The following is a 72,089-nucleotide window of genomic DNA, read 5'->3' on the forward strand; positions in this document are numbered from 1 at the left end:
TGCTGTTTGCAATCCCTTTACAACCAGAGGAATCAGGTGCAGCTTTCTGTGCATCTGAGAACAGCTTTACAATTTGAATTATAAAGCGAGTGTGTGAGCTTGTGAGTGTGTTTTGATTCTAAGTGTGTTTTTTGTTTAAGTGTGATTTAAGATTAAGTGATTTTAGGTTAAGGGACTTTAGAAAATATACACAAAAACTAACAAACATTTCAGAATATTCACTTTTTATTTGAATTGTGCTTATATTACTTGTATTTTTCTTTTGCTGAAATAATCCTCATTAGGTAAGATGTGCTTCATGCTTACAAATGTAGTCCAGTATACATCTTGCAGCATTAATTCTCTGCTTCAGCAGCCGCTTGATGGGTCATACTGCTGTGCAAGCTGCAAGCACGTTGCACATTTGGAAGCCCACATCATGGATTTAAATGAACAAATTGCAAGACTGAGATCCATTGATAAATTGTATGAGGGATGATGCGGTAAAAATCACTATGGTCGGCTATTTTAAGTACCGGAGCCCACCAGCAGAGATTTTTACCGCATCATCCCTCTTAGAATTTAGTGATACAGATCTGGTGAACGTCCCATGATAATAGGGTAAGCAAAACGCATAGATAGCTATGAGAACTACAAGTTAACGCTATCTTAAGCTTTGGGCTGTGGTGGATATCTTAAGACTAAGTTATAGTCAGGGTTACACTAGTTCAATTAATGGTGCATGCATTCAATGCTGGGAGAGTGTTAAATGGTTTCAGCTGGAGCAGATGGCCGATGTATAGTCTTCAGTGCGAAGCTGTTGACCAGAATATCACTCACCTCCTTAGGTTTATGGTTCATTGTAACTGTGTTACACCACACATGGGCGTGTCTGCCTTCTCTTTTATTTTTTCGTACCCACAGCCCTAACTATGAGTCTTTACATCATGATATATCTGTGAGAGGGGTAATATCACTCCCTTAGTTTTTTGTGAGGACAATAGTTAATGACAGCTAAGGCAACTTCCACACATGGCTTCATTATCCCATGCTTTGGAAACGTATGGTTGGACAGACAAAAAATTGCTGTCTAGTATAAGGTGTCCTAAAAAAATGAGGGATACCTTCTTTAAATTAAGGAACTTCTAGCCTGATAAAACATTGGGTTTGTCCCTTTCAACAAAATGTGTTCAAAGTGCCGCCCATTGTGTTGGATTGTCAATGCAACCCTCTTCTCCAACTCTTGACACACTGATAGCAACCATGCAGAAGAAATGCTAGCACAGGCTTCCAGTATCCATTGTTTCAGGTGCTGCACATTTCGTATCTTCACATTATATACAATTGCCTTCAGACGACCCCAAAGATAAAAGTCTATGGGGGTCAGATCAGGAGACCTTGATGTCCATTCAACTGACCCACGATGACCAATCCTTTTTCTAGGAAACTGTTCATCTAGGAATGCTCGGACCTGACACTAATAATGTGGTGGAGCACATCTTTCTGGAAAAATTCATGTGACCACCTTCAGTGCATAAACAGGGAAACATATCATCATGTAGCAATTTCAGATATCCAGTGGCTTTGAGGTTTCCAGTGATGAAGAATGGATCCACTATCTTTGGACACCATATACCACACCATACTATCAATATTTGTGTTCCAACAGTCTTAGAGGGATCTATCCAGTGTGGGTTAGTGTCACACCAATAGCAGTGGTTTTGTTTGTTAACGTCACCATTCACAAAAACGTTTGCCTCATCACTGAACATAATGTTCCATGTAAACTGAGGGTCCTGTTCCAATTTCTGTTTTGTCCATTTTGAAAATTCAGTGCACCGATCTGGGTCATCCTCATTGAGATGCTGCAGCAGCTGGAGTTTGTAAGGGTGCCATTTGTGAGTAGCTAATATCTGCCAAAGAGATGTTAAACTGATGCCATTCTCCAGTGACATGCAGCGAGTGCTACACTGTGGGGTTTTGCTGAATGAAGCTATAAACTGGTGTTTCTTCATTAGTGACAGTTTTCATGCGTCAACATTTTGGCAAATCCAACCCTGAACCAGTTTCACGAAATTTGGCAAGCAGTTTGTTAACGGTTGCATGAGAGATGGGTAGTCTCGTAAGGTGTCTTGCATTGAAATCTTCTGCAAATAACCCAGTTACTGTGTTCACCAAACACCAACACAATTTCTATCCGCTCCTCACGTTTTAATCTCTGCAACATGTCAGTGGCTGTAAACAAAGACAAAATTGTTAATAACTCATGAAAGAATAAAGTTACATTAAAACCAAGCAAACCATTGTTTTTCTTGTGAAATTCTCAACAAGCTTGATGTGTCACATCACCCTCTTCCCATTGAAAAAACTAAATTTGAATCCAAAATGGCCGAGTTCAAAATGGCTGCCATGGACACCACCCATCTTGAAAAATTTTTCCCCTCCCATATGCTGATGTGCCACAAACAGGAAGTTGATATCACCAACCATTCACATTTTATTTAGATGTATCCAGAAAAATTGCCCACCCTGTAGAATGAGTTGATATATTTCATGAAAGATCCTCTTTAAATGGACTGTGTCACCTGAATTGAACTATTTTAAACCAAGTATTTTGTAAAATATTTTTAAGACATTTCTGTATTTTTTGCATGTCATATTCTATCGTTTAAGAATTTACTAAATCCTGTTATTTTCACTCAAACCACTAAGCCTAATTATTGCCTGACAATTGACAATTCTGTAGGGGGTCTTGTTTGCAGAAGCCACCTCATTATATACTGTAAACAGGTCTACAATAGAAAATAATGCCATTACATATAAATTCATTGACCAATAATCACATTCACAACTGAAAATAGATGATCCCACAGCTTATCTACTCCCTCTCTCTCTACAGAGAATACCTACAATACTCTCCCGTAGACCTCAATGTGCTACTTCCAGATTATTTTTGCTTATTGCCATGACTATAATGTGAAGCTTATCAATAAGAGCACAGGAGTAGCTCAGACAAGATGGCAGCTTCCATAATCATGTACTGAACATGGAATAGAAAAACAGAATAGAAAAATGTAGAATCAGAAACAAAATTTTTGTGTATTAATTGAAAGTTTCTAAACTGGTCACCCTCCTTAATGTTATATCTTCAAATCAAGGATGCTATATGAGCCCCACAACTAAAAGCAAAATGGATGCCCATGGTCGCTCTCCATACACATTAATTTTAATAATGTTTGTCTTTTTCTTATTAGGTAGATAAATAAAGATTAACTTAACTTAACTTGTGATATATATATATATATATATATATATATATATATATATATATATATATATATATTTATACTAGAGGGAGGACCCGGCTTCGCACGGGTATATTACATTTAGTGGCCCCATAAGAATTGTCCAATTTTGCACTGGTGTATTTTGTATGTGGTTTGTGTGTATGTCCATAAGCGTCATGTGATTATGTATATCTCATTTTGAATGTCAGTGAAAAACCTGTGATCAGTTGTTATGGATACCTAGAGTAAAGCTGTATCTAATCCTTCCCCGTGTAGTACTGTGTTTAGATGCAAGTATCTAATCCTACGGAATGTGGTACTGTGTGCAGATGTGTGTATCTAATCCTATGGCGTGTACAACTGTGTGAAGACACGTGTATCTAATCCTCCCCTGTGTGGTATTGTGTGAAGAGGCACGTATCTAATCCTACGGCATGTGGAACTGTGTGTAGATGCGCGTATCCAATCCCCCGGCATGTGGTACTGTGTGCAGATGCGCGTATCTAATCCTATGGCATGTGGTACTGTGTGTAGACGCGCGTATCTAATCCTGCCCCGTGTGGTACTGTGTGCAGATGCGCGTATCTAATCCTCCCCTGTGTGGTACTGTGTGCAGACGTGCGTATCTAATCCTCCCCGTGTGGTACTGTGTGCAGACGCACGTATCTAATCCTCCCCCGTGTGGTACTGTGTGTGGAGACGCGTATCTAATTCTCCGACTTGTGGTACTGTTTGCAGAGGCATGTATCTAATCCTCCAAAGTGTGGTACTGTGTGCACACACACGTATCTAAAACTCCCCTGTGTGGTATTATGTGAAGAGGCGCGTATCTAATCCTTCGGCGTGTGGAACTATGTGTAGATGCGCATATCTAATCCTTCGGCATGTGGAACGTGTGCAGACGCACGTATCAAATCCTTCAGTGTGTGGAACTGTGTGCAGAAGTGCGTATTTAATCCTCTGCTGTGTGGGACTGTGTGCAGACCCGTGTATCTAATTCTACAGCATGTGGTACTGTGTGTAGACGCGCATATCTAATCCTATGGCGTGTACAACTGTGTGAAGACACGTGTATCTAATCCTCCCCTTTATGGTATTGTGTGAAAAGGCACGTATCTAATCCTACGGCATGTGGTACTGTGTGCAGACGCGTGTATCTAATCCTATGGCATGTACAACTGTGTGAAGACACATGTATCTAATCCTCCCCTGTGTGGTATTGTGTGAAGAGGCGCGTATCTAATCCTACGGCATGTGGTACTGTGTGCATACGCGTGTATCTAATCCTATGGTGTGTACAACTGTGTGAAGACACGTGTATCTAATCCTCCGGTGTGGTATTGTGTGCAGAGGCGCGTATCTAATCCTACGGCGTGTGGAACTGTGTGTAGACGCGTGTATCCAATCCCCCGGCATGTGGTACTGTGTGCAGACGCGCGTATCTAATCCTACGGCGTGTGGAACTGTGTGTAGACACGCGTATCCAATCCCCCGGCATGTGGTACTGTGTGCAGACGCGCGTATCTAATCCTATGGCATGTGGTACTGTGTGCAGAGGCATGTATATAATCCTCCAAAGTGTGGTACTGTTTGCACACACGTATCTAATCCTCCCCTGTGTGGTATTGTGTGAAGAGGCGTGTATCTAATCCTTCGGCGTGTGGAACTATGTGTAGACGCGTGTATCTAATCCTACTGCATGTGGTACTGTGTGCAGACGCGTGTATCTAATCCTATGGCGTGTACAACTGTGTGCAGACGCGCGTATCTAATCCTCTGGAGTGTGGAACTGTGTGCAGACGCGTGTATCTAACCTTATGGCGTGTACAAATATGTGCAGATGCGCGTAACTAATCCTCTGGAGTGTGGAACTGTATGTAGACGCCTGTATCTAATCCTTCGGCATGTGGAATCGTGTGCAGACGCACGTATCAAATCCTTCAGTGTGTGGAACTGTGTGCAGAAGTGCGTATTTAATCCTCTGGTGTGTGGGACTGTGTGCAGACCCATGTATCTAATTCTACGGCATGTGGAACTGTGTGTAGACGCGCGTATCTAATCCTACAGCATGTGATACTGTGTGTAGACGCGCGTATCTAATCCTATGGCGTGTACAACTGTGTGAAGACACGTGTATCTAATTCTCCCCTGTGTGGTAGTGTGAAGAGGCGCGTATCTAATCCTACGGTATATGGTACTGTGTGCAGACGCGTGTATCTAATCCTATGGCGTGTACAACTGTGTGAAGACACGTGTATCTAATCCTCCCCTGTGTGGTATTGTGTGAAGAGGTGCGTATCTAATCCTACGGCATATGGTACTGTGTGCAGACGCGTGTATCTAATCCTATGGCGTGTACAACTGTGTGAAGACACGTGTATCTAATCCTCCCCTGTGTAGTATTGTGTGAAGAGGCGCGTATCTAATCCTACGGCATGTGGTACTGTGTGCAGACGCGTGTATCTAATCCTATGGCATGTACAACTGTGTGAAGACATGTGTATCTAATCCTCCCCTGTGTGGTATTGTGTGTAGACGCGTGTATCCAATCCCCCGGCATGTGGTACTGTGTGCAGACGCGCGTATGCAATCCTATGGCATGTGGTACTGTGTGTAGACGCGCGTATCTAATCCTCTGGAGTGTGGAACTGTGTGTAGACATGTGTAGCTAATCCTACGGCATGTGGTACTCTGTGCAGACGCGCGTATCTAATCCTCTGGAGTGTGGAACTGTGTGTAGACGCCTGTATCTAATTCTTCGGCATGTGGAACCGTGTGCAGACGCACTTATCTAATCCTTCAGTGTGTGGAACTGTGTGCAGAAGTGTGTATTTAATCCTCTGGTGTGTGGGACTGTGTGCAGACCCGTGTATCTAATCCTCTGGCGTGTGATACTGTGTGCTGATCTGTGTATCTAATCCTCTGATGCGTGTATCTCAGTTTGGATATCAGTGTTGTATTGTGCATGTGGAGTGACCGTGTGTATTGCAGTTGGAATATGAGTGAAAGTCTTGCAGGTTTGTATTGGCTAAGGGGGGGCACTGTGTTTGGAATGCTGTATCTCAGTAACGGTACGTCCGAGCGAGTTGGAGTCTCGTATTAAACCTTCCTGGATACCTGAAGTGTCTCTGTACCAAATTTGGTGAAGATCGGTCCAGTCGTTTGGTTCGCATTAGAGAACAGACAGACAAACAGACAGACAGAAATTCATTTTTATAATATAGGGAGATATGGAGGAAATACATTTGTAGGTAGACAAGAAGAAACCTCTTGTTGCAGCCACATCCATTTGAACTTCTATGCCTTCCACTCACACCCTGCAGCGTAGGAGGTGTGTTTAGTTTTGATTTCTTGCTTAGGGTTTTTGTTGCTTTGTCTGTCCTAATTCTTTACCTCTGTAATTCATTTTTCCACCACATTCATCTCCTTTACCTTGGTTTCCCTCTGCCCCTCTAATAGTTAATGATAGCCTTGCCTGTGTGATTGGCAGCATGTCTTCCTATCAGGTCTGGGGTGGGTTCTTTCTCCCTTGTTACTCTTGGCTCACATTCACATTGGTGCTTGCTATTGCCTTGCGTGTGCTGGCTGTTACTCTTACTGATTTGTCACCTGTACTTATATTATTGACCTCTGGCTTGACCTTTGACTACTCTCTTGGATTCCGATTTTGTACTGCATTGCTATACTGTTATACTGTTACCGAACCCTTAGCTAGCTGACCTCCCTTTGTTGCTGTTTGTCTTGCCTGTGTTACGTTTCATCAACTATATCTAGGTAGGGTTTTTCCGCCCAGTTGTTTCTTGTCACTTAGGACAGGACAGGCAAGTACGAAGGAGGTGGGGGGATTCATCTTAGGGCCCACTGTCTTGTCGTGCCCCTCACCCCCAGGTTTCACCAGTTGCAGCAATTCCCTTACACCTCTAATTTGAGGAAAAATTGTGACTTCATTGATCAACTGTTAAAAGACGAACTATTAAACATTTTTTACGGTTGATTACATAGAATTCAGGTATTTCCAGCTCAGTTATTAATGCTACTAAAAAAAATTATATGCTTGTTACAAATCTTTTTTAATCCAAGTTTTAACTTTTTTTTCCAAAAATATTCCAGCATTGAAATCGCTGAAATTGTTTTAAAAACAAGTCACGGAAATAGAGAAAGAAAGTACAATTAGTCATAATAGAAAAGAAATAATGACTATTACTTTAAATTTCACATGCCTTTATGGAAAAGAGAAAGAATGGAAATCATTTTAAAAGCTACTGTGCTGGGGCTGGAATATTAAATAGTATAATGCATCATTTATTTTGCTAGTTCACTTTAAATGGAGCAAGTGACCTTTAAAATCATAGGGAAATTGCAAACATTGTATTTCTCTGTCTGTGAATGATTTTCTAAGCTCATTTTGCATTTCAACACAAACTCAAAATATTATTTCTGTCATTAAAATGTTTTGATTTTTAAAACATCCCTTTTGTTTTACATTCGTTTTTTTCAGTCTTCAGTTTAATTTTTGTAATGGTAACTGTAATGTTAATAGACATATTACTTTTAAGAGAAAGGTGATACTTTTTTGCCGAAACAAAAAAGGTAAAAATAGAAGTCACAATGATCGTAAAGAGTTGAAGTGAATTAAATTATCTGTTCAAATATTACAAGCATGAAAGTAAATGCCATATGAACCTCTGCTCTTCGTGTTAGAAAAGTGAGATAAAAAAAGAAATGAATGCAAAATTATTACTAATCTTAACTAATAATGTTGATCCTAAAGTATTATTATTATTATTATTATTATTATTATTATTATTATCTTTAAAATATGATTGTACAGACTTCTGTACAAAAACAAAACAAAAAAAGGTATAATTATAAAAAAAAAAGAAAGTCACTTCTTTTTATTAAGTTTTAAACAAAAATTTTAATTAAGAAAGCTAAATTATACAGATAATTTAAGGCCTTTTTTTGAAAGTTGGAAAACATTTACTATGTTTTAGAAATAGTGGTACAGATGTGTCCAGATGCCTCACCCTTAACTGTTGGCGTGACATGTCCAGATATGTGTGTCACAAGTTAAATGGGATGTGCAACTACAAGCCAGCTTTTACTTTTTTAACCCCTTCCCGACATCCGCCGTAATAGTACGGCGTTGCCGGGAAGGACCTCCCGCAAACCGCTTTACTACTACTACAGAATCTTTGTGCGTACCATGCCCTGTGGGTGTCAGCCATAATATACGGCTGACTATGCTCTGTAACACCCGCGGTCGGAATCGTGATATAATGGTACCGATGGGCACCCCCCGCGCCGGTTTTGGTGGGTGTCGGTGTTGGTAGTGGGCAGCCCGGGTTCTGATCAGTGACCCCGGGTCTGCCCCATGCCGTCCCCTTCACTTACCTGGCTAATCCTTCCAGGAATGGAAGCTGTCAGCCTGTGCGTCTACACAGACTGACTGCTTCCTGTGCTCTGCAATACACATGTAACACGTATATTGCAGATACATATAGTGAAGCAGTGATCAGCAGATCACTGCTTCAATCCCCCATGGGGACAGAAAAAAAAAGTGAAAAAAAGTAAATATAAAAAAGTTTAAATAAGTTTAAAATAAATTAGAAATAAATAAATCCCCAAAAATCCCTTTTTCCCCATATAAAATGTTTTATTATGTAAAATAAAGAAAAATAGAAAAAAAAAACATTACATATTTGGTATCACTGCGTTCATAATAACCTGAACAAAAAAAATTAAACCATTATTTAAACCGAACATGTTACTTATGCTGTACTCTGCACGGGAAAAAAAAAAATTGCTAAAAAGCAATGCCAGAATTGATGTTTCCTTTACATCCCACCCAGAAAGAGTTAATAAAATGTAGTCAATAAGTTACAGGCCCCAAAATGGTGGCATTGAAAAGCACATCTAATACCACAAACACCAAGCCCTCATATTGGCCACATTGCCAGAAAATAAAAATAAAAATCTAGCTTGTACAATGTGAAGACACAAACCCTAAAAGTCGCCAAATCATTAGGAGGCTGCAACATAAGTGGCTGCGACTAGAAGAAAATATATAAGCTGTGCTGGATACCCCACATTTAGAGCTTATGAGAGATAATACACCAGCGCTGATCCCCCAGAATTCCCCTCTTCCCCATCAGTGTCATAGGAGCTAGTGGGAAAATAGAATGGGATTTGGTGTACCCAATTTACTCTGCACAGCTTACATATTCACTTCAGGGTTACTAATGCTCACTACATCACTTGATAAATTCTTTGAGGGGTGCAGTTTTCAAAATGGGGTCACTTTCTAGAGGTTTCCACTATTTTGACTCCACAAGGGCTTTGTAAATGCGACATAGTTCCTGAAACTGATCACAGTCAGATCTGCCCTCTAAAAGCTCCTTGGCGCGCCTTCCCGTCTGTGTCTCGCTATGCGTCCATATATTAGTTTACACCCACAAGTGGGGTACTGTGGTAGTCGGAAGAACTTGCATAACAAATTGTGGGATTCATTTTCTCCTTTAACCCCTTGTGAATGTGCAAATTCTAGGGCTAAAAGAAAATATTAGTAAAATAAAATCAAATTTGAAAATGTTACCTCCATTTTGTATTAATTCCTGTTAAGCACTTATAGGGTTAAAATACTAGGTATATGTCGTTTTGGCTTATTTAAGGGGTGTAGTTTTGAAAATGGGGTGACTTATGGAGGGTTTTAATACAGGGGTCTTTCAAAACCCCTTCATAACTGGATTAGTCCCTTAAAAAATGAGTTTTGGAAATTTCTTGAAAATTTTGAATATTGTTGTTTTATTTGTAAACCTTATAATGTCCGTAAAAAATAAAAGGGTGACTAAAGTTTGATGGTGACATAAAGCAGAGATCTGGGACATGAGATTTATGATATAATTTTGGCGGTCTGACTATCTGTATGCAATGCACATCATTTCAAACTTTATTAAATGCATATTTTTCAAAATTTCCACCAGATTTCCTATTTTTTCATGACTAAACACAAAACATATCAACCAAAATTTACTACTAACATGAAGTATAGTGTGTTACGAAAAAACAGTCTCAAAATCACGTTGGTAAGTTAAAGCATTCCAAAGTTATTGCTACATAAAGTGACACATGTCAGTTTTGAAAAATCGAGCTTGGTCAGGAAGTCAAAAAGTGCCATCGGCAGGAAGGGGTTAATACTTTTGTATTCCTATCTATCTATCTATCTATCTATCTATCTATCTATCTATCTATCTCTCTATCTATTTATCTTGTTTATATCTATATACATATTTAGCCTACTTTAACAAGACTTTTAACAGTTGCTAAGTACTCCACTTAACTTTTTTATTTTGTCCCTTTGCTTTCAATAGCTTTTGTTTTGAGTTATCAACACACAGAAAGTTATCATATTCAAGTTGAAAATGGGGTATGCCTGTATACTCCTATCTATCTATTTATCTATCTATCTATCTATCTATCTATCTATCTATCTATCTATCTATCTCCTATCTATCTATCTATCTATCTATCTATCTATCTATCTATCTGTTTATCTCCAAAAAAAGAAGCAGGTGGCACACCAAGAAGTATGTGGTAAAAAAGTAAAGGAGGTTTTTGCCTCATGCTGTGACATTTTGGCTCAAACAGCGTGTTTCAAGCATTTAAACAGGTTTACTCTACTAATTGTGTGCAGTTTCAGTTCATTACTCTGGTACTTCATTTGTTACTAGTCTCTACACCGATCCTACTAATGTCAACAGTTTATTGCATTTTAAAAGTGCACATCCACGTAGTATGGTTCATAACCTACCATCTGGTCAACTAAAAAGAGTTAAGAGGAGAGATGAGCGAACAGTAAAATGTTCGAGGTTCGATATTCGTTTCAAGTAGCCCCTCAATATTCGACTACTCGAATCGAATATTGAACCCTATTATAGTCTATGGGGGGAAAAAGCTTGTTTCAGGGGTAGGCAACGTTCGATCAAATTATACTTACCAAGTCCACGAGTGAGGGTCGGGCTGGATCCTCCGAGAAGTCTTCTCCTTGCAGCTTCCCTGTGGCGTCTTCCGGCTCTTCATTCACTCTGCCAGGCATTGTTCCTGGGCAGAGCCGATTGCGCATGCCCGCACTACAAGCAGACATGCGCAGTCGGCACTGCCCAGGCCCGATGCCTGGCAGAGTGAATGAAGAGCCGGAAGACGCCGCGGGGAAGCTTCACGGAGAAGACTTCCAAAGGTAGGAGAAGAACCAGCGTTGATTGGCCGACTGTATAGCATTCGGCCAATCAATGCTGGTTCTGCATCAAACTTTTACATTCGAATAGCGAGTGGTACTCGATCGAGTACAAGTATTTCGAATACGGTAGTATTCGATCGAATACCTACTCGATCGAGTACTACTTGCTCATCTCTAGTTAAAGGGGCTCTATCAACAAAATCCTGCAGATAGAGCCCCACATATGCATGCATAGCCTTTAACCCCTTAGCGACCCTTGACGTAACTGTACGTCATGGGTCGCATGGGGATGTATGGAGCGAGCTCACACGCTGAGCTCGCTCCATACACGGCAGATGCCGGCTGTATAATACAGCCAGGACCTGCCAATAACAGCAGCGATCGGTGCCCGAGCCGATCGCTGCTGTTAACCCTTTACACACTGCGGTCAAACGTGACCGCAGTGTGTAAACGGCGCCGGCGGCATGGGCGCCGCCATGTTTTGCCGATCGCCGCCCTCCTGAACGTCACATGAGGGCGGTGATCGGTTGCTATGACAGCCGGAAGCCTATTGAAGGCTTCCAGGCTTGTCTCTGCACTAGATCTATTAGACGATGCCAGAGGCATCGTCTAATAGAAGTGCTGGGATTCTGCTATTCACTGCAGTACTGTAGTATTGCAGTGAATAGTATGAGCGATCAGACCCCCTAGGTTTCAAGGTACCTAAGGGGTCTGATCATAAATGTAACAGAAGAAAAAAAAAAGTTTTTAAAAGTATTAAAAAAAAAAAAATATATAAAAGTTCAAATCACCCCCCTTTCCCTAGATTAGCTGTAAAAGTAATTAAAGAACATTAAACATAAACATATTAGGTATCCCCGCGCTCCAAAATGCCCGAACTATTAGAATATTAAAACATTTATCCCGTACTGCGAACGGCGTAGCGGCAAAAAAAATAAAAACCGCCAAAAAGCGTTTTTTTCAACACTTTGCCTCTTATAAAAAATTGAATAAAAAGTGATCAAACCATCAGATCTTTCCCCAAATGGTATAAATAGAAACGTCATCTTGTCCCGCATAAAAAGACACCACAACCAGCTCCATACATGGAAATATGAAAAAGTTACAGGTGTTAGAACATGATGACACAAATTTTTTTTTCTATTTTGCAAAGTTTATCATTTTTTTAAAAGTATCAAAACATTTCAAATACTATATAAATTTGGTATCACCGCGTTCGTACTGACACGTAGAACACAGGTAACATGTCATTTGTACCAAACAGTGAACGCTGTAAAAATTAAACCCATAAGAAAATGGCGCAAATGCATTTTTTCTCCAATTGCACCTCATTCTGAATTTTTTTCCAGCTTCCCAGTACATTGCACAGCATATTGAATGATGCCATTACAAAGTACAATTTGTCCCGCAAACAATAAGCCATCATGTGACTCTGTGAACTGAAAAATGAAAAAGTTATGGCTCTTGAAATGTGAGGAGGGAAAAACGAAAATGCGAAACCAAAAAATGGCCGGGTCCTTAAGGGGTTAAAAAGGCTATTCAGGCACTGTAAAAGTTAAATTAAACTACCCCCCCGTTTTAAAATAATAACTTAAAAAAGAATGTTCTCTACTTACGGAACGTGCTCCCTGGGCGGGCATTCAGGGTGCGCCGTCTTCTTCTTCCCCGCCTCTTCTTCCTCTGACGTCTTCGGGTCCCGTCCTCCTCCGGCGCTTGCTCGCAGACACTGATAAAAAAAAAAAATAGCCCGGGCGCATGCGCAGTAGCCGTAGTAGAAGCCGCGTGCTACTGCGCATGCGCCCGGGCTATTTTTTTTTATCAGTGTCCGCGAGCAAGCGCCGGAGGAGGACGGGACCCGAAGACGTCAGAGGAAGAAGAGGTGGGGAAGAAGAAGACGGCGCACCCTGAATGCCCGCCCAGAGTGCACGTTCCGTAAGTAGAGAACATTCTTTTTTAAGTTATTATTTTAAAACGGGGGGGTAGTTTAATTTAACTTTTACAGTGCCTGAATAGCCTTTTTAAAGGCTATGCACGCATATGTGGGGCTCTATCTGCAGGATTTTGCTGATAGAGCCCCTTTAAGAGAGTTGTTAGTAACCCAAGTGAACTAGACGGGTCTTTAGACAAAATAGAAAAGAAATTTTTGGTGAGAGGTTATCCCAACAAGGTATTACAGAACCATAGATGTATTATTAGGGGCAGTTCACACGGAGTAAACTGGTGCACAATCTGGCACGTATACGTGTGTCAGAGTTTGGCCGCTTAAAGAGGACCTTTCACCACTTTTGGGCACATGCAGTGTTATATACTGCTGGAAAGCTGACAGTGCGCTGAATTCAGCGCACTGTCGGCTTTCCCGATCTGTGCCCGGTGTAAAGAGCTTACGGTGCCGGTACCGTAGTGCTCTATGGTCAGAAGGGCGTTTCTGACCATTAGCCAGAGACGTCCTTCTGCCTCGCGGCGCCAATCGCGCTGTGCTGTGGAGCGGGGAGGAACTCCCCCTCCCTCTGCTCACACAGCTCACACAGCTCGCCCATGCTGAAACACTGAGATGGGAAAACCCCTTTAATCCAAATTGGCATTCCCCATTTTAAACCTGTGGGAAAAAGAAAATCTAATTTGTCACAAAATTCTTAAAAAACGAGAGCTATGAAGGTAGCCAGAAGTCAACAGACTTCTCCTCAAGCTGAGCTGAGGAAGATTGAACAAGCTTAGGCATCAAGCGGCTCTTAGAGCTGCTGAAAAACCGGATCAGATGGATCATCGACGCTCATTATATGGCTTCCCAGTGAGCTGCTGAGATGCCAGAACAATCATAGGAATGGTGTGAGTAACAAGTTCAGCAGCAGGCCAGCTTGAGAGCTGCCAAAACACCGGAGCAGGCGATCCATTGATGGCAGCAATATAGGCGGAATATAGGCAGATCATCACTGCCAACAACACGCAGACGAAGTCGTGGACAGAAGCTAGTATATTATATTGAGTCATTACAAACAAAGTTAACTTTTTCAAGTGTTTATTTCTAGAGATGAGCGAACAGTGAAATACTCCATATTCAATATTCATTTTGAATAGCCCCTTAATATTCAACTATTCGAACGAATATCGAATCCCATTATAGTCTATGGGGAAAAAATGCTTTTTCAGGGGAAACCACAATTCGACTTAGGAGGGTCACCAAGTCCACTATGACACCTCAGCAAATTATGACAACACCTGTGGAATGCAACTGGGACAGCAGGGGAAGCATGTCTGGGGGCATCTAACAAGCTCAAGTCACAGTTTTCCCCACTATCACAGCCTATCAACTAGACACTTTCCACACTCAAAAAACCTCTATGAAAGTGGAAAAATACCTGAACACCTTCTTTCCTCCCCAATTGTATGGACTGAAACCCAAATTTTACACTAATGAACCCTTAACAAGCACCCCTTTAAATCACGTTGCCCATGACAACCACAGATGGAATAGGCAATGGGAAATCCAACAGTACCCACCCTTAACTCTTATTGTGTATGTATGTGTGTGTGTGTGTGTGTGTGTGTGTGTGTGTGTGTGTGTGTGTGTGTGTGTGTGTGTGGAGTTCATCACACGGCTGACAGACCCAACTCCAAGCAAGCAGCAGTCAGACTAAGATTGTCTCTTCTTCAAGTAAGACACAAGATTCTTTGGAACCAGAACAGGAAAAGCCAGTGATTGCCATTGCAGCAGTGCCTAGGCCATCTTTCAGAGCAGTTCATTCAGAGATTGAATTGGAGAAAAATAAGAACATTTGCTTTGATCGAGTCTTCATGCACATTAGTGGGCATGGACAACTTAACGTAGAAGATCCTCATGCTGAGCTGGCCTCATTACTGAACAAGATCAACCAGGATAATCAGAACTGGAAACAGCCATCAGATCTTACCGAAAGGAATCACCCTCGGTGAAGACCGTGGCCTCGATGGGGGAGTTTTTCTAGGCTGGCTAGAATAGGGAACATCTTGGGCCTTGCTGGCTGTGGCCTGGCTTTGGTGAAGCAGTTGTCCTCTGCCTCTGGACATGCTTCTGCCTCTAGCCACCCTCTTTGGGGCTGCACTTCCCTCCACATCTACACTGCTTTGACATCCCCCTGTCTAGGTCGGGTCAGTGTCCTCGTCGTCCACCACCTCCTCTTCCAATTCTTCTCTCAGCTCCTCCTCCTGCACACCGCCCATGGCAACAGGCTGCCCTGATGGCAACTGTGTCTCGTCATCGTCACTGAAGGTGGGTTGCTGGTCAACAACAACTAAATCAACAGGAGATGGCGGATGCTCCAGTGTTTGGGCATCAGGACACAGAAACTCATCTGTTAGCTCCCGGGATTCGGGAACTGGTGGGACTGAGAGAGGGACAGTGAAAGGACCCGAAAAGAGCTCCTGGGAGGTGGGAAAGGTCTGCTGGGAAGACTGGGCATGTTATGAGGAAGGAGGACCAAACTGTTGGGTAGGAGGAGGAGTTGAGGTAGTGGCTGACTGGCTGGTGGAGAATGTGCTTGAAGCATTATCCGCTAGCCATTGTAACACCTGTTCCTGGTGCCTGGGCCTGGTTAGAGTTCTACGGTCCACCCTACTTAATGTGGCCATCAAGCCAGGTTACTGTGGGGAAGCGCAATGCTTGCTGCCACAGAGAAGTAAGCACGGGATGTGCTGTAGCTTGACCGCAACCTTGCTCCCCAGCTGCATTCCCACGCCCCCGGCCTCGTCCCCGTCCAGTCCCTTTGTGCTAGCCTTACACATTTTTAGATGTATGTAAATGCAAATTTTATGGTGTATACACTGACTGAATTGCTGTGTATCCCACTTAGGTGTTGGGGGGTACACACCGAGAAAAAGCTGGATTGAGCGTGCATGGACTGTTGTTATTCTTCAGATTTCCTGCCTAGCAGAAGCTAATCCATCTCCAGCCCTCAGCAGATCTCTGTCCCTATCTCTCCTAGACGCAAATGAGACGAACATGGCGGCCACTATTCTTATAAATCGGAGGTCACCTGATTTCGGCAGCCAATGGCTTTTTCCTATTTTTCAATGCCTACGTTGTCGTAGTTCCTGTCCCACCTCCCCTGCACAGTTATTGGTGCAAAAAAAAAAAAAATGCCAGGGAAGGTGGGAGGGGATATGAATTTTTACTGCTTTTGCCACATGGTATTCGATTCTAATCGAATATCTCGAATAGCCTGATATTTGATCAAATGCTGTTCACTCATCTCTTTTTATTTCTGTTAATGTTGATGATTATGACTTACAGCCAAAGAAAACACAAAAATTATTATCTCAGAAAATTGGAATATTATGTAAGACCAACTGTAAAAAACAATTATCAATTATTCAACACAGAAATGTTGGCCAAATGAAAAGTATGTACATACCAACAGGTATATATATATATATATATATATATATATATATATATATATATATATATATATATACATATACATTTATATACATTATTGGTGTGTCTGTTGATATTTTTGTCGTTTACATTTTTCATGCGATCTTGTTTTGATGATGATGAGTGTTTTTTGTATGCCATTTTATATGCAAAGGGTTAATTAATTCGTATTTTTTATTCTGGTGTTTTATATTCATTTAATTGAAGTGGTTTGTTTGTGAACAACCTAAATTTGTGGCTTTGTTTCCTTTGACTAGTGCTATGAGTAAGAGGCTTTTTGCCTGCAAATGCGTAAGCCCAGTTTACATGTAACATATTGTGTTGTCATGTTTTGTTTTTCATGGATTTTTGTCTTTTATGCCAACTCAACTTTTCAACTTTTGTCTTTTTTGCCAACTCAAACAGCCAGAATATCTAATGAAATGAAAAGGATTATGACCCTGAAAACACACCTGGAAGGCAGAAAAGAACCTGAATTATCCTGATGATTATTCCTGTATGGGACAAAATGTCACATCAACAATCGTGCCTGGCCTGCCAGATGAAAAAGCTGCGGACAATATCTTCCAAAACTGATCATATTGACTGAGGTAGACATTGTTCTTCTTTACACAGGCACGTTATACACTCCACTGTGTCTGTAGTTTGCTACATGCAGTAATCATATACTGCTACTCAATTTGATGCGCAACAGCGCCACTCAATGTGTGCTCTACCTTACAACCATGAAATGAGAGAGTGGAGTGTAAGCAATGGCTTACCCTGGTGAAGTTGAGGGTGGGAAATGATCCAGTGTGAAGGAGTTGGAGGAGGTGGATTGGTCTAGTGTTAAAACCGTGCCTGCCCTGCACCCATGAGGTAATGTCAGTAATTAGTTCTAGAATACGCCAGAACTGCTGCATTTTTATAGTGTGTCCTCTGACACTTAAAACATGGACCCAGTGGCCCTGACAGCTAGCTTTGTATTGTCCATACCCAATTTCCCGTGAGTGCTGCTTCATGTATTGATGGTGGGCACCTTTCCCCACATGGACATTTACAAGGTGAGGCCCACATATCGATATCAAGCAGGGACAACTTTCCTTGAGAAATAATGGTGGCTAAGTATTCTCTATTCAGACTGCCATCAGTTGGCAAAACGCAGTGGAGTGGTAGTTAAAGTTGCAGATCAACCAAATGACTAGGTGCGGATTGCTGGTTACTTTACACATATTCCTGTATGGATTGATGTTGGCATGAAAAAGAAGATATATTGTATGATAATGATGATGACTATGTGTTAAGTGTTGATGTGTCCTGCCAAAAAGGATGATCATGGGAAGAAGGAATACAATGGTCTTGTTCACTTGGTGACACTGGCAATTGTATTTGAGCTGGTAATGGAATTACATGTGAGTACAGAGAGATCTTGCTCCTATATGCATGTCTGCTGATATGTGGCTAATTATCTGTTTGCAGATCTTCCACTTTATCAATTTGTCATTTGGTAATGTACAAAAAAAAGACCACAAGTAGTTACAGCCAACAAAACCAGCAGCAGTGGAAGCATGTCGTCCAGTGCCACCACCACCCAAGGTGGCAGTTTTCATCCAACTCATCAAAAACAGGAGGAAGTCTTGGGCTATGAAGAGAGTCTTTCTCAACAGATGCCACATGACTACTACATATAGGGATCGGTGTCATTGAATATAGAGAAAAAAACATGGTTGACAGTAAAGAAAAACAGCACGGCAAATTACATGTTGTGTAGGAACACATAAAACCTTCACTCAGCATTTGTGTTTTATTTCTTGCATAAGTGTTTCCTCCTCCTCCTCCTCCTCCTCCTTTTGCATGTCCCCTGCCCTGTCGATTTTTTTTTTTTTATTCTTTTGGGTTTTTGGGCATTTTTTTTATTCTACACACTTGAAATGGTGTGTATGGTTTTCGTTGAGATTTAAAAAAAAAAAAAATGTTTCTGAAAAAGTCAACTTTAAATATTATTTTTTTTTTTTAGATTAAAGCAATCTATAATGTATATTCGGTTAACACAACAAATAAAAATCTTAAATAATAGATTTTTTTAAAATACCTTATATGTGCGCAGCAAATATTCATTTGAATATTTTTTTCATATTACAAACACTCTATCACAATGTGTATTTGGTGACAAACAGAACAGAAAATAAAACGAGTGATTATGAAGATAATCTTGTTTCCCTTAGTCCTAACAGCGGCACAATGTGGGGTATTTCTGCCCCTGTGTGCTGGTAGGACAGGCGGATATTTAATTAGCCAATCAAATGCGTGGCAGGCCCTATAAGAGGGCACAAGAACCTCCCCTCTGCGTGTAAATACAAAAGTACCTCCATTACATTTATATACAGTTTTATACATAAGATATGATTCCCAGGGTGGGAAATCTTGTGCCGCTGTTAGGACTAAGGGAAACAAGATTATCTTCATAATCACTCGTTCCCTGTCGTCCTCAACAGCGGCACAATGTGGGGATATAGCAAGCAGGTCCCCAAGATGGGTGGGACAAACCCATGACCGAACTTAAACTGGTCTGGGCAAAGGCAGTGGAATCTGCCACTTGGTCCTTCAGGCGGTAATGCCAAATGAAGGTGGATTCAGATGCCCAAGAGGCAGCTGCATATATTTGGTCCACAGACAAAGCACTTCTTTCTGCCCGTGAAGTGGACACTGCCCTGGTTGAATGGGCATGAAGGAAAGATGGAGCCGACAGCCCTTGGGCGGTATAGGCGACTCTAATAGTCTCGGTAACCCACCGGGATATTGTAGCTTTGGCGGCTTTGGCGCCCTTGTTTTTCCCCGTGTAGCTGACCAACAGGTTTTCAGTCCACCTAAAGGGGCGAGTGCGCTGCAAGTAGATCTGCAGGCATCTAACCACATCCAGCTTGTGCCATCTTTCTTCTTCAGCAGAAGAAGGGAACGGAAAAAATACTGGAAGGGAAATCAGTTGGTTCCTGTTTACAGCAGATGGCACCTTGGGACGAAACCCAGGGAGGAACCTAAGCAGTACATGGTCAGAGAAAAAGGTGGTATATGGCTCCTCAGCGGACAAAGCTTGTAGTTCACTAACGCGTTTGGCAGGTGTGACTGCCAGTAGCAGCGCCATTTTGCCGGTTAGCGACTTGAGGGAGACCTCTTCCAGAGGTTCAAATGGCTGGCCACATAGGGCGTTCAGGACCGGAATAAGGTCCCATTGGTGGACAGGGGTGTTTACCACCGGTCTCAGCCTAGTTGCCCCTTTAATAAAGGTGCTCACTAAAGGATCCTGAGACAAACGCCTCCCCAGATAGGCGGACAGGGCCGCTACGTGTACCTTGAGTGTGGCCGCAGCAAGACCTCTGTCTAGTCCGTCTTGAAGGAAGTCCAGGATCGCCTCCGTAGGGGGATCGGTGGAGTCCACTTGATGCTGCAGACACCAGGCATTAAAGATGTTACCTATTCGACGGTAGTTCCTGTTAGTCGAATCTGCTCTGGCGCTGGATAGGGTCTTCAAGACGGCTTGTGACAGTCCTCTATTTCTCAATAGGGACTGGTCAACCTCCAGGCTGTCAGGTTGAGGCTCCGCAGATCCTGGCATCTCAGCTCTCCTTGGGTTACCAGGTCTGGGAGTGGGGGAAGCCTCCAATATATGCCCTGACTCATTTGTATGAGCTGAGCAAACCAAGCCCTTTTTGGCCAGAACGGGATTATGGCTATTCCCGAGGCTTGGTCCTGTCTTATTTTTATCAATACCTTCGGTATGATTGGAATTGGAGGGAATATGTAAAACAGCCTGAACCTCCATGGGATGGACAGGGCATCCACCGCCAAGGGATTGTCCTCCTGGTACAGAGAGCAGAAGGTCCCCACCTTGGCGTTGAGTCGGGTAGCCATAAGATCGACCTCCGGGAGACCCCATCTCTGGACGATCTGTTGAAATACGTCTGGATTGAGAGACCATTCTCCTGATACGGTAATACCCTGACTCAGCTGATCCGCTACTATGTTCAGGGAGCCCTTTATGTGAACAGCGGATAACTGGACCAGATTCTTCTCCGCCTAGGCAAATATGAGATTCGTCTCTCTCAGCAAGGTTGGTGACCTGGTGCCCCCTTGTTTGTTTATATAGACTACCACCGTCATATTGTCTGACCGGTTTTTGACAGACTTGCCTTTCAATTCTGGGGCAAAGTGTACTAGGGCCAGGTACACTGCTCTGAGTTCCTTGAGATTGGATGACCCCAGCTCCGGACATCTCCATCGTCCTTGTACAGTTTTGTCTTGACAATGGGCTCCCCATCCCCACTGGGATGCATCTGTTGTCAACAGGGTCCACACTGTCGGGACCGTGGACCTTCCGTCTTTCAGGTGTATCCACCATCTGAGGGAAAGACGGGTAGCGGGAGAAAGGCAGATCTTCTTGTGCAATCCCCGTGGAGACCTGTTCCAGGTTCTCAACACTTCCATCTGCAGGGGACGCAAATGCCATAAAGTCCAAGGCACCGCCCTGGCCAAGGATGACATCAGGCCCAGGACTCTCATGGCGGTCCGGATGGTTACCTGCCGAGTGCGCAATAGGAATCGTGCACTGGCTTGGATTCTTTCCTTCCTTGGACTGGAGAGGAAGATCTGCATCGCTTCTGAATCCACTATAAATCCGAGGAATTTTCTTCAGGTGGATGGAACGATTTCGGACTTCTCCCAATTGATAATCCTAACTCCTGTAGGAAGTTGATGGCAAGGTTGAGCTGCTGGAGGAGGGCAGCAGGAGACTGAGCTTTCAGTAGCCAGTCGTCTAGATAAGGGACGATGAAAAGACCCTGAAGTCTGAGGGCCGCGGCAACCGGAGAAATCACCTTGGTGAATACCAGTGGGGCGGATGTGATGCCGAATGGCAGAGCTGTGAATTGATAGTGCTCCCTGTGGCCGGCCATAGCGACGGCAATCCTGAGGAACTTCCTGTGGAAATGAGCAATGGGGACATGTAGATAGGCGTCCCTCAAATCGAGGGTAACCATCACCTCTCCTGGCTGAAGAAACACAGCCACGAAATCCACGGTTTCCATTCGAAATGACCTCTTCCTGATAAACCGATTGAGGTACCTCAGATCTATTATCATCCTCCAGCCCCCGGTGAACTTGGGGACCAGAAAGACGGGGGAGTAGACTCCCAGACCGAGGTCTGAGGCTGGTACCTTCTCCAGGGCGCCCTTGGTAACATATTCGGCAACCAAGGCTTCTAGACTGGCCTGCTGAGAAGGTGGAAGAGTTTGGGTGGAAACGAACCGATCTGGAGGTGGAAGATGAAAGTCGATGTGATACCCGTGTTGTATGATCTTCAACACCCATGGGTCTTGGATATGGGTGAACCATGCTCTGGAAAAGGAGGAAAGACGTCCTCCCAGGAAGGGGGGCCACAGGGAGCTGCCCCACGTCAAAACTCAGGCTTCCTCTTGGTGTCCTCCTTGGAAGCGCCACGACCAGCTCCCCTAGGGCGATATCTAAAACGCCGTTGTTGGGAAGGGCGTCTATAATTAGAGGAAGAACCTCTGCCTCTAGAGGGAGCACGTCTGCCCCTGGATGCTTGAGGTAGGGACCTTCCCCTACCTTCAGCTAATCCCTCCATAATGGCGTCTATAAGCTTTGGCCAGACACCCTTCCCGGCTCAAAGGGGAGAGCACAGAGTGCTGCTTTAGACGCAAAATCTGCCCGCCAAGGCTTTAGCCAAAGGGGTCTACGGGCCGCAGTAGACAACGCCATAGATTTGGCGGAGATTTTTAATTGATGGCAGGAGGATTCCGCCAAATAATCTGCAGCCCTATGAACTCTTTTCATAGAGGCCAGAATCTCATCTCTGTCTACGCCCAAGTCTATATCCCGCTCCAAGGCGGCTAAGCGGTTGCGCAAAAAGTCACCAACCATAGAGGAGGCTATGGCCACAGAGGCTTGCGTGGAGGAAGCTGAGTAGACCTTCTTCAGAACGGAGTCCGCCCTACGATCCAGAGGGTCCTGAAGATTTGAACCATCTTCCAAGGGCACCAGGGTTCTGCGGGACAGCTTTGCTACGGCCAAATCCACCTTCGGGGGAGGCCCCCAGGAATCCCACTGGGTAGTGTTAATAGGAAACAAACTCTTGAAGATCCTGGAAAGCGAATGTCCTTTCTCTGGCTGTTTCCACTGCTGCGCCATAAGGTCGGTCAGCGTGGCGTCCGCATGGAAGGCAATATGTCCCCCAGAGGCAGACGTGGAGGCTTCCCCGTCAACATCTCGGCCCACTGTAGACCGGATGGACTTCAGCAGCCTGCCCGTTTGTTCATAATGGAACGCAGTTCTGCTGGAATAACTGAGTCGTCCTCAGAGGAATCATCCTCTGCCACCCGCAGGTGTTACAAGGGGGGGGGGAGAGACGAGTAACGGAGCTCAGAGCATGGTCTCCTGGTGAGCTGAGACAAGGTGCAATGGATCCCTTTGAGGGAATCATCCTGCAAAACAAAAAGGAGAGTACAAGCAAGGGAAAACTATTTACCCAAGCGATGCCCAAACTCACCATCTCCTTGACCCATGCCATCATATCTCTGGGAGAGGGCTCCACAGGTGGAGGACCTCTGCACCCGCGACAACGGGCCCACTCATAGCCTGAAAATAGGCAAGTTATAGGACCAGTAGTACCCCGCAGGGCACAACCTTTCAAGCCGCTACCTACCATCAGGGAGCGGTGTGTCGCAATCGAAGCAGGAAAGATGTTTCCTCTTGGAAGAGGTTTTCCTCCTACCATCCCCAGGAGGGGTAGTAGAGGATGACATATCCTACAGAGAGAGATAATAGACCATGCAACACTGTCACCATGACATCATACCAGCTTTTAAAAAAAAGGGTAAATCTTACCAGGTCCAGTAGACCGGACAGAGAGGTGACTTGGCGCCCAACGTGCGACTCGAACCCACGACCTTGAGATTAAGAGTCTCATGCTCTACCGACTGAGCTAGCCGGGCTGGCGCTGTGAACAGGATCTGAACCTGTGCGGGGAGACCCCATTGGATTTCGAGTCCAAAACCTTAACCACTCGGCCATCACAGCCGGTTCCCAATAAAGTTTGCAAACTGGAAAAGAGTTCAAGATCAATGAACACCACAATCGCACGCCTTCAGCAGATACTGCAGGAAGGTCTCTGACACCAGGCCAGCCAGCCTCTTAATTCTGGCCGGCTGGAAGTGGGCGGAGCCACAATCAAAGCAGGTGAGGCAACCTGCCCAGACAACTAACCCTGTAATCAGGGGTCTGCAAAGATATACATTCCCCCCCACCAAGAGGCCCTTAACACGGGCACTTACCCCCACATCTCCCCGTCTTTTCCGGCCTTTAATAAGGCCTGAATCTTCCCTGAGTGAGCGGCCGCCAGCGCCAGGCCGTTGCCATGGCGCTATGATACTTCCGGCGAAACCGGAAGTGCGCGCTTACAGCGGCCGGCGGGGAACAGGATACACAACAGTGTGGTTCCACCCGCCGGCAGTCCGCGCGGCCACCAGAGGCGGCATGCGGAGTCCCCGGACTCTCACCAAAATGTCAGGTAAGTCACAAGGAGCAGGGGAAGCGGAGGAGAGGGGGGGCAGGGGGGATAGAGGGGGGTAGCCACACATGGCTAACAAGCACCTTCTCCCCGCAGGGCACAGAAGGTGACAAGAAGAAAACAACCGCTCAGGAGGTGAGTGATCCTGCTGAGCTTCTCAAAGAGGACACAAGTCCTCCCACCTGTCCTCTGTCCACACAGGACAGAAAAAAACACGCAGAGGGGAGGTTCTTGTGCCCTCTTATAGGGCCTGCCACGCATTTGATTGGCTAATTAAATATCCGCCTGTCCTACCAGCACACAGGGGCAGAAATACCCCACATTGTGCCGCTGTTGAGGACGACAGGGAAACAAATATTAAATAGCAAGTTTGTTTTTTTTTTTTTTTCAAATTTGCACAGGTGGAATCAGTGCTTTGTTGTTACAATAACTGTTGCTATTTAGTTAATGAAAGAAATTAGACTATTGCCTGGAAAAGCCCTCAAAAAAGATTTTTTTTTTCTAAATGGATTGTTTTGTCAGTAAAAAGTATGTTTAAAGTCTGTGTATACAGCTGAAGCTGCTCTATTGCGTAACAAACAGACAAAATTAGATTGACAATGAAAGGTTTAACCCCTTCCTGCCAACGGCATTTTTTGATTTTCAGTTTTCAGTTTTTACTCCCCCCTCCCCCCTTACAAATCCCATAAATTTTCAATTTTTCCGCTCTCAGAGCCATATGAGGTCTTAATGTTTGTGGGACAATTTTTTCTTCATGATGCTACCATTAATTATTCTGTACAATATACTGGAAAGCTGGGGGGAAAAAATTAGAATGGGTTGGATTTGAAGAAAAAGTGCATTTGTGTGATTTTCTTATGGGCTTTGTTTTTCCGGAGTTTACGGTGCAGCCAAAATTACATGTCACCTGTATTCTATGTTTCGGTACGATTCTGGGGATACCTACTTTAGGCTAAGGAGGAGTTTTCCTCTGCGGACTTTCTCTTTCCATTATATCTACGGGAAAGCCACCGGCATTTCCGTAGATATAATTGACATGCTGAGACTTGCAAAGCCGCAACGGCTCCGCGTGTCCGCACTGCGTTTTTTTTTCCACAAAGTGGGCATGAGATTCGCACGAATCCCATCCCCTTTGCTTTCACTGTAAAACACAGCGATTTTTCCCAAAACGTCTCCGCTGTGGGCAAATTGTGGCGTTTATGTCCCATGCGACCCCATGGTTTTATTTACATTTTAACCTCTTAATAAAAATCCAAAACTGTCCCCCAATTTTTTTTTATAAAAGTCGCCATATTCTCACACCCGTAACTTTTTTATACTTCTGTGTACGGGGATGAATAGGGCGTCTTTTTTTTTTTGTGGGGACAGGTGTACTTTTTAGTTATACCATTTTGGAGAATTGCTTTTGCTTTGATTTCTTTTTATTCAAATTTTTATCAGAAGCAAAACAGTGAAAAAACGTCGGTTTGACAATTTTGACTTTTTTTCCCGCTACGGCATTTACAATACGGGAAAAATATTTTCATAGATTTGTAGACTAGGCGTTTTCACACACAGGGATACCTAATGTGTATGTATTTCACAGTATTTAAGTACTTTTATATGTGCTCTAGGGAAAGGGGGGTGATTTGAATTTTATTTTTTTTTTATATTTTTTTTACATTTTTAATGCATTTATTAGACCTCCTAGGGGTCTTGAACCCCAGGGGGTCTGATCACTAATGCACTGCATTACAATGCTAATGCAATGCGATGCATTACAAAAACCCGGCTCTTCTATTGCAGGCTACATAGAGTAGCCTTCAATAGAATCCATTAAATAACAGAGTGAAGAACCTTCACAAGGCTCCCCACTGTCATGACAACACGATTCCAGGTGATGGCGATCGCCGGCAAAACTGCGGCGCCCATGCAGCGCCAGGAAAATGGCACCACAGTTAGCTTTGACCGAGGCGCTGAAGGGGTTAATGCCCATGATCAGTGTGCGCACTGATAGTGGCATTAGCACTCTTGTCTACTGTATAAAACATATATATAAATGGCTCCCCAGCGGCCGTCATGTTTAAACACCCAGGATCTGCCGTACTAGTACAGCAGATGTCGGGAAGGTGTTAACTTTGCTGTTTGTGTATCTGTAATTCTGTGTTAGAGCAGGAATTCTCTCTTCTATCTATTGATTTATATTTCTAATTGTTCAGACTAAATTCTCTCATTCTAACTGTTGCTTGAAAGCTTTTTGGAACTGTGCTTTGTATGATTCAGTGAGATGAATCACAGACTCTACACTATTTCCACTATTACTGCAACTAGCTTGTGATGGTGCTTGCAGTTTCTTATGTACTATACAGGACATCAGCACTGTAAAGTATTTCCACCTACCACTGTATATTGGGTGAGAGGTTGCTAGAATGTCAGAGTCTGAATAACACATAAATGTCTCTTCTGTATTTCCTACACAAACATGTGACAGTGGCCTTTTTAGTTTGTTTAAAATGCAACAATTTGAAATAATCAGGTTACATCCAGTTCATGACAAAGCGGATCGCACATCTCTAAAGGTAACTACATAGTTACATAGTAGATGAGGTTGGATGAAGACATCAATCCATCAAGTCCAACCTAAAACCATATAACCCTACAGTGTTGATCCAGGGGAAGGCAAAAAAAACCCCATGAGGCTCATGCCAATTGCCCCATTTCAGGGGAAACAATTCCTTTCCAACTCCAATCTGGCAGTCACTATAAAAACCCTGGATAAATGTGTCCTTAAAATCTAGAATCCATAACCTGTTATATTTTTATTTTCAAGAAAGGCATCCAGGCCCTCTTTGAACTTGTTTAATGAATCCACCATCACCACTTCCTGGGGCAGAGAGTTCCAGACCCTAATTATTCTTACTGTGAAGAATCCCCTTCTATGTTTCTGGTGAAACTTTCTCTCCTCCAGACGTAGAGGATGTCCCTTTGTCACTGTCAACTAGTTAGAAAATCATCAATTAATAAAAATACATCAGATCAAACCTGTAATTGAGTCCTTTTGAGGTGAGGATCCAGAATGTCTCCAGTCCCTTCCTCTTTTAGGCTGAAGCCCCACGTTGCGAAAATGCAGCTTTTTTTTGTTGCAGATTTTACTGCGGTTTTTTTTAGCCTAAACCAAGAATGGCTACAAAAGGAATGGGAAATATATAGGAAGTTTTTATACTTCTCCCTTCTGCTTAATCCACTCCTAGCTTTGGCTCAAAAAACAGCAGCATATCCTGCAACAAAAAAAGCTGCTTTTCCACAACATGGCGCCTTAGCCTCAGGCTTAGGAACCCTTTTAATAACATACACAGTCATGGAACTAATGCATACTGGATGCACATCCCTTAAGTGTCTAGATGATCCCTTAGGATACCATCCGCAACCTCATCAGGAGCATGCCCAGATGTTGTAGGGAGGTCATACTGGCATGTGGAGAACACACACACTACTGACATGTTTTAAAGGACATTACATCAAAGTTGGATTAGCCTAATAAATTTGATTTCCATTGATGATTTTTGGATGATTTTGTTGTCATCACATTCAACTTTGTACAAAACAAAGTATTCAATGTTTCATTTATGTATTATTTTATTGTCCCATTCATTTTTTTGAGCAGTGTACATACAACATGTTTCAGCATAAGTTATATAGCTAGGTGGCCATTTCCTAAGAGCTATGTGGCTAAGACCATCCATCGAGTAAGGAAGAGGATTCATGATTATGTAGAAAACATCCTGAGACAGGAAGACAGTTCACTAGCTACCCAAGTGTGCCAGTATCATGAAGCTGACCAGATATGCCTTAGTTTTGAAAGTATTAGTTTAAAAAGATTAGTTCCGCCCTTTGGAGAAACACTGGATAATAGACTGCTACATAAAGAGTCCTTGTGAGTTTTCAGACTATAATCCACTGAAGAGCAGGGTCTGAATGCTAATCTTTTCTTTACACCGTTTATTTTGTGATCATTTGAAGAATGCAAAATGCAGTTCAAATATCAGTAATAAGTGTTTTGGTTGGTTTTTTGCAAGTTATCATGGTGTTTTACATCCATGAATGTAAAGTCAGAATTCTAGAATTCATGTGGGCAGAGAATACCTCAACAGTAACAACGGAAAGAAAAAATCATTTGTAATGTACTTCTCTCACAAAAGACCAAGTGCAGACCGGTGATTACAGTGTTGGCCAAAAGTATTGGCACCCCTGCAATTCTGTCAGATAATACTCAGTTTCTTCCAGAAAATGATTGCTAGCACAAACTCTTTGGTATTAATATCTTCATTTATTTTGCTTGCAATGAAAAAAACACAAAAGAAAATGAAAAAATGTCAAATCATTGATCATTTTACACAAAACTCCAAAAATGGGCCGGACAAAAGTATTAACACCCTCAGCCTAATTCTTGGTAGCACAACCTTTAGACAAAATAATTGCAAACAACCACTTCCGGTAACCATCAATGAGTTTCTTACAATGCTCTGCTGGAATTTTAGACCATTCTTCTTTGGCAAACTGCTCCAGGTCCCTGAGATTTGAAGGGTGCCTTCTCCAAACTGCCATTTTGAGATCTCTCCACAGGTGTTCTATGGGATTCAGGTCTGGACTCATTGCTGGCCACTTTAGAAGTCTCCAGTGCTTTCTCTCAAACCATTTTCTAGTACTTTTTGAAGTGTGTTTTGGGTCATTGTCCTGCTGGAAGACCCATGACCTCTGAGGGAGACCCAGCTTTCTCACACTGGGCCCTACATTATGCTGCAAAATTTGTTGGTAGTCTTCAGACTTCATAATGCCATGCACACGGTCAAGCAGTCCAGTGCCAGAGGCAGCAAAGCAACCCCAAAACATCAGGGAACCTCTGCCATGTTTGACTGTAGGGACCATGTTCTTTTCTTTGAAGTCCTCTTTTTTTTCCTGTAAACTCTATGTTGATGCCTTTTCCCAAAAAGCTCTACTTTTGCCTCATCTGACCAGAGAACATTCTTCCAAAACGTTTTTGGCTTTCTCAGGTAAGTTTTGGCAAACTCCAGCTTGGCTTTTTTATGTCTCTGGGTAAGAAGTGGGGTCTTCCTGGGTATCCTACCATACAGATCCTTTTCATTCAGACGCTGACGGATAGTACGGGTTGACACTGTTGTACCCTTGGACTGCAGGGCAGCTTGAACTTGTTTGGATGTTAGTCGAGGTTCTTTATCCACCATTCGCACAATCTTGCGTTGAAATCTCTTGTCAATTTTTCTTTTCCATCCACATCTAGGGAGGTTAGCCACAGTGTCATGGGCTTTAAACTTCTTGATGACATTGCGCACGGTAGACACAGGAACATTCAGGTCTTTGGAGATGGATTTATAGCCTTGAGATTGCTCATGCTTCCTCACAATTTTGCTTCTCAAGTCCTCAGGCAGTTCTTTGGTCTTTCTTTTCTCCATGCTCAATGTGGTACACACAAGGACACAGGACAGAGGTTGAGCCAACTTTAATCCATTTCAACTGGCTGCAAGTGTGATTTAGTTGTTGCCACCACCTGTTAGGTGCCTCAGGTAAGTAACAGGAGCTGTTAATTACACAAATTAGCGAACAGTGCCAATACTTTTGTCCACCCCCTTTTTATGTTTGGTGTGGAATTATGTCCAATTTGGCTTTTTGACAATTCTTTTTGTGGTTTTCCATTGAAGACAAATTAAATGAAGATAATAATACCAAAGAATTTGTGATTGCAATCATTTTCTAGAAGAAAATGAGTATTATCTGACAGAATTGCAGGGGTGCCAATACTTTTGGCCAACACTGAAAAGGGGTTAAATTGATCTCTTCAATCTAAGATAATTACCCCCACCTTCTAAGTTACTTAGTGTACCAAAAATCTATATTTACCTCCCAGGGCTACTGTTTTGATGTGAACCCATAGATCTTTTGCTTGCTGATACTACAATTAGGATACCCAATAGGTTTTAGGTCAGAGCAGGATGTTGACCAAACCATGAATTGTTCTCCTTTTATGCTCACAGCAACCATTGACTCAGAGGTATTCTTTGCTGCATGCATTCTTTGTCATCCATAAAAATGATTTTGCACCAGAAGAAATGGGTCTTCTGTTTGTACTATGGAACAAAGTGATCAGGCTAAAACTCTATATACTTTGCAGAGGTCATATTCACACCTTCAGGAACCCTAAAGGGGCCTACCAGCTCTCTCCCCATGATTCTGACCCAAAACATGACTCCACCACCTCCTTGCTGATGTTGCAGCCTTGTTGGGACATGGTGGCCATCCACCAACCATCCACTACTTCATCTATCTGGTCCATCCATGTTTGCATAGCACTCATCAGTAAAAAAAAATACTGCTTCAAAATTAGTCCCCATATATGTCTAGACCCATCACAATTGGTTTTGCTTGTGAGCACTGTTTTGGAAAAAGCCAAATAGTAAGTTTATGCACAACTCTAATCCTCTGGAGGATCCTACACCTTGAGGTTCATGGGACTCCTGAGGCACCAATAGATTAAAATTGTTTGCTGCTTTGGGCTGGGGACCCACGGGCTGGAAACGCCGCAGGAAAAATTGCGGCATTTTACAGTACTTGCAAAGTGGATGGGATTCATGGGAATCCCATGCCCTCTTTGCGGTAAAAACCACAGCGTGGACACGTGTTGATTTCCAAAACTGGCGCAGTTTTGGAAATTGCAGCATGTCAATGTATATGTACGGAATCGCCGTCAGCTTTCTCGTAGATATAATGGTAACAGAAAGTAAGCGGATCTCTTTACAGTACAATGTTCATGCTTAAGTTTTTGTGAAATGTCCAATGTTTTAATACCTACTCTAAGGCATTACACTATTTGTCACTTCAGCAGCAGAGAGATCCTTTTTCTTTCCCATATTTCTTGAAATATGTGGCCTGCTTAATAATGTGTAAACTTGGGGACCACATGGTGGCTCAGTGGTTAGCACTGCAGCGCTGTAGTCCTGATGTTCAAATCCTGCCAAGGGCAAAAAAAACATCTGTAAGGAGTTTGTATGCTCTCCCCGTGTTTGCACAGATTTCCATCCCATATTCCATAAAGACGTACTGATAGGGAAAAAATGTACATTGTGGGGCTCATTTTGATGTTTTTTTTTTTTTTTTTTTTTTTTGAGCCAAAGTCAGGTGTGTATTGAGGAGAAGTGTTTGGTATATATTTCCCATTCCTTTTGCCATTCACAGCATTTGCTCAAAAAAACTTAGCAAAATCTACAACAACAGCTATAAAGCGCTGAGAAAAAAAACATAGCAGGAACGCATTGCAGTTCTTCCCACAGCACTTTAAACAGAAAGTTCACAGAGTTTTCCTCCGCGGACTTTCTGTTACCATTATATCTACAGGGAAGCCGCCAGCATCTCACATAAATCCCATCCACTTTGCAGTTACTGTAAAATGCCCCGATTTTTCCAGTGACGTTTTCACCACAGGCAAATTGCGCCGTTTCCAGCCCGTAGAGCCCTGGAAAGCGCTGCAGAAACAACCGCAGTGGGAATGCATCGTGGTTCTTCCCACAGCGCTTTGAACAGAACATTCACTGAGTTTTCCTCCACGGACTTTCTGTTACCCATGTCGCGGAAACGTTGCATATTTTTTTTAGCCGATTTTGCTGTGTTTTCTTGAGCCAAACCTAGGAGTGACTACAAAAGGAATGGGAAATATCTAGAAAGTCCTTATACTGCTCTCTTCTGCTCAATCCACTCCTGGCTTTGGCTCGAAAAACCGCAGCAAAATCTGCAACAAAAAAAGCTGGGTTTAGGTCCATTCACAGAAAGGAAAATGGTGAGGAATTTGGTGCGGATTTTCTGCGCTGAAAAAGAAGTAGGATGTTGTGTTTGCCACTGTCTCTGGCGATAAGCAGATAATTTAGAATGCATGTGAGTGTTGATTCAGTGCTATGTTTTATTCTGAAGCCTGAAAGGGTTCATAAATACTATTACCAGATATTCTTGTATTTAGTTGGATAGCAACAACCTTTTGTACTTCAGTGATTGATGTTTCCACCACTACCATTCAAGTTTTTTTAAAAAAAAAAATTGATAGAGTGATCAAATCAGGGCTTTGAGTTTTTGGAATGAACATTTAGGAAGCAATAGCATCAAAATTAGAAGATACAGATTTCTGCAGATGTATTGCCACACTAGGTGGCCAAAAAACTCAGTGTGCACTGATGCTCAAAAACGGGCTAGTGGTTTTTCCGCCTCCCATTGACTCCTGTAGGTTTTTTCAGGTGGAATCCATAGGTCATGTTGCTTCTTTTTCCGCTAGCAGAAAAAAAATCTAGTGGAAAAAAAAAGCTTGCGGATTACATAGGACTCTATTGTTAGGTGATTTTTGAAGGCGGGTTTTGAGGCAGATTCCACCTCTGATAGTCTAGTGTTAATTTATTTTAGATAAAGACCATTTATATTATTCTTATAGCAGTGGCAATACTTCATTCAATTTTTGACATGGTATCCCAGTACATATATGCAATGTCGCAGATCTTTTTCATTCACTGCAAATCTTCAATTTAGAAAATCAATTGTCTATGCCTTAGGAGGCCAGATTCCACAATATATTTAACTTGTCCTCATTTTAATTATAGGTTCATGGTTTAGTAAATAGTATAGAAAGTGTTGGCAACTACTATTTGCTGCCTTCCTTTATACAGACTATAGTTATTTGTTAAAGGACTTGTTTGGGATTACTGAATGTAGTATATCTTTTTTCTTTTTAACAAAATTTATAAGAGATATAATTTTTTTTTGAGGGACAATCTGTGTATGATACACTGTAGGTAATGCTCTACAGAAAATAAACATTACATGAAATTCAGGATAATAGTTTGTGGTCTATTGCATAGACGAGTCCCTAACACCCATGGGCTACAAGGAATTCTCAGTGCCCGCCCAGAAAAATAAGACCACCAAACATGGCCGCCACTCAGGAGGCATACTAATATGGTACAAGGAGGAGCTCAAAGAACACGTAAAAGCTACCAAACGTGGAACTAATCACATATGGATAAAAATAAGCAGCTCCATCCTCAGCGGCCAGCAGGACATCTATCTCTGTGCAGTATATATGCCCCCACCAGGGTCCCCCTACCACGACCCCGACACTTACGAGGTCCTACAAAGGGAAGCTGTCCACTTCCAACCCAAAGGCAGAGTACTAATATGCGGAGACCTGAATGCAAGGACAGGCACAGAGTTAGACTACCTGCCTCCTGACGACAACCCACATACGCACGGTAGTGAGATCCACCACCCAGAACCCACACAGACAAGAAGAAACAGCCAAGACAGAATTGTCAACAAGAGTGGGAGACAACTGCTGAACATGTGCCGAAGCCTAGGACTGTACATAATAAACGGACGTACCACAGACGATCCCAGAGGACGCTTCACACTAAACTCTCAAGTGGGCAACAGCGTGGTGGACTATGCCATTACAGACGCAGACCTGTCAGACATTGAAGACTTCACAATCGCACCTGACTCCCATCTATCAGACCACAACCAGATCCTACTATACATGAGAACCAGGAACAAAACACCCATACATGAGCCCCAACAGTCCGGCCTCTACAACCTACCAAGACATTTCAAATGGGCCAACCACCAGGCCATAGAATATAGCAACGCAACCAACCGACCCGAAATCAAGACACTGCTCACAAACTTCCATACAAACAACTATCAGCCAGACCAACAGGGAGTCACCAGAGCTGTGAAGGATCTCAAGTACATCCTACAGACCACAGCAGAACTAGCAGGCCTGAAACGAACCAAACCCATAAGACAAACCAACAAACAGTCCCACAAATGGTTCGACAGCGACTGCAAAGCACTACACCATACCCTAAGAACAGCCTCCAACCAAAAACACAGGGACCCCAACAACAAGGAGGTGAGGGAAGCCTACAGCAATCTATGCAAGCAATACAAGGGCACCCTCAGAGAGAAGAAACAGAGATACCTCTCCCACAAAATTGAGCAACTAGAGGACTCCCTCCAGGACAGCTCATTCTGGGAGACCTGGCGCCACATGGGCACAAAGCCCAAGAAAAACTCTCTCCACATCCAAAATGGCAATATCTGGCTCAACTACTTCAGAGGTCTCTACAAAAACATCCCAGAAGAAGAACTAACTCCAGAACAGCAACAGATAATCACCAAACTGAGGGACATGGAGAAAGTCATCAAACACTTCCAGAACCCTCTGGACTCGCCAATCACCATAAAAGATATACAGGAAAGAATTGCCGTGCTGAAAGGCAAAAAGGCCAGTGGCCCTGACGGCATCCTACCAGAGATGATCAAATACAGCCCTCCAGCAATACACGCGGCACTGGCAAAGCTATTCACCCTCGTGCTCAATGCTGGACACTTCCCCGAAGACTGGAACAAAGGGCTCATAACCCCCATCTACAAGAATGGGGACCAATACGACCCCAACAACTACAGAGGGATCTGCGTCAGCAGCACGCTAGGGAAACTGTTCAACAGCATCATCAATAACAGAATCCTCACCTTCCTCACACAACACGGGGTCCTCAGCAAGAGCCAAGCAGGGTTCATGCCAAACCACCGCACCACAGACCATATCTACACCCTGCACAGCCTCATCAAGACGCACGTCCACAACACCAGAAGAGGCAAGATATTCGCCTGCTTCGTGGACTTTAAGAAGGCGTTTGATTCAGTATGGCACCCAGGCCTACTTCTAAAACTCCTAGAGAGTGGAATAGGAGGAAGAACGTACGACGTCATCAAGAGCTCCTACACCGGAAACCAGTGCAGTGTGAAGGTGAATGGGAAAAGGACAGCATACTTCCAACAGGCCCGAGGGGTCAGACAAGGCTGTAGCCTGAGCCCAACGCTCTTCAACATCTATATCAATGAACTGGCTACAGCCCTGGAGGCCTCACCAACCCCAGGCCTCACCCTGAACAATCGAGAGGTGAAGTTCCTGCTATACGCCGATGACCTCCTACTCCTGGCCCCCACCGAGAAAGACCTCCAAGAAAGCCTGTCAGTGCTGGAAAAATTCAGCACCACATGGGCCCTACCCATCAACCAGAAGAAGACCAAAATCATGGTATTCCAGAAGAAGGGCCACAATAAAGCCTCCACCACCTCACAATTCACACTGAACGGCTCCACACTGGAGAAAACCAACAGCTACACCTACCTGGGGCTGGAGCTCAGCCAATCAGGAAGCTTCAAAGCAGCAATAGAAACCCTGAAAGCAAAAGCCTGCAGAACCTTCTACGCCATCAGAAGACAACTGTACCACCTCAAACCACCGGTGAGGGTCTGGATGAAGATATTTGACGCTGTCATCTCCCCGATCCTTCTCTATGGCAGTGAGGTTTGGGGCCCAGCCACCTACCCAGACCAGTCAAGGTGGGATTCCAGCCCAACAGAGAACTTCCACCTGGAGTTCTGCAAATACCTGCTCCATGTCCATCGCAACACCACCAACATAGCCTGCAGGGCAGAGCTAGGCAGACTCCCCCTATGGCTCACCATACAGAAGAGGGCGCTAGCTTTCCAGGCACACATCCAGGTGAGCAAGTCCGACTCCTACCACCACCAAGCCTGGCTAAGCCACCTGAGCAAACCAGACATTCACCAACCAAACAGCAGCCAACAACCAAACCAAAAACACCAACAGATGATAACCAAGGCCGAAATAAAGGCGACCACAGAGGCAAATAGAGAGCGGTACATTGAAGAATGGAGAAACGAAATAAATAACTCCAAGAAACTCACCGTGTACCAATCCCTACAAAGGGACTACACCATGGCCACCTACCTGGAGAGAATACACCACCCCAAGCACAGACAGACCCTGAGCCGGTACAGACTGAGCGCCCACAACCTAGAGATAGAGACGGGGCGATACAGACAGACGTACAAGCCACGGGAGAAGAGACTGTGCCAGCACTGTGACCAGGGGGCCCTAGAAGACGAGACCCACTTCCTGCTACACTGCACCAAATACTCAGCTATGAGGGCCGCCTACTACCAAAGACTCTCTGCCCACATGCCAGACTTCATATCTGCAGACAAGAAGAGGAAACTCTACATCCTACTGGGAGAAGAAGAGGCCACTGTGGAGATCGCTGCCCAATACGTGTCCAGCTGTCACCAAATAAGAGGAAGATGAGACTCCACGGACTGTTATATTTATCCCAAAACACCCGCCCCACCCACCCCCACCCCCACCTCCCCATATAGCAGCCACCAACGAAGAGGAAGATGAGACTCCATGGACTGTTATATTTATCCCAAAACACCCGCCCCACCCACCCCCACCCCCACCTCCCCATATAGCAGTCACCAACGAAGAGGAAGATGAGACTCCATGGACTGTTATAACCGAACCCCCCCCCCCATACCCACCACCCACCCAACCCAACTCCCCCCCCCCACCCACCCACTTTACTAGCTTTGGCAATGCCAAATACCTATTCGGACGTGCCAATAAAGCATTTTTTGATTTGATTTGATTTGATAGTCCGTGCTAACTGGTATCCATCAATTTATATACAGTAGTACTCCACTGTAGCTCTATGTAATATTTCAGATTTTGCAATAGGCTAGGCATTTTATCAGTCAACTTTAGATAAGCAGTTACAGACAAAAGGAAATTAAAGCTGTAGACTCACCAATGTGTACGAGTCCCAAGGTATGCGCGATCACATAATCCCCGAGTCCTGAGGGGTTGAGCTTCCAGATTGAATGATATAATAAAGTTGATTCGCAATTCCCATGGCTCATTTTTTCAATAAAATTTAGCCTTTAATGGTTCGTTTTTAAAAAACATGTATCAGCAAACAAAAAAGACATACTCCATAAACAGACAAGGACTGAAAAAATATTAAATGCCCATGGCAATAAAAAATGCCAACGCGTTTCGAGGTAGAGACCTCTTAGTCATGGCATAGGTGCGTCACACTCCCTGCGTCCCGGGTCATATGATGTCAGGGAGTGTGTAGAAGTAGGCCCGAACCTGCCCAGATCATGGAAAGATAAGTAACATGGTTAGTTATGTTCTCTTACCTCCTCTGTACCTCTGATCATTATACACGGGGGTCTGAAAAGATGTAAAGATGTTTGTGGGGCCTGTGGCGTCACTTACTGATCCCAGCCACTGCCAGGATCGGTAAGTAAATAGGGCCCATTACTCGGTAATGGAGAAAAAAAACACAGCTGTAGCATCTGTCGCTGGCCAATAATGTCCTGGGCCCTGTGGCAGCCACTACCCCGGTAATTACGCCACTGGGTCCAGTTCACCCCAAACCATCTCGATTGGGTTCAGGTCTGGTGACTGTGGAGTTCAGGTCATCTGGCGTAGAACCCCATCACTCTGCTTCTTGGTCAAATAGCCCTTACACAGCCTGGAGGTGTGTTTGGGGTCATTGTCCTGTTGAAAAATAAATGATGGTCCAACTAAACGCAAACCGGATGGAATAGCATGCAAGATGCTGTGGTAGCCATGCTGTTTCAGTATGCCTTTAATTTTGAATAAATCCCTAACAGTGTCACCAGCAAAGCATCCCCACACCATCACACCTCCTCTTCCATGCTTCACGGTGGGAACCAGGCATGTAGAGTCCATCCGTTCACCTTTTCTGCGTCGCACAAAGACACGGTGGTTGGAACCAAAGATCTCAAGTTTGGACACCAGACCAAAGCACAGATTTCCACTGGTCTAATGTCCATTACTTGTGTTCTTTAGCCAAAACAAGTCTCTTCTGCTTATTGCCTGTCCTTAGCAGTGGTTTACTAGCAGCTATTTTACCATGAAGGCCTGCTGCACAAAGTCTCCTCTTAACAGTTGTTGTAGAGATGTGTCTGCTGCTAGAACTCTATGTGGCATTGACCTGGTCTCTAATCTGAGATGCTGTTAACCTGCGATTTCTAAGGCTGGTGACTCAGATGAACTTATTCTCCGCAGCAGAGGTGACTCTTGGTCTTCCTTTCCTAGGTCGATCCTCATGTGATCCAGTTTCTTTGTAGCGCTTGATGGTTTTTGCAACTGCACTTGGTGACACTTTCAAAGTTTTCCCAATTTTTCGGATTGACTGACCTTCATTTCTTAAAGTAAGGTTAGCTGCTTATTTCTTGCAATAATACAAATTCTAACAGTCTATTCAGTAGGTCTATCAGCTGTGTATACACCTGACTTCTCCACAATACAAATGATGGTCCCAACCCCATTTATAAGGCAAGAAATCCCACTTATTAAACCTGACAGGGCACACCTGTGAAGTGAAAACAATTTCCGGTGACTACCTCTTGAAGCTCATCAAGAGCATGCTAAGAGTGTGCAAAGCAGGAATCATAGTAAAAGGTGGCTACTTTGAAGAACCTAAACTATAACACATATTTTCCATTGTTTCATAGTTTTGATGCCTTCAGTGTGAAACTACAATTTTCATAGTCATGAAAATACAGAAAACTCTTTGAATGAGAAGGTGTGTCCAAACTTTTGGTCTATACTGTACATATATGCAACTTAATCAGTCTCCTACCTAGTAACAATTTCCCGTGCTTATAGTTTGTACACCGAAGCACATGGTTCATTACTAGGATGCATGCCCATGATTACTGCCTCCCTAGAAAGGAACAAGAAGATAATAGGCACTGAGTAGTAGTAGCAGCATGCAATATATATATATATATATATATATATATATATATATATATATATATATATATATATATATAATGTATATGCACCCTTTTTTCTATATTGCATTTATCAGACACCCTAGGGGTATTGAACCCTGGGGTGTCTGATCATTAATACAATTCATTACAATGCCAATACTGGCATTTGTGTGGAAGGCTGCTTAATAAATAAAACTTAAAATTAAAGTCCTAAAATTTCACAAAACACACTATAGTCCAGTAGTCTTATGGATATATTATTTATGAATAAAACTGCCTCCTGTAAGGAATACTTACATTTTAGGTGTAACCTCACAGCCAATTGATACATTTGAATGTACAGATATAGCTGCTGCCTAAGATACTTTCCCTATTAAGCCCCATAGGTCCCTGCATGTATCCCTAAACACAGTGAATGTGTGGTCAACAGACATTGGCTATAAGTGTTCCATTGACCTCATACCACAACGATCAAAGGCTATCATGGTGCATAGCAAGATGGCAATGGAGGCTTTACAAGGAATGTTTTAGGATTCTCAGAATGTATTCTCCACACTACAGCATTGCTCACTACTGTTGCTTTAAGGTTGCCATGCTGACATGTGAAGCTTTCATTGACTCTGCAATTAGTCACAGCTCTGAGAGGCTGAACCAATCAGCATCTGAGGAGGGATATCTAAAGTCTGTTCAGAACTTCCCATTAGCCTGCTATTCATTCATTATTACTAGTTAGGTTCCTGTGCTTAGAAAAGATATGTTACTTTCTGATTTTGTTTTTACTGTTAACTCTTGGACTTGACCTTGGCTTGTTTATTCCTGATTTGGATAAGATATTGCTCTTCTGCTTTGATTTGGCGTGTAAGTTTTTTTTTTTTTTTATTGTAGTTTACTGGTCTGATTTTAGTCTGCAGTTAAAGCTATCCTTTGCACTACCTATTAGTCTGATTACCTAGGTACAGATCTGGCCACAACCATCTGGTCCTGTGGAATGCTCTGGTGAAGATGTCTGGGTAGCCTTAGATTCTACCAGGCAGTGAAGTATGCAATTTAGGTTGCTTGTTCTACATCCCCAAAACAATATGCCAGTATTTGAATTTTTGGGAATTGCTTTAGAGGCAATTTCATAACAGAATGTCACACAATTCTTACACCGAGCATAATGGTGTGGAGTGACATAATGTACGGTAGCCAGACCCCTCTAGTCTTAATTTCATATACACTAACTAGTGTTACTTGTATGGTCATGGAACCAGTGGTATGGTCATTTCTCCAATGGAACAGGACAACACCAGACTGCATGTTGCTTCTGTGAGCAGTCTCTGTGCCCTAAATTAACTCAGTACTTTATACTTAATATGAAGTATGAAGAACTCAATACTTCATGCTCAATGCAGTATAAAAAATGAACACGTTGAATATTTTGCTTACATTTTTTTATTATTTGCACATCAATGACATAGCTATATAATCAATGATGTCCATAAATCCAGGACTACTTATTGGTGCTTCAATTCCCCTGTTGAGGAATAGAGTTGTAGAGTTGTAGAGTGTTTTAAGTTCAAACAAATTGATATTACTTTTCAGAATTTTGGAAATTTTGTGAACAACTGTCTGCTCTGAACAACGGTTACTTTGTGTAATATCAGGTTTTTACAGTATCAGACACATCCTGAACAAATACTATTGTGTTGAAGATCATTCCTTGTTTCATTCCCACTTCTATTAGATTAGATGTGATTCATTGTTGTTCCTTGGAGGTAGATTTGGGTGTTTGCCATTCTTCCAGCTAAAGATCTAATCTTGTTTGCTTTCTTGCTATAATTTCTCTTTTCCTTTACTTTAGTCTTCTTTCTGAATAAAGGACTTCATTTGTATCACTTTTTTGACTTTGTGACTCAAGATTTTCTCTAATATGTCAGTGTGACAGTTTTTGTCATTTATAATAGACTTTAACCCTCTAAATTTACACAGTAAATACAAGTACACAGAAATGTTCCTTTTTCCTGCAGTAAGAGAGTAAGGTCAGTTTGCAGTATGTTGATATCCAACATCTAAAAATATAGGACACTTTGATTTTATAAATAACATAATGCAAGCTAAAATTTGCTGCATCGGCAAAATATCATTAACTACTTGCCTCCAGGGGGGTAACTACCGGGGTAGCAGTGGTAACAGCTGCCACAGGACTGGATCATTAGGGGTCCTGGTGCCAGCCGCTACCGCGCATATATTTTTTTTAATAGGCCGTTACTTGCTGGAGTTGCTTGGTGGATGGATGAACCACATGCTCTCATTAACTTCGATGGGAGTGCTAAAGGCAGCTAAAGCACAATACTCATCTGTCTGCGGCACGCCTATTAAAGAGAATGGGGACCGTGTGGGCTCGTCCATCCACCAGGCATAAGATGTGTGAAGTTATTTTCATAGTTAATGTTGTTGATCACTTACTGAAGTAATACTGAAAGAAGAATTCTTAAAAACTGTTTTATAACTTTGTGTATTGTGTATATTAATTGTGCGACGATAGCAGCATGTGAAGCTAGTAACATGTAAACTCACTTATTTATTTTTAAAATATTTAATTTTTCTTGGGGGGGGGGGTGGGAGTGTCTTTCTATAGTTCACTTCAGGCAGCAAATAGGCTAGGTTCATCCGTGTGCATACCATGTGTGTTTTGCATCCACATTGAACATGTTAGCGTTTACTGTTGTTCTAATTATCTATATTCTGACCTTGGCTTTCTCCTCTTGACCACTCTTCTGATTTTGATTTTGTACTTAGTTGCCCATCTGGTTCTGACCCCTAGGCTAGGTTGACCACCCATATTGTTGTTTGTCTTGCCTGTGTTCAGTGTTCACTTATTATAGGAAGGAACTGTTGCCCAGCTGTCTTCTACTGCTTAGGATAGTTGAGGCAAGTAGGTAGGGACTTTGGAGTGGGTAGCATCAGGTCTCAATGTCTTATTCTTTCCCCTTCCCCCCAGGTTTCTGCAGCAGCTATTGAGGAATTGCTTAACAAAGCAATTCCCTAACAAGAACAAGAAACTTTATTTTTGTATGTTTACTGATAGGAGTGAAACAAGTAGAGTAACTGCTAGTTATGTAATAACCACTGCATGTTTATCTTATTAAGTGTTAGGACTGTGCGATAGGTGTAGTATTAGGGCCGCAGCCTGTTCCGTTGATTCTGTCTTACTTGCAAAGGTTAACTTTCCTTGCAGCAGCTGAGCGTGGCCAACTGTCTGACTGACTTGGGCGTCGGCCAATGTACGCTCGGCGTGGGCAGTTGGGCTGGTTGCTTGGGACGGCCCCTTCCCTATTTGAGGCGGCTTGACTGGACGCCTGGCGCTCTAAGATCAAACCTCATTTGTGATATGTGTGTGTGTGCTTGGGTTCCAGTGTGAACAAATATTTAGTTGGCCTTAGATAGTAATTACCCATGAGTCAGTTTAAGCCACTGTTAGTTGGGTTGTATGCTGCCTTGTTCTCAGTTCACTGGTAGCACACACTTAGTATTGGTCTCTGTCTAGTTCTGAGGTCCAGACTAGACTGACTTGTTTGTAGTAGCGTCTGCTCTGAAGCTGCAAGGCCTCTGTCATTTAACAGAGTACACGCGGTTGGTGTAGTGGGCTGGCAGTAACGCTAACTGCCAGACCATGTTCACACCAGGGTATTTCAGCAGTTTAGAGTCCAGTAGAGCTCCGCAGGGTTTTTGTTTGTTCAGTTTTTTTTTAATAAACCCTGCTGACCATAACACTAAGTTCTCTAACAAGCTCAATTTGCCCTTTATTAAAGTCACTCAAATTCTTACACAAACTTGCATAAATGTACTATAATCTTATACACCAAATCTTTGGTAATGTATATTTATATTAACTGACAAGAGACATTATAACTTAGTGTATATTTACTTAAAATACATTTCATTCACAAACTTTGTCTACATCTTTAAATGTAACAATATCTGATACCTATCATTGCTATTAGTACAGGTATTGTGGAAAATAATTAGGCAATTAAGGTTTGATAAATGTATCTACTCAACCATATATGTATAGTAAAGATTCTATAGTATTTCCATAGTCTTAAAACATAACATATGCATGGGAATAGGTGGCAGCAGGGTGCCATTCTTACATCAATCAATCTCTAGCTGACCTTCTTCATTTCAGCCAACATAAGGAGCAAGCAGATGGAACAGATAGAGAACAAGCTGTCTCTGATTTCCAAGTAGGAAGCAAATTAGATAAGAAAACAAGATAATATTTTTATGCAATTTTTATTCACTTATTTGTGTTGAATGAAGATATTTTAATAATACTGGAGAGTAATATAAAATGAGGAATACAATCTATCTATCTATCTATCTATCTATCTATCTATCTATCTTCCTACGTACCTATCTACTGTCTCTCCTTCTGCACGCTATGTAAAAACATTGCATTCTCTAAATATGATGCTCTTCACTACATATATGAAAGCACATTTACATTTAGATATGTTGCAACTTGTGCTTAGAAATTTGCTGCCTATGATCTTTCCATGCCACCACATTCAGAACAATCACATCACTATGTGTATGAATGATGTCAGATTCATTTACAAACTATATTGCATAAGATTTAGTGAAGTACTTAAAAATGTGCATTGTGAATAGAAAATACACACTGTTCTATAAAGAATCATTTATTGATAAATTAAAGAAGCACACCAACAATTGTGTTCCCTGTACAGCAAAATATAGACTCTTTATTTGTGAATAAGTTTTACTTGCACATACCTGTTTTATTTGATGATATTTATGGGTTGGTTTCATCTTGACCCTTTTCTAATATGGATCACCTCATGCATGATTTTCCATCGTTTATCTGACCTGCCAGAAATAGAGAGGGCATCTGTTTTGCTAGTAGTATCTAAACAGAGCAAGTGATAGATAGAACATCCGACAACTAATTCAAACTGCAGAGTCTATGTAGTTCCATGTCATGTTGCTTCAGTCTGTCTCCTGTACCCTCTTTATCATAGGTTTCTTCCAATCTATAATGTATAAAATAGCATTTTTTAGAAATACACTGCCAATTTAGAACACAGCACTCACAGAAAATGTCAACAGTTGTGGGAGTTAGGTGAATGCCTTTAACAGTGCATTTGTTTACATCCCTAACTCCCTGTGTAGGGCCTGTTTCCTCCAAGTTTTCTGTCTCTTCCTCTCTCTCTCCTGAAAAACTTACCTTTCCTCCAATCACTTCTGGAGAGGAACCCATGCAACTGGGAGCTGTGGACGCTAAGACACGACGAGCGTATCGTCTCAGGAATAACCTGTGCCTGTACTGTGGTTCCTCTGGTCATGTCATCTGAGACTGCTTGATTAGACCCTTGTCACCAGTGAAAAAACTTCAGTGCCTGAGTGGCAATCAGAAAAACCACTCAGGCAACCAGGTATTTGGGGGGAATAAGATGTTGTTATCTGTGTCTTTGTCCTCTGGGGTCAGATGGCAAGGCCCTAGTTGATTCTGGGTCTGCAGAAAACTTTATTAAATATTCATTTGTTTCATCTTTGGGCATTGAGCTTTTGCCACTTGACATGCCTCTGTTTGTTAATGGAGCGGATTTTGCTCCACTGGCCACTGGCTCAACACACACTGAAGTCATAAGTTTCTTTGTTATGCAAAATTTGTCTTTTGATGTTATTTTGGGGCTCCTTTGGTTGAACCTCCATAACCCTATTTTTAATTGGGGTAAAAGGGAGTTGGTAAAGTGGGGAAATCAGTAATCATCCCACTGTATTGCTTTGCACTCCTTAGATTGTGTCTTAACTACTAAAAGTTGGGAACGTCCCTCCAGTCTTAAAACCCGGCAGTATCAGAAAAGCCAGGTGAATAAAAAACGTTTGCCTGGTCCTCAAGTGTCTGTTGTTCAAGCAGATTTAAAATACAAGGCAGAGAAAATTCAGAATCCCTCTAGAACTGGTTTATCTGATGAGGGTTCGGTGGTCCCTCATAAAAGGGGGAGTGGGGGTACTGTAACATCTCTGCCTGTTCAGGTCACTGCACCACCCGCTGCTTGCATGCGGTGGTGCAGGAGGCGTGTGAAGTTTAGTTCCTTGTTTAGAGTTTTTGGTTTCACTGTGTGAACACGACTCTAGTTCTTTAATTGAATTTGCACCACACCCGTCTTCTGCCCTTGTCTGCCTCTGTCCATGAAGTAGTTAAATTTAGTTTTGCCCTGTGATAGACAGCCTGCCTTCCTGTCAGGTCCAGGGTGGGTTCATCCTCCCCTATTTAGTATTGGCTCACATTCACACTGGTGACTGTTATTGCCTTGTGCTTGCTGGCATTTTCTATTGCTGTTCTGTTACTTGTATTCTTAATCCTGACCTTGGCTTTTCCTATTGACTATTCTTTTGGACTTTGATTTGGCACTGCATTGCTTGACTGTTACCGAACCCTGGCTAGCTGACCTCCCTTTGTTGTTGTTTGTCTTGTCTGCATTTTGTGTGTCACATATATAGGAAGGGATTGTCTCCAAGTTGCCGCCTATTACATAGGATAGGGCCTGCCAAGAGGAAGGGACAGTGGGGGGCTTCATCTTAGGGATCCCTGTCTCTTGTGCCCCTTCCTCCAGGGTTCTCCAGCAGCTACTGGGGAATTGTAATCTCAGCAATTACCTAACATCCTCTTTAAGAAAGGCTATTCTTCTACCTTTAGATGTGTTCTCTGCGCTGCCATTTAGTAGAAATCCCGCCTGGTGTAAGTGGCCATTTTCTTGTGTAGAAATGCGTAGAAATTTGAAGCCCTCTCCGGAAGAAGAAGTACATAGAGGTTGTTCCTGAAGAAGATGTAGGCGGTGCTGGAGATTTCAGGGGGGGGGATTGTCAGTATGTACATCAAACTTTATTACGTGTGTTTTGTGTGAGGGGTCCTGTATAATGTTTATTATTGCCCCCCCTCCCCGACTTATTGGGGAGGGAGGAAGTAATAAACTTTAATTCAACTTTTTTTTCTCACTTTCACTTTTTTTTTTTACACATTGCTGATCACCGATATACAGTATATACGGTGATCAGCATATAGGACACCCTGACAGAGGGTCTACAATCACCTTTCCTTGTTGTCCTAACTACACCTATGTATGAAAAACCCATAACTATGACAAAGTTCATAAATAGATGCATTACTCTTAACGCAGTATAATATATCTATATTTAACATCACATATATTGTAGAGATAAGTCTGGAAATTTACAGGAAGTGTAAAAAATTATTAACCCAAAAGGCAGACATATTATCTGCATAGTACATATTGCCTGCTAAGCTGTTCAACTTCACAGGAGCCAAGAGACTGAGGAGTCTGCATTGGCCAAAGAAACATTTAAAATGTGTTCTATTTTACTAGTCCCCATATTCATACTTTTTACAGGTCCCTGAAGCGGCTTTGTCTCATTTAGCCATCCAACGAGTTTCTATGGGTAACTGAGTTTCTAGGTAATTTGCTAAAATCCCATGATGTGATATGTGTGCCTGAACAGTCTACAGTCTCATTTATGGATCTTATTATTAAATCTTTTAATTCCTCAGACTACCAGGAAAGGTGTAGTTTTTAACCATTTACTACTCGCATAATTCCACACGCCCTGAGGAGTTTTGAACTCTCGACCCCGTGGTCGCAAGGCCGCAGCTCTATCCGCTGAGCCACGGATAGAGCTCCGAGCTTCGAGGTTCCGTGGCTCAGCGGATAGAGCTGCGGCCTTGCGACCACAGGGTCGAGAGTTCAAAACTCCTCAGGGCGTGTGGAATTATGCGAACCATTTACTACTCTAGAAGATCAGTGATATCAACATTAATGCCATTACCGTATTTTTCAGACTATAAGACACACTTTTTTTCCCAAAATTTTGAAGGAAAACAGGGGATACATCTTATAGTCCGAATGCATCTCCCAAGCTGTGAGCCCTGGGCTCGAAGGAGAGGGTGTCCTGGTGGTGTGTACCCATCCTGACATCTGCTATGCCTGGTCTGTAAAGATAAGAGAAGCCACTCTGCTGCAGATCGGTCACCATAACTACCGGGTCTCTGCTGTAATGTGTGGTGGAGACCCGACGCTAATGCTTGATGATCAGAGTCCACTCTGATTGCACCCAATACTACCTGTAAGTCCCCCCAAATGGCCCCCAGGCCGGTGGGTATCTTGTTCATTGCAGGCCAGCTCCTGCGCGATGAGACCGCAGGAGCCAACCTGTTTTTGTGACAGCTGGGAGCCTTATGAAAGCTCCAAGGCTTTTCATAGGAATATTACTACTGGTGCTGGTCTACGACCAGCCTCAATAGTAATGTACAGAATCTCCTATAGACTGCAATATAGTCTACCTCGTACCCCATAAGGGGGCTAATAAAATAGTTAAAAAAATATACATTAAAATAAGAAAATTTCTAAATCACCCCTATACCCTAGAATACATATTACATACAGTCCTATGAAAAAGTTTGGGCACCCCTATTAATCTTAATCATTTTTAGTTCTAAATATTTTGGTGTTTATAACAGCCATTTCAGTTTGATATATCTAATAACTGATGGACACAGTAATATTTCAGGATTGAAATGAGGTTTATTGTACTAACAGAAAATGTGCAATATGCATTAAACCAAAATTTGACCAGTGCAAAAGTATGGGCACCTCAACAGAAAAGTGACATTAATATTTAGTAGATCCTCCTTTTGCAAAGATAACAGCCTCTAGTCGCTTCCTCTAGCTTTTAATCAGTTCCTGGATCCTGGATAAAGGTATTTTGGACAAACAATTCAAGTTCAGTTAAGTTAGATGGTCGCCGAGCATGGACAGCCCGCTTCAAATCATCCCACAGATGTTCAATGATATTCAGGTCTGGGGACTGGGATGGCCATTCCAGAACATTGTAATTGTTCCTCTGCATGAATGCCTGAGGATTTGGAGCGGTGTTTTGGATCATTGTCTTGCTGAAATATCCATCCCCGGCGTAACTTCAACTTCGTCACTGATTCTTGAACATTATTCTCAAGAATCTGCTGATACTGAGTGGAATCCATGCGACTCTCAACTTTAACAAGATTCCCGATGCCGGCATTGGCCACACAGCCCCAAAGCATGATGGAACCTCCACCAAATTTTACAGTGGGTAGCATGTGTTTTTCTTGGAATGCTGTTTCTTTTTGGACGCCATGCATAACGCCTTTTTTTATAACCAAACAACTCAATTTTTGTTTCCAAAATGAAGCTGCCTTGTCCAAATGTGCTTTTTCATACCTCAGGCAACTCTATTTGTGGCGTACGTGCAGAAACGGCTTCTTTCTCATCACTCTCCCATACAGCTTCTATTTGTGCAAAGTGCGCTGTATAGTTGACCGATGCACAGTGACACCATCTGCAGCAAGATGATGCTGCAGCTCTTTGGAGGTGGTCTGTGGATTGTCCTTGACTGTTCTCACCATTCTTCTTCTCTGCCTTTCTGATATTTTTCTTGGCCTGCCACTTCTGGGCTTAACAAGAACTGTCCCTGTGGTCTTCCATTTCCTTACTATGTTCCTCACAGTGGAAACTGACAGGTTAAATCTCTGAGACAACTTTTTGTATCCTTCCCCTGAACAACTATGTTGAACAATCTTTGTTTTCAGATCATTTGAGAGTTGTTTTGAGTAGCCCATGATGCCACTCTTCAGAGGAGATTCAAATAGGAGATCAACTTGCAATTGGCCACCTTAAATACCTTTTCTTATGATTGGATACATCTGGCTATGAAGTTCAAAGCTCACTGAGGTTACAAAACCAATTTTGTGCTTCAGTAAGTCAGTAAAAAGTAGTTAGGGGAATTCAAATCAATAAAATGATAAGGGTGCCCATACTTTTGCACCGGTCAAATTTTGGTTTAATGCATATTGCACATTTTCTGTTAGTACAATAAACCTCATTTCAATCCTGAAATATTACTGTGTCCATCAGTTATTAGATATATCAAACTGAAATGGCTGTTGCAAACACCAAAATATTTAGAACAAAAAATTATTAAGATTAATAGGGGTGCCCAAACTTTTTCATAGGACTGTATATACATTACTGTGAAACATATACACCTTAGGTATCCTTCTGTCTGAAAATCTATGGTCTACAAAATATTTTCCCCGTAGGGTGAACGTTGTAGTGGGAAAAAGAATCAAAAGTGCTGAACTGCCATTTTTTTTTCATTATTTTGCCTCTGATTTGAATAAAAAGTGATCAAAGCAATAGACATTCCCCAAAATGGCTTAACTAAAAAGTACACATGGCCCAGCAAAAAATAAAAATACCCTATGCTTCCTTGTAAGTTGCAAGGCCACCTGTCAATGTGACCTTGCAGCTGTTGCAAAACTTCAACTCCCATATATTTTTGGCTGCAATTATTTTTTAACCCTATTTTTCTCCTCTAAAACCTAAATGTGGCTTATGGTCCATTGCATCTTATAGTTCGAAAAATATGCTGTTTCCTAGACTACTAAGGGCATAACCAGGCAGAGAGCTGGGTGGGAATTCCTTGACCCGACATACTTAGTTTTTTGTCGTGAGTTATACTGGAAATCTATGCCAGTTCCTATGTGGTATAAGGAAAATATTTGTTTTTGTACCGTATATTCTGTCATCATTATGAGTTAGCCATTAAAAAAAGGTATCACCTACTGAAGACTTGCAAGTTTTTTAGTTTTTTATAGTTCCTATGTGGTGTAGTTCTTCACTCTTCATAAATCAGCAGTGTCTCACACCTGTCCAGGCCTTTATTTAGACTGGCCTATGAAACCCCAGTCTTAATAAGTCTGACCCACTGTCTCTAATAGATCTGGCATTCTTTTACTAGATGATTACATTAAAATAAAAATAAAAACAACATTTGAACTAGATCTGAAAATAAAAATTATGCTCATCTATTCTAATGGAAATAAAAAAGATTTTTCCGTTTCCTATTTATCGTTGTTATTTTATGTCTATACACCTTTCAGTCTAGAGCAGTGTTCAGAAATGTATTGCACTTGAAAAACTGAGCTTTTAAGTGTACTACAAATAAACTTCAGGTCAAAATAGTAAAGGAAATTAATGATAATCTGGCAGCTGTAAAGCAGTAACCTTCCTCAGCCACACTGCATCTGTTTGAATGAAAATAAATTGCTACAAAGTTTTCAAAGACGTGAAACGGTAAAAGAATGTGTAAGTAGGACCATCTGAACCTGTGAACATGTTCTAAAGAGTTTAAGAAGTTCACTATAAATGACCATAAAATATTTTATTTCTAAGATATTTATTAGAGTAAATATGATAGGCCAAAGGCTTGTGAAAATATTGATAAAACCACAGAATATGCACATCAAAGGTTTTCTCTAGCATTATAAATCCAACACACTTCACTTTTGATGGGCAATATCTCTTCAAATCATAAATGCAGGAGACAACTTTTAAAGGAAGACATTCAGAAAACACATAATATTGTACTTCCTACTTACCCGGACAATGATGATTTGGTAAACACTCTCAATGGAGTGAGAAATAGTTATGTAAGCTTTACATAGTCCAATTATGGTTAACTAACCCTACATTTGTCTACATTGTCTATATAGGTTCAAATTTATCTGCAGTATCTATTTTCTAAGTATTCTATTTTTGATAACTTCATCACATCCTTTTTAGCATATGTTTTATTTGTTTAACTTAAAATAGTCTATAGTAACTAATACTGGTTTATCAAGACATGCTAATTAGAGATGAGCGAGTAGTATTCGATCGAATAGGTATTCGATCGAATACTACGGTATTCGAAATACTTGTACTCGATCGAGTACCACTATTCGAATGGAAAAATTTGATGCAGAACCAGCATTGATTGGCCGAATGCTATACAGTCAGCCAATCAATGCTGGCTCTTCTCCTACCTTTAGAAGTCTTCTCCATGCAGCGTCCCCGCGGCGTCTTCCGGCTCTGAATTCACTCTGCCAGGCATCGGGCGGGGACGCTGCACGGAGAAGACTTCTCGGAGGATCCAGCCCGACCCTCACTCGTGGACTTGGTAAGTATAATTTGATTGAATGTTGTCTACCCCTGAAACGAGCATTTTCCCCCCATAGAGTATAATAGGGTTCAATATTCTATTTGAGTAGTCGAATATTGAGGGGCTACTCAAAACGAATATTGAATCTCGAACATTTTACTGTTCGCTCATCTCTAATGCTAATATAAATCCCTGTAAACTACATTGTCCATCCATACAACCAACCTAAGCCATTAATCCTCCAAGACACAGCCTAAAAGCCTAACCTTAATGACCAGGCCTCATTTTTCAAACATGTGTTAATTTATATGGCAATAACTTTAAGATGCTTTAACTTACTCAAGTGATTTTGAGATAGTTTTTTTCGTGACACGTTGTACTTCATGATAGTTGTAAACATTGATCAATATTTTTGTATTTATTTATAAAAAAAAAAAAATAGGAAATTTGATGGAGATCAGATCACAATTTCCAAAGTGTGAAATGCTCTGTTTTTCAGACAGTCATACCTTCCAAATACATGAATAAATATTATCTACCATATCTCTGCTTTATATGGGAATAATCTTTTAATTATCTTTCAATTTTTTTGAATTGTAGAAGGCTTAAAAGTGTAACAGCAATTTTCCATGTTTACTAGAAAATTTCCCAAACTAATTTTTTTATGGACCACTTTTGTCCTGAAGGGAATTATAAAGGTCTATATATTAGAAACCCCCATAAATCACCCCATTTTTTAAACTGCAAAGATAATTCAAACCAGCATTTAAACTTGTTCACCTTTTAAGCATTTCACAGGGATTAAAACAACATGAAGATGAAATTTAGACTTTTCATTTTTTAAATAATACATTCATTTAGCCCTAAAATTAACAAAGGGTTAAAAAGAAAAAAAATGCATCTCACAATTTGTTACGAAAATTCTCCTGAGCACAGAAATACCCCAAATATGAGTGTAAACTGACGTTTGCAGTGCACGGAAGTAAAGGAGTGCCACTGGACATTTGAAAAGCAGATTTTGCTGGAATAGTTTTTAAGTGCCATGTCTCATTTGCAAAGCTGATAGAATACCAATACAATGCAAACCCCCAAAAAGTGACCCCATTTTGGAAACTACACCGCTCTCAGAATTTATCATGGGGTATAGTGAGCATTTTGATCCAACAGCCTTTTCACAGATTTTATTAACAGTGACATATGTAAATGAAAAATTACTAAATCATCACTATTAAACCCCTTGCAAAAATGAAAACCTTGGGGATAAAGAAAAAAAGCACCCCACAGGTATGTGTATTTGTACATGGCAGGGCTTGAAGTGAAAAAAGCGCTGTTTGGCTTTTGGAGGGCAAATTTTGCTGGAATAGTTTTCGGGTTCCATGTCTCATTTGCAGAGTCCCTAAAGTACAATTACATTGGAAACGTCCAAAAACTGAACCCCTTTCGGAAACTACTCTCATCTCAGAACATGTCAAAGGGTATAGTGAGCATTTTACGTTTCAGCTATTTCACAGATTATATTAGCATTGGGACATAAAAATGAAAAATTACTTTTTTTCCAATAAACCATCCATTTAGCAGTATATTTTAAAATTTTTACAAGGGGTTAAAAATGAAAAAAAAAAAAAAAACATAACATTTTCAGGTGCCATGTCTCATTTGCAAAGCACCTAAGTGTTATGACCCGGTCTCAGCAGTCTCGGCCTGTTAGGTTCAGGCGCAGAGTGTCCGGACGGCATTCAGTGCGTGAACCACCTGATGCACGGCAGGGGAATGTTCACACCAGACATGCAGTTTCTGCTCTGGCACTCGGGCGTGGATCACGTGGTGAGTGGCCTGATGGATCAGTGTCTGGTGTGTCTTGGCCTCTGAAGGGGTTAAGTTCTCTGCAGTGCTGAATACTTGACAGGCCATGGGCGAGGCCTTCTCTTACTATATAAGGCTGTTGCACATGCTATCTGATGCCGGTCTTAAATGTCTGTTTCTGTTCTCAGTGAATGTCTGTTGTCTGAAGATGCCACCATCTGCATCCTGGCCCATCCAGTTTCTTGCTCCTGTTCACACAGGACTGGTTTGCTAAGTATTGAGCTTGTATCCAGACATAGTGTTCCGGGCGCAGCGAGCCCTAGGTATTTTTCTGTTTGGAAGTTTGGAATTTTGGTAGGGGTTTTTGTGTGTGATCCTAAGTTTTTTTTTTTTCCTTATCCCTTGCTTAGTTCAATTATTCTGTGTTTCACGTTTATTCTCTTCCTATGCTTTTGTGTTCTCATGTTCACCGTTAGTCCGCGTCTGGACATCCGTGGGGGGCTTGTTCTGTATCTGCCTCTCCTTCGTAAACGTGAAGCTAGACAGGGGCTCTATTTCCCTTGGTAGGTTAGCTACTTCTCCGGCTGTGCTCGTGCCCATTCAGGCAAGTTAGTCGGGCCCACGGCTACTTCTAGTTGTGCGAGGCAGGGTGTAGGAGGATCCACACTAGAAGTCCAAACTGCTCATACTTCCGATTTTGTTTTCTTTTGGTGTGTTTTTCCTGTACTGTACTGAGAAGTTATCAGTCAGGGGCCAGTCCATGGTCAAGGATCCCGAGACCATAACACTAAGGTACCAGTACATTGGAAACCCCCTAAAAAGTGACTCCATTTTAGAAACTACACCCCTCAAGGAATTTATCAAGGGGTATTATCATTCTAAACCCCAAGAGTGCTTCCCAAAAATTATTGTAAAAATGAAAAATTCAAAATTATTTTTTTTAAAGAAATATGCCATTTCAGTACCCAATATGTTTGCCCCAGTTTGTGTCATCAGAGACATACAATCTGAAAAATATTAAGTGGGCCATCCTGGGTACAATAAATGTTGTATATGAGGGTGTAAAAAGCTGCATGGGTGCACAGCAAGGCTCAGAAGGGAAGGAGCACTGTGCTTTTTAGCATTTGGAGTACTGATTTAGATCACTTCTATGTGATCAACAGTAGCCATTAGTGCTATGTTCTTAGAGTTCCCAACCCTTGGGGAGACCATATCCCCAATTTAACAGGGTCAGTATATAAACATGGGTGCTGCACAAAGTCCAGCAAGTTTCAATGTTTATATAAAGTGGAAGGTTGGGAATCAGTTAAAAGCTCTCAAAATTCACCTTGTTCGGTTATTTTTTGTTCTATAAGAACACACTGGTGCAGATTTATAAAGGGTGTTCCAAGACTGTTTTTTTTTTTTTTTTTTATCCCCTAGGATAGTTATAAATTAGAGGTAAGCGAGTAGTGAAATATTCGATATTCGTTTCGAGTAGCCCCTGAATATTTGACTATTCGACCGAATATCGAATCCCATTATAGTCTATGGAGTAAAAACGCTCGTTTCATTTCATTTCATTCGAATAAGGAGAGTCACAAAGTCCACAATGACACCCCAGCAAATGATGCCAACACCTCTGGAATGCAACTGGGACAGCAGGGGAAGCATGCCTGGGTGCATCTAACACGCCCAAGTTCCAGGAATACCCCACTATCACAACCTATCAACTAGACACTCCAAACTCAATATGGAAAGTGGAAAAATACTTGAAAACCTTATTTCCTCTGGAATAGTATGGACAGAAAAACAAATTTAAAGCTAAAGAAACATTAGCATGCACCCCTTTAAATCATGTTGCCCATAACAACCACAGATGGCATAGGCAATGGGAAATCTAACAGCCCCCATCCTTAACTGTCATTGTTTATGTGTGTGTGATGTGGTGAGACCTCCAAAAATTACTTTTCTGGCCCCTCTCGTGAGCCCTTCCAAATTAAGTTACAGGCCCTTAAGCTGAGCTACCAGCAGAGCTTGAGGCCCTTGAGGTGACTTCAGCCTCTTACCAGCAGAGTTTTAGGCCCTTTAAGTTAGTTCAGCCTTGCACCAGCAGAGTGATAGGCCCTTTAAGTGAGTTGCATCTTGCACCAGTAGAGTTTTTTGCCCTTTCGGTGAGTTCAGCCATTTAACCAGCAGAGATTTGTTGGCCCTTTGGGTGAGTTGAGCCTTGCAGCAGCAGAGTGTTAGCCCCTTTAAAATTATTAGCCCCTAAAACGGTGGTTCCAAAACCATCACTCTCATTGTGTGGGATTGATGCAGTGGGTTGGAGTGAGGACCCAGACATTGACCTTGAATTTGATTGTGAAATTGATAACATTTTGGCATTAAATCCTGGAGGTAACTTTTATTTAGAGGGCAAAGGTGGAGAATTGGCTGCAACCACTACTAGCGGTAATGGTCCTCTAATATATAATATACATTAACTCTACAGGGTTCTGATCAGGTGTTAATAATAGTCCAAACAACATGCTCCAGTACTTTAGATGTAGATCAGAAACCACTTTCGCTTCTGGCACCAGATTTAAACAAGGTTCATCATTATCATCATCATCATCATCATCATCATCCTGCTGAGATGGAGCCACTAAAGGAAACCTTGCCTTCCAAGGCATGTTCTGTAGCAGCGACCAAGCCAAATCTAAACACAGAGTCGTTTGGAACTGAACAAAATTGAAAGTGTCAAAAGACTTTAGAGACTGCTGATCGTAATGGGATCCAGAATAAGGAGTTCATCACAAGGCTGACAGACCCAACTCCACATGCTGCAGCACAAGCAACTAGAGATGAGCGAGTAGTATTCAATCGAGTAGGTATTCGATCGAATACTACGGTATTTGAAATACTCGTACTCGATCGAATACTACTCGCTATTCGAATGGAAAAATTTGATGCAAAACCAGCGTTGATTGGCCGAATGCTATACAGTCGGCCAATCAACGCTGGTTCTTCTCCTACCTTTAGAAGTCTTCTCCGCGCAGCGTCCCCGCACCATCTTCCGGCTCTGAATTCACTCTGCCAGGCATCGGGCCTGTGCAGAGCCGGCTGTGCATGCCCGCGCTACAAGAAAATGGCCGCTTTGACTTTAAGCGGCAATTTTCTTGTAGTGCGGGCATGCGCAGTCGGCTCTGCCCAGGCCCGATGCCTGGCAGAGTGAATTCAGAGCCAGAAGACGCCGCGGGGATGCTGCACGGAGAAGACTTCTCGGAGAATCCAGCCCGACCCTCACTCGTGGACTTGGTAAGTTCAATTTGATCGAATGTTGCCTACCCCTGAAACGAGCATTTTTCCCCCATAGAGTATAATAGGATTCGATATTCGATTTGAGTAGTCGAATATCGAACATTTTACTGTTCGCTCATCTCTACAAGCAATCAGCAGTCAATCTAAGATTGTCTCTTCTTCAAGTAAGGCACAAGATTCTTTGAAACCAGAACAAGAAAAGCCAGTGATTGCCATTGCAGCAGTGCCTAGGCCATCTTTCAGAGCAGTTCATTCAGAGATTGAATTGGAGAAAAATAAGAACATTTACTGTGATCGAGTCTTCATGCACAGTAGTGGGAAGGACAACCTAACATAGAAGATCCTCATGCTGAGCTGGCCTCATTACTGAACAAGATCAACCAGGATAACCAGGGCTGGAAACATCCATCAGATCTTACCGAAAGGAATCACCCTCGGTTTGGAAAGAAGCCATCTAAATGTTGCACCTTTAATTAAGTTGAGCATTGCACCAGCAGAATGTTAAAGGGATTCTACCATTAAACTACCTTTTTTTTCTAATGAACACATCGGAATAGCCTTAAGAAAGGCTATTCGTCTCCTACCTTTAGATGTGGTGTCCGCCGCGCCGTTCCGTAGAAATACCGGTTTTAACCGATATGCAAAAGAGCTCTCCGCAGCAATGAGGGTGGGCCCCAGCGCTGAAAGGCCGATGAGCGCATCCCCATTGCTGCCCGAGAGCTCTTTCCTGCGCCGCCTCCTTGTTCTGCAGCAACTTTGCCTCTTCTGGCTTCTCTTGCTCTTGTAGTTCCATACAGGAGCATAGAGAAGCCACCCCAAAATGGCCGCCGGCCGGCTCCTGTATTGAACTGCAAGAGTGGCTACCCAAAAATGGCCGCCGACTCCTGTATTGAACTGCAAGAGTGGCTAGCCAAAAATGTCCACCGGCCGGCTCCTGTATTGAACTGCAAGAGTGGCCACCCAAAATTGGCCACCGGCCGGCTCCTGTATTGAACTGCTAGAGCGGCCACCCAAAAATAGCCGCTCTTGTAGTTCAATACAGGAGCCGGCCGGCGGCCATTTTGGGGTGGCCTCTCTATGCTCCTGTATGGAACTACAAGAGCAAGAGAAGCCAGAAGAAGCAGAGTTGCTGCAGAACAAGGAGGCAGCACAGGAAAGAGCTCTCGGGCAGCAATGGGGATGCGATCATCGGCCTTTCAGCACTGGGGCCCGCCCTCATTGCTGTGGAGAGCTCTTTTGCATACCGGTTAAAACCGGTATTTCTACAGAACGGCGCGGCGGACACCACGTCTAAAGGTAGGAGACGAATAGCCTTTCTTAAGGCAATTCCGACGTGTTTATTAGAAAAAAAGGTAGTTTAATGGTAGAATCCCTTTAAGCCCTTTGGGTGAGTTGAGCCTTTAACCAGCAGAATGTTAGGCCCTTTAGGTAAGTTGAGCCTTTAACCAACAGAATGTTAGGCCCTATGGGTGAGTTGAGCCTTTAACCAGTAGAATGTTAGGCCCTTTGGGTGAGTTGAGCCTCTAACCAGCAGAATGTTAGGCCCTTTGGCTGAGTTAAGCCTCTAACCAGCTTAGTTTTTGGCCCTTTGGGTGAGTTCAGCCTTTAACCAGCAGAAAGTTAGGCCCTTTGGCTGAGTTAAGCCCCTAACCAGCTTAGTTTTTCGCCCTTTGGGTGAGTTGCGCCTCTAACCAGCATAGTTTTTGGCCCTTTGAGTGAATTGAGCCTCATAGCAGCAGAGTTTTAGTTTTTGGCCCTTTGGGTGAGTTGAGCCTTTAACTAGCAGAATTTTAGGCCTTTTGGGTGAGTTGAGCCTCTAACCAGCTTAGTTTTTGGCCCTTTGGGTGAGTTGAACCTCTAACCAGCATAAATTTTGACCTTTTGGGTGAGTTGAGCCTTGTAGCAGCAGAGTTTTAGATTTTGGCTCTTTGGGTGAGTTGAGCCTTTAACCAGCAGAATGTTAGGCTCTTTGGCTGAGTTAAGCCTCTAACCAGCTTAGTTTTTGGCCCTTTGGGTGAGTTGAGCCTCTAACCAGCACAGTTTTTGGCCCTTTGGGTGAGTGTAGCCTTGTAGAAGCAGAGTTTTAGTTTTTGACCCTTAGGGTGAGTAGAGCTTTGCCCCAGCAGTGTTTTACTTTTTGGCCCTTGGGGTTAGTAGGGCCTTGCACCAGCAGTGTTTTACTTTTTGGCCCTTGGGCGAGTAGAGCTTTGCACCAGCAGTGTTTTACTTTTTGGCCCTTGGCGTGATTAGAGCCTTGCACCAGCAGTGTTTTACATTTTGGCCCTTGGGGTGAGTAGAACCTTGCACCAGCAGTGTTTTTGGCCCTTAGGGTGAGTAGAGCCTTTCACCAGCAGTGTTTTACTTTTTGGCCCTTGGGGTGAGTAGAGCCTTGGACCAGCAGTTCTTTACTTGTTGGCCCTTGGGGTGAGTAGAGCCTTGCCTTAGCAGTGTTTTCGTTTTTGGCCCTTGGAATGAGTAGAGCCTTGCACCAGCAATGTTTTATTTTTTTAGCCCTTGGGGTGAGTAGAGTCTTGAACCAGCAGTGTTTTACTTTTTGGCCCTTGGGGTGATTAGAGCCTTGCACCAGCAGTGTTTTTCTTTTTGGCCCTTGGGGTGAGTAGAGCCTTGCACCAGCAGTGTTTTATTTTTTGTCCCTTGGGGTGAGTAGAGCCTTGCACCAGCAGTTCTTTACTTTTTTGGCCCTTGGGGTGAGTAGAGCCTTGCCCCAGCAGTGTTTTTCTTTTTGGCCCTTGGGGTGAGTAGAGCCTTGAACCAGCAGTGTTTTAGTTTTTGGCCTTTGGGGTGAGTAGAGCCTTGCACCAGCAGTGTTTTTGGCCCTTGGGGTGAGTTGAACCTTTAACCAGCAGAGTTTTAGTTTTTGGCCCTTGTGGTGAGCTCTAAAAAAATTAGTTTTCAGGCCCTTTGGGTGAGCCCTAAAAAAATTAATTTTCAGGCCCTTGGGGAGGGCCCTATAAAATTATTTTTCAGGCCCTTGGGGTGAGCTCTAAAACATTAATGGGGTTTTTTAACTATTTATTTATGGTGAAGGTGGTTATGTTGGAGGAGGAGGAGGCAGAGAACGAGGAACTTGTGTGCTGGCACAGACACAAGGAACTGTTTCTCGTCAGTACTGTTGACAGGACATGCTGGTTGCGGGTCCACAATACAGTCCTATGAAAAAGTACATCCTCCTTTTGCAAAGATAACGGCCTCTAGTCGCTTCCTGTAGCTTTTAATCAGTTCCTGGATCCTGGATGAAGGGATTTTGGACAAACAATTCAAGTTCAGTTAAGTTAGATGGTCGCTGAGCATGGACAGCCCGCTTCAAATCATCCCACAGATGTTCAATGATATTCAGGTCTGGGGACTGGGATGGCCATTCCAGAACATTGTAATTGTTCCTCTGCATGAATGCCTGAGACGATTTGGAGCGGTGTTTGGACATTGTATTGCTGAAATCTCCATCCCCGGCGTAACTTCAACTTCGTCACTGATTCTTGAACATTATTCTCAAGAATCTGCTGATACTGAGTGGAATCCATGCGACCCTCAACTTTAACAAGATTCCCGGTGCCGGCATTGGCCACACAGCCCCAAAGCATGATGGAACCTCCACCAAATTTTACAGTGGGTAGCATGTGTTTTTCTTGGAATGCTGTTTCTTTTTGGACGCCATGCATAACGCCTTTTTTTATAACCAAACAACTCAATCTTTGTTTCCAAAATGAAGTTGGCTTCTCCAAATGTGCTTTTGCATACCTCAGGCAACTCTATTTGTGGCTTGCTTGCAGAAACGGCTTCTTTCTCATCACTCTCCCATACAGCTTCTCCTTGTGCAAAGTGCGCTGTATTGTTGACCGATGCACAGTGACACCATCTGCAGCAAGATGATGCTGCAGCTCTTTGGAAGTGGTCTGTGGATTGTCCTTAACTGTTCTCACCATTCTTCTTCTCTGCCTTTCTGATATTTTTCTTGGCCTGCCACTTCTGGGCTTAACAAGAACTGTCCCTGTGCTCTTCCATTTCCTTACTATGTTCCTCACAGTGGAAACTGACAGGTTAAATCTCTGAGACAACTTTTTGTATCCTTCCCCTGAACAACTATGTTGAACAATCTTTGTTTTCAGATCATTTGAGGGCGGGCTGTCCATGCTCGGCGACCATCAAACTTAACTGAACTTGAATTGTTTTGTAGAAAGAAATGGTCCAAAATACCTTCATCCAGGATCCAGGAACTGATTAAAAGCTACAGGAAGCGACTAGAGGCCGTTATCTTTGCAAAAGGAGGATGTACTAAATATTAATGTCACTTTTCTGTTGAGGTGCCCATACTTTTGCACCATTCAAATTTTGGTTTAATGCATATTGCGCATTTTCTGTTAGTACAATAAACCTCATTACAATCCTGAAATATTACTGTGTCCATCAGTTATTAGATATATCAAACTGAAATGGCTGTTGCAAACACCAAAATATTTAGAACTAAAAATGATTAAGATTAATAGGGGTGCCCAAACTTTTTCATAGGACTGTATCTGCTATTCACCCTAGCATAGGTTCCTGGTGCTCAGGCCTCATCAGCGGGGTTCCCTGCATCCTGCTTGATGTTGTGGCACTGTTGGCTGCCCCTCTCCAGTAGCAAATTGGATCCGCAGTCGAGCTACTGCGGCCTGGATCCCCAGCTGGATTTCCGCATCCACGTCCCCTTGTGCTAGTGACAAGGGGCACTGCTTGCTGCCCCTCTCCAGTAGCTGGACTGTGGACTGGATCCCCAGCTGGATTTCCACGGCCCCGTCCCCATCCCTTGATGCTACCCTGACGCATCTTTGGCAGGTTGTTCCTGCAGTGTAGCTTTGAAAAGAGCTGTTGAATTTTTCCTGCCTAGCAGTGGCTAAACTCTATCTCACTCTCAGTACAATGTCGATCCGTATCTCACCAAAACACATCTGACATGAATAAGGCTGACACTATTCTTATAAATCACCTGATTTAGCCAGCCAATGACTTATTCCTATTTTTTTATGCCTATGTTTTCCTGCTTCCTGTGCCACCTTCCCTGCACAGTTATTGGTGCAAAAAAAGCACCAAGGAAGGTGGGAGGGCATACAAATTTTTACTGCGTTTACCACGTGGTATTCGATCGGAATCGAATATGTTGAATACCGTAATATTCAATCGAATACCTGCTCGATTGAATGGAAATCGCTCATCTCTATTATAAATAATAAACAGTAAATACACACTTCTTCATTTGTCAGGGGATACAGTAGAGATTATCCGTCCTGATCACTGGTCTTCTTGACCACAGCCTTACACAGTGGCCAATAAAATGGAGCATCACTACTCAGCTGCTGATTGGCTGACACATTCGCATGCATTAGAGGTAAACAAACAGACACTCTGGATATGCGGCCAAATGACAACACAAGTATGTATTGCTTATTATTGTAAACCTTTGTAGGGGGTAAAAACATAATGTTGGAAAATCCCTTTAAGATTGGCAGTAGATGAGTTTTAATTATCATATGGCCAAAATTATTTCAGACCAGAACTGAAATCTAAACTAGCTATAATCTGGTTTAGATTTCAGCCATAATTTATAATGGGTTTCTGGCATTAATAAATAAAACAAACGAGCTATTCTGTCCCTGCTCCACCCACTGATTCCAAAGTGGAGCAAGAGGTTGAAAAAAAAAAAAAAACGAAAAACCTGAGAAAACGATTTTGGTGCCTATTGCATTTTCGTGACAGAATTCTAAACATAACATTGCAAGTCCTGTTATCTACAGTAGAACTGTTTGGTTTGTCTACACCCTATAATGATGACTTTCTGCTTGTACTTCTTTGTAATCAATTTATCCTAACATTCTTACATTTCTAATCAGGTTAGTGTTTTGACAGGTACCATTTCTTGTAATGACTTATGTATTGAAAATCTTTGTAATTCTCTTTACAGATTAATGTGCTCTGCAAATTTTAAAATCCTGCAATTTTCTAACTCTGTCTATGCAAATGATACTAATTTAACAACCACAAGCTGTCCACTTTGAAGCATGTAAATTGCTTAAGCAAAGCAATTATTTCATCTTATTGTCATCACATCATTAATTTTGTACAGGTTAAACACATTTAGCATCATACTTGCAAATTTAGCATAGCATCAGCTGTATTCTAGACATATAATTTAGTAAAAAGGTTACTATATAATAATCAATTTAATGACTGTGCTGAGATAAGAGATTTCCATAGCATTTTTAAGTCTATTGTTTTAAAAACTGCAATTTGTTGTAACAGTTTCATAGTCATAAATATAGAAGGTTAAGGAATTTGCATATATATTATTTGGAAAACAAAAAAGCCGCATCCATGATTACTGAAACAGCTTTTAGATGCAAATGGAATGCCAGATGCATTATTATGTTGCATGTGGAATGACATTGATATTTCCAGGTATGGTATACATGTAATATTGCAATGTACTCAATACAAAATAATATAATTAAATGCATAATTGGAGCAGTGTTCTTTCATTTCAATTGCATGAGTGTTTTAATTGTCATTTTTTAATCAAATTTCACTGTACATTTCTGGTATACAAAGGGAATTTGTAGAACTAATGTTTTGTGATCCGATACTTTTACTCAATTGAAGGCACATCTGAGAATAGTCTTTCCTAAAGATCTCTATATAGAAAGGAAGGGGTTAATTTATGAAAGTACAGTATCAATTTCTTAAATTATATGGCAATGCTTAGGAATTTATACATGAATGGAAAAAAAGTACTAAATTGTATTTACACTTTATATCACCAAATGAAGAGTAGATGGACTGACATACACAGCAAATCTAGACTAAATGCAGTAATACACTCCGTTGAGTCACATATTATGGTTAATCTCACATGTTAATCTGAAATTTTAACAGTTTTCTATTAAAAATAACTATTTTGCCCTTAAAAACTATAGTTATTACTTATGGTGATTTAAAAGCATTTTATATGGCGGAATCTTTTCCTTGCAGCTTTTTCCTGGGCGCTTTATTGCACTTTGGTCATGCACAGTGCTAAGGCCTCGTTCACATCTGCATTGGTAATCAGTTTGAGGGAGTCCGCATTGGGGTCCCCCGAACGGATTACCGATGCCAATGTGAACGAGGCCTAAGGTAACTTCACACAGTTTAGCAAATAAACAACAAAGGAATGCAGGCATTGATAAAGAGTACAGCATTTATATATAAGATCAAGCCTTTAATTCAAAGGAAGTGAAGGCAAGCAAGCTCCACATATAATATGAACAAAGAATTATACCAATTCTATATACAGTATAGAGCAAAAGTTTGGACACACCTTCTCATTCAAAGAGTTTTCTTTATTTTCATGACTATGAAAATTGTAGATTCTCACTGAAGGCATCAAAACTAAGAATTAACACATGCTCCTCCATGCTTCACGGTGGGAACCAGGCATGTAGAGTCCATCCGTTCACCTTTTCTACATCACACAAAGACACGACGGTTGGAACCAAAGATCTCAAATTTGGACTCATCAGACCAAAGCACAGATTTCCACTGGTCTAATGTCCATTCCTTTTGTTCTTTAGCCCAAACCAGTCTCGTCTACTTGTTACCTGTCCTTAGCAGTGGTTTTCAAGCAGCTATTTTACCATGAAGGCCTGCTGCACATTCTCCTCTTATCAGTTGTTGTAGAGATGTGTCTACTGCTAGAACTCTATGTGGCATTGACCTGGTCTCTAATCTGAGCTGCCGTTAACCTGTGATTTCTGGTGACTCAGATGAATTTTATCCTCTACAGCAGAGGTGACTCTTGGTCTTCCTTTCCTGGGGCGGTCCTCATTTGAGCCAGTTTCTTTGTAGCGCTTGATGGTTTTTGCAACTGCACTTGTGGACACTTTCAAAGTTTTCCCAATTTTTCAGACTGACTGATCTTCGTTTTTTAAAGTAATGATAGCCACTCGATTTTCTTTACTTAGCTGCTTTTTTCTTGCCATAATACAAATTCTAACAGTCTATTCAGTAGGACTATCAGCTGTGTATCCACCTGACTTCTGCACAACACAACTGATGGTCCCAACCCCATTTATAAGGCAAGAGATCCCACTTATTAAACCTGACAGGGCACACCTGTAAAGTGAAAACCATTTCCGGTGACTACCTCTTGAAGCTCATCAAGAGAATGCCAAGAGTGTGCAAAGCAGGAATCAAAGCAAAAGGTGGCTACTTTGAAGAACCTAGAATATAAGACATATTTTGAACACTTTTTTAAGTATATAATACCACATGTGTTAATTCATAGTTTTGATGCCTTCAGTGTGAATCTACAATTTTCATAGTCATGAAAATACAGAAAACTCTTTGAATGTGAAGGTGTGTCCAAACTTTTGGTCTGCACTGTACATATATGCAACTTAATCATAGTCAGTCTCTTACATAGTAACAATTCCCCATGCTTATAGTTTGTACACTGAAGCACATGGTTCATTATTAGGATGCATCCCCATTATTTCTGCCTCCCTAGAAAGGAACAAGAAGATAATAGGCATTGAGTAGATGTCCACTAAAACAAACTCTATTATTGTTCAATTCAACCACCATTGGGTTGGGGGTAGGACTAGGGAACTAAATACAAAGTAGCACAAACAACGTTCAAATAGAGTTTCAGATGGCAGACACATTAGGCCTAGAATATTGTAAGGCTCCGGCCTCTTCATAAGTCAGTCATCAGACATTTGTCCCCCAGATAAGAAATATATGCCAGTTCCTAATTGGTGTTATTTATAATGAATCTGCCTAGGCCCATCACACTCTCTGCCCACATTCACACAATGTGGTGAGCAAGGCACAGAACTGGAGTTGTGGCACACATATGGCACAAGGAAGGGCCTCACACCAACTTGGAGCCATAATATAATCCCTTAATGCCAGAAAACTGGTATGGGGTTCCCCAATGTGTTTAAAAGAAGTTAAAACAGTCTTATTCACACAGAGTAAACGCGTGCTCATTTTGGCAAAACGCATGTGTAAAGAATACACGTGTAAAAATAAGACTCCTGTTGACTACAATGACATTTTTTACACGTATAAAAAACGCGCCAAAAAAAGTGACACATATTTTTAACGCATTTTTTGGCACGTTTTTTACACGTGTAAAAAATGTCATTGAAGTCATTCGGAGTCTTATTTTCACACATGTATTCTTTACACGTGTATTTTGCCATAATGAGCATGCATTTACTCCATGTGAACACATAAATGCTGTCAAATCTAAATTTTGATATACTGACTTGAGTCAGTATTGTTTTTGTTGTTTCTGTTTACTTAGTGAAATAAATGTATATCACTTAGTAAATATTCAATATATTATTATTTGTTTTACATCAAATCTGTTTTTAAGTTTTCAAACACAGGGAAGTACAGACAAAACAGATGTCTAAGAAAGCAATAAACATCAGCATAAATGAATGGTATACAGACATGCTAAAATAGGTAAATAACATCAGTAGAATAACAACAACAACTAAAAAAAATCTGGGTAGTATGTATGTGTGGATGTGGGGGGAATGGAGGTGTAGGTGAGCACTGTTTTCAGTGGTCAGTTGAGACAGGTATATAGTGGCCTTGAGACTTTGGTTATTAGGATAAAATTGCATGTGTGTCTATAGTAGAATTGAGGGATCGGAAAAGATCGGATGGAGATCGAGTAAATTTCACGATCGCGATCAAAATTCCAATCCCGATCTTTTCTGGCAGGATCGAGGTCATAGGTTATCTTAAGATCGGCTCAACCCTATTTATTTATATATCATAAATAGGGTTGAGCGATCAGGATCGGCTGGAAAATTATCGGAAATCAGATTTTAAAATCGATCCTGAAATCTCAAGATCGGCTCAACCCTAGTCTATAGTCAAAGAGTCAGACTCGGTCCTTAAGAGATAATATATTGTTTGAAGGGAAACTTGGATGATCATTGAAATTAGCTGGGGGACTGGAGTTTAAAGCATAAAAGAAACTTCAATGATTGCCATAGTCTGAGGCCTGGTTCACATCTGCATTCGGTATTCCATTCAGGGAGTCCTCTTGAGGACCCCCAAACAGAAACCTATATGCATTAAAAAAGCAGAAATCAGCACTTTTCTCTCCATATGTTTCTTGCGGACATGAGTGGAAACCACATGGACCCTATTATAGTCTATATGTATGTAGTCTATCTGTATGGTTTCTTAGCTAATCACTTTTTAATGTATATAGGTTTCTATTTAGGGGAAGGAAGGTACCTAAGCGGACTCCCCAAACGGAATACCAGCACATATGTGAACTGGACCTCAGTCAGAAAATACCAGTTTGTCAGAGATAGGCATGTCACCTTCATAGGTGAGCTTCTGACAGGGGTGTGGCAAGTCCTTGCTTTTATGCTCCATAACAAACAACTTATATAGATTAGGCCACATGGTCTTCTGGTGAACAAAATAATATAAGCATTATTTTTTTTAGTTAGCCCATAAGAGGGAGCAGCCTACTCCCCATCAAATAACTAATCAGAATAATAAAACTAGTGCCATCTCTTCATTGGAAATTCCCCTGGGTCTGCACACATATATGCAAATGAGCTAAAAAGTGCTTTAGCGGTGTTTCATCTGCTGCCGATTCTTTGCTCTTCTCTCTACATATGTAATTGTGTGCAGTGCATTTAAAAAATAACTTTTATTAATCTCATTAAAAGTTTAGATGACCACCAAAATAAAATAAAACATGGTCAAAAATTCATTGGGCTAAAGTCAATCTGTGTGTGGACATCAATCAATGGCCAAGTTAACTCCTATGTGCCTGTGAGCAAAAGTTGAACTACATAAAGTACTGCAAGGGTTAAGAGTCCCTAAACCCCCCTCCAACTGCAGTTTTGCTGTAGCTGTATGTTAGTGTGTGTGTGGTTGTACCTACCAGTAAAATTACTCCTGGTGGGTTATCAGTGCTGTACCTGACAAGTTTGGGTTCAGTTTTAGTCTATTTCCACCTGTGGGCTGATGATTGTGATTCTGAACTATATGGTACAGGAGTAGCCCTAAAAGTTATTTGCCCCTGAAAGTGAATGGTCCTGAAAAATCATAGGGACAGTAACTTGGAGGGGGGTTTAGGGACTCTTAACCCTTGCAGTACCTTATATAGTTCAACTTTTGCTCACAGGCACATAGGAGTTAACTTGGCCATTGATTGATGTCCACACACAGACTGACTTTAGCCCAATGAATTTTTGACCATGTTTTATTTTATTTTGGTGGTTAGCTAAACTTTTAATGAGATTAATAAAAGTTATTTTTTAAATGCACTGCACACAATTACAAAAGTTCAATATTGGTGCATAAACTTGCTCATTTGATACATTTTGTTGTTCTCTTCTCTCTACATAACTGCTCCTAACTGCAGATGGAGGGGGAGAGCTGAGCTGAACTGCAATTAAGGATGATTATCTAGATCAGAGAGCAAAGCCCTATCAACAAAAGAAATGTAGGGCAACATGGTGACTCAGTGGTTTGCACTGCAGCCTTGTAGCACTGGAGCCCTGCGTTTGAATCCCACCAGGAGCAACATCTGCAAGGAGTTTGCATGTTCTCCCCGTGTTTGCATGTATTTCCTCCCATTCTATAAAGACATACTGAAAAATGAAGAAAAAAAAAAAAAAGTACATTGATTTGTAATCTCTATATGGGCTCAACAATCTACATTTAAAAAAATGCCTCCTAAACCCCTCTAATTCACATTATGCATTAATAAAATCCTAATGTTTGTGAAAATGGAGCTGCAATGGAGAAAAACAAAGGCACCTTCGGAAAATGTAGAAGCAGTGTTACAAAGCACTGCCATTTGTTCAATACCAATCTTCCTGCTGACAGATTCCCTCTAAGTGATTTGACAAGACAATAATTCAAAGCAAGGAAATAAATTAAAAAATAAAGTGGTTGAAAAAGATTTGCAAGTAGGAATGGTCCAAAATTTCTCCTCATTATTGAAAAAATTAAATGGTGTCTGTCCATAATTGTGACTTCCAATAGATATAATTCTATTTTGTTAGCAATTAATGGAGAAATCTGGGTACAGTAATTCAAAGTGTTTACAATTTCTTGCAATTGTATGGTGGAATATCATGCTGATCCCCTAATACAGTGGGTTATGTAACATCTGCTGTGCCTATTGTGCTAGTAGTTTTGTCACTGATCAAGCAAATAATGTTTGAAAGAGATCTTGAATGCATGACTGAAGGTGGCGCCTGAATAAACTGAAGATTTCGCTGTAGTGTCATCTATACATTGTATTGATACATGAATTTATCTTCAAAATGCATTCATTTTTAAAACAATGCATCTTTTGCAAAGACGTGCATAGTGACAAAATAATACATTTATATGAAAATAATAAAACCTTAACAGGATAGAGAAAATATTCGTAGATATTGATCACATGTTTGTATTCTGCTCACACAGTCCTGTCACACTATGATCCAATCATCATTCATGGTCCATCAGCCTCTGCTCTGGCACCTCTCCAAGCCATGAGCCAGTGAATGCATTAAAGATCGCTGCCAGGGGAGTGAGTGACAGACCAGAGCTTATAATTGGAGTAAAGTAAGTAGGAGTTTTACAGTGGTTACGCACAGGAGGTTTAGATGGATAGTTGAAGAAAACTGTCCAGCAAAAATAGTGACCTGTCATTATTTGATTGTCTGATTTTGCTGTTTGCTCTGCTCTGTTTTTTTTATCACTTGTCACAATACTTTATTGCTGAGTACAAATAATGCTCAACTGTTAAAGTGTCTGATAATATGTACACCTAGCTCAGAAATAGTGTAAAAGATTACACAGGATACATATACTGACTACTACTTACACACACTATGAGAAAGAAAGAAAGAAAGAAAGAAAGAAAGAAAGAAAGAAAGAAAGAAAGAAAGAAAGAAAGAAAGAAAGAAAGAAAGAAAGAAAGAAAGAAAGAAAAAATTATTGAATAAGTTATGTTTAACAAACTGCAAAGCAAGTTGAGGGAAATTATTAAACTGCAGAGTAAATGCCATTGCATAGCAAATATGTATTTTGTCTATGTAATTATTCTTTATCATGATGGTGTATGCAGGCAGCAGTACTGTAAATACAAAAGGCAATGTTTTCTAATAGAGGAGATAAATCAAGCTAAGAGATAAGTCTGCCCACAGCAAGCCTTGGCAGCATCAAAACAAAGATGTCATACAAAGCTGATCAAGATAATAAAAATCAACTGGTAAGCATTAATATATATGCAGATATGTCTTCACTTATCTGTCTTGTTGACTGACCTGAATATGACCAGATATGTATACCAGAATTTTTTAATTTAAAAAAAAAAGGTGTATCTATTGAATTGTCTAAATAGAATAATGGCATCTACAATATATTATTACTGTTTTGATATTAAGTTTTCTGGACATCAGCTCACTTTCTTACAATGTACTCAATAAGTTATAGTTACAGTACCTTGCAAAAGTATTCATACTCCTTGAACTTTTTCACATTTTGTCAACTTACAACCATAAACCTAAATGTATTTTATTGAGATGTTAAGTGATAGACCAACACAAAGTAGCAGATAGTTATGAAGTGGAAATAAAATCATACATGGTTTTCACAATTTTAATCAAATAAGAAACTAAGTGTAACATGCAAAAGTATTCATTCCCTTTTACCAATACTTTGTAGAACCACCTTTTTCCGCAATTACAGCTGCATGTCTTTTGGGGAATGTCTCTACCAGCTTTGTGCATCTAGAAACAGAGATTCTTGCCCATTCTTCTTTGAAAAATTGGATGGAGAGAATCTGTGAACAAAAATTTTCATGTGTTGCCACAGATACTCAATGGGATTTAGGTCTGGACTTTTACTGGGTAAACACATGAATATTTTTTTATCTAAACCATTCCACTGTAGCTCCAGCTGTATGTTTAGGGTCATTGTGCTCCATTGTGGCTCTTTAACTGAATAATTATTGCTGCAAATAAACAGTGCTGCAAGTTGTACCTGTTCCAACTTTCATCCTGACTACTGTGTCTTTATTGAAATCAACAACAACCCAAAACAACAACACACATCTACGCATTTTGCAGGAATGTAAATAGTTAATTAGCTTAGGTTCACACTTGTGCCCATTCTGCACCTGGAGATTCCGTTTCCCATTCCACTTTAAAAAATGTGGAGAGAAAAGTCTGGCAAGCAGCACTTTTGTCTCCGCATTTTATGCCCTTTTCGGGTGGAAACCTGGAAACCTCATTACAGTCTATGGAGTCCGCAGGTTTCTGAAGATAACTGCATTTTTAAGCAAATTAAGTTTCCAAATGGAGACCAAAAAGCAAGTATGAGCCTAATGTAATTTGTCTTGCATATCTTAAATTTGCATGTAATGTATAGTTTGCTCCTTGAATGGGATATACCAGAAGAAGAGCTTACAGAATTGGTTGAGTTTTATAGCTTTACAACAAGTCCAAGTTTAGTACTACTACTCACAGGCTTTGTTCATCTTCCAAAGGGCAACCTCGCTGCATTTGACTCCCGATGTTCTCGATAACGTTATACACCTGGGGTCAAAGCTGAGACCTGTGCTGGGTGTCATGGCGTTATGACGCTTTGTGTGCCCATATCACCACTGTGGCCCAATTGCGGAGCACCATCAAGAGCCCTGGATACCGCAAGGAGGTCACAAAGAGGTGAAGAAAGGTGAGCAGAAATATTATGTTCACCTCCTTTGAGCCTCCATCTATTATACTCTGGGGTCTGAAGAGACCTCAGAGTATAATAATTTACCACAATGCATGTTGTGATGGCTTTTTTTTAGCTAATCAGTGACAAATCCCCAATTGTTTAGTTTCATTTAAAACTGAAAAATTGGGATATTTGAGTTGAACCCAGCTGTTGATGAAGCAGTTCATCCATCTCTAATAGGGAATACATTAAGTATCAGAAATCCTCATCAAAATCTTTGTCCACAAGTAAATAGCTTGATCAAATCAATTATGAGAAATATATTTACTATGGAATTAGAGCTATTTGCAAAAAAAAAAAAAAAAAAAAAATGTAAACTATATTCATTTTGCTGTATGAAGTGAAAAGGTGACTAGCTACTCTCTTCACAGTAATTTTAAAGAAATTTGAAAGCTGCTTGCTAATTTTTTATGGAAAGTGATTCCTTAAAAATGTATCCATAGATATTAACAGTCCACAAAACAAAGTCCACCAAAGTCAATGCTATTTATTTGACTGAAGCGATTTTCAAACTATTTTCAAGCTACAGATGTACCCCTATTAACTCAGCTTAATTTTGGACTCTATTCTCATTTAATTAATTTTCAGTGTTGTTGTTTTGAAAAACTGATCATCTCATGACACGTATATCTAAACATGCCCAGCCATAGTTGTAATGAATACATCCCCTATAGTTGATCATTTTGGTGGTGATTTTTTTGCAGTGTGATGAAAAAAGAGATAGGTGTAGTCCTAGCCTTATAGTATGTTGTTAATTATTTTGAAAATCTAAATTTTAATTGCTCCTTCTAATGTTTATGTGGCTAATATTTTGCATGTAGAAAGGGAAGGAAAATGTGAAAAGTTCTACCATCTGTTTGTACATTTGCTCATTATAAAAAAAAACATAGGCTTTGATGGGTGAGGTTCCCAGGCACTCACATGAATCAAACTGAATGAACAGTGAAATTTGTTTGATCTTGCGTAGTCAAACATTTCTTT

The 72,089-nt window shown here is 41.7% G+C and overlaps 1 non-coding gene across 1 annotated transcript; it reads right to left on the reverse strand.

The window, feature by feature from the left end:
* Positions 1–23,904: 23,904 nt before the first annotated feature.
* TRNAS-CGA (transfer RNA serine (anticodon CGA)) lies at positions 23,905–23,986 on the reverse strand. The gene has a single exon. It is a non-coding gene; the product is annotated as a tRNA-Ser (tRNA).
* Between the last annotated feature and the right edge of the window lie 48,103 nt (positions 23,987–72,089).

This window comes from Leptodactylus fuscus, chromosome 4 (genome assembly GCF_031893055.1).
Source record: "Leptodactylus fuscus isolate aLepFus1 chromosome 4, aLepFus1.hap2, whole genome shotgun sequence".
Taxonomy (NCBI): Eukaryota; Metazoa; Chordata; class Amphibia; order Anura; family Leptodactylidae; genus Leptodactylus; species Leptodactylus fuscus.